The 72,089-nt window shown below is 38.5% G+C and overlaps 3 protein-coding genes across 6 annotated transcripts; 2 read left to right on the top strand and 1 right to left on the bottom strand.

Moving 5' to 3' along the window:
* Positions 1-13,406: 13,406 nt before the first annotated feature.
* LOC133731879 (la-related protein 1A) lies at positions 13,407-22,554 on the bottom strand. Its single transcript, XM_062159320.1, has 14 exons — positions 22,128-22,554; positions 20,747-21,284; positions 20,449-20,620; positions 19,742-19,832; positions 19,528-19,599; positions 18,345-18,841; positions 17,748-17,817; positions 17,328-17,432; positions 16,916-17,256; positions 16,586-16,729; positions 16,365-16,428; positions 15,640-15,785; positions 15,354-15,458; positions 13,407-14,128 (listed from the first exon to the last, which is right to left on the bottom strand). The coding sequence occupies exons 1-14, from the start codon at positions 22,323-22,325 to the stop codon at positions 13,966-13,968; spliced, it is 2,706 nt and encodes a 901-aa protein (XP_062015304.1). The 5' UTR covers positions 22,326-22,554; the 3' UTR covers positions 13,407-13,965.
* Positions 22,555-47,904: 25,350 nt separating this feature from the next.
* Positions 47,905-55,758, top strand: LOC133727976 (uncharacterized). Of its 4 annotated transcripts, none has more exons than XM_062155405.1 (11): positions 47,905-48,242; positions 48,599-48,692; positions 50,845-51,851; positions 51,931-51,975; positions 52,067-53,357; positions 53,540-53,724; positions 54,095-54,179; positions 54,291-54,362; positions 54,448-54,558; positions 54,632-54,772; positions 54,865-55,758. In XM_062155405.1, the coding sequence occupies exons 5-11, from the start codon at positions 52,776-52,778 to the stop codon at positions 55,435-55,437; spliced, it is 1,749 nt and encodes a 582-aa protein (XP_062011389.1). In that variant the 5' UTR covers positions 47,905-48,242; positions 48,599-48,692; positions 50,845-51,851; positions 51,931-51,975; positions 52,067-52,775; the 3' UTR covers positions 55,438-55,758. The 4 variants fall into 4 exon arrangements, with proteins under 4 accessions (XP_062011389.1, XP_062011390.1, XP_062011388.1 ...); XM_062155406.1 differs by having other exon boundaries at positions 48,376-51,851; positions 54,865-55,044; positions 55,141-55,758; XM_062155404.1 differs by having other exon boundaries at positions 48,599-51,851.
* Positions 55,759-59,023: 3,265 nt separating this feature from the next.
* Positions 59,024-59,473, top strand: LOC133730633 (uncharacterized). The gene has a single exon (XM_062158185.1). It carries the CDS (start codon positions 59,024-59,026, stop codon positions 59,471-59,473), a length of 450 nt encoding a protein of 149 aa, XP_062014169.1.
* Positions 59,474-72,089: the final 12,616 nt, after the last annotated feature.

Genomic DNA, 72,089 nt, shown 5'->3' with positions numbered 1-72,089 from the left:
CCCATGTCCTTGGCATTTCAGGAAAGCAAACCAACTCTGGATAGCCCGACCCCAACATTTCAACAATTCCCACAGGAATCCGCCGCCAAAACCACCCTACTATGATTTTGTGCAAAACCCCAAGAAACCGTCCCAGAGCGAATAGTATCCCTGTGATTACCTGAATTTTTGTTATTTAATTCTTGCAATTAGTAATGGACCAGTTGTACGATTTATTTTTTTTATACCTTGTTCATATGTTATTCGTGATTTGGAATTATTTTCGGACGAATAAATATTCGGAACGCATCGTTTTAGGGAGCTCGAAGGTTGACTTTTTATATGTTGAGTTTATTTGAAAACCTCTTTCAAGAAAGTCGTAGATCGCGTCGCTACGAGTTCGTGAACATGTGGCATGCGTAAATCAGAGATCAAAAGAGAAAGTTATGGTCAACGGAAAAACCTACTATTTTCATAAAGTTACTATAAATAGAGGATTTCCGCAAAAGGATTCATTTTTCGTCCTTTTTTCAGATTTTTCTAGAAACCTCTCTCTCTCTCTCTCTGAAGACCAATTGACTCGAACCGGATACCGATCACCCGACCCGGCGATTTCTCCGACATCAGGCTGCGGCATCGGCACGGATTGCTTCGCCTCCTCCTTGCGGTCCTCCCTACGGTGGTGGTTCATACCGATAAGATTGGTGACACGCTAAAAGCAAGCGCGCAATTTAACCCTGCAAAATATAGTTGTCAGTATAGAATAAGTAGGGATCGTTCTAACCGAGGATTGAGGGTACACCTATAATTGCAAAAACAAATAAAGAATTAATATAAAAGTACAAAGTATTATTTACAAAAATAAAACAAAGAAAATAAATATATACAAGTAAACACAAATAGGGGGTTTAAGATTATTAAAATCAAAAATTAAAATAAAGAAAATGTAAAAACACATGTACAAGGGTGGAACGCAAGGAACAAAAATCAAAACCACAATCATATGAATGAAATCCAATTACAATTCTTATAGTTGATTTTCTATGTCATGAGAAAGAAGTTGACCATGTGAAACGTTAAAAAGCAAACGATTTCTCATATTTTACTTTCCTTGAATAATTAATCTACGTGAAAGCACCTAAATTAAACCTATTGAACATGCAAGTCTAGAAAGCTAGCTAATCAAGAACACATTCAACGCATGAAGAACAAAGAAAGGATGTCAACCAAAGTGCACAACCTAGTATGAGAAAGTTCATCTATTTGCAATCCTCCTTAATTGATTTCGACTTTTGTCCAAAGCCTTTACTACTTATGATTTAGGGCTAAATACTAGTTAGTACCCTGTGGTTTAGGTCCAAAATCAATTCAGTCCCTGGACTTCTAATTTCATCAAAAACACCCCTGCACTTTCAATTTTGATCTAATAGGTCCAATTCATTAATATTCTGTTATGGGTTCAAGTTATAGTTGGATTATTTGTTGAAAAACTAATTATTTTTAATAGTAGGACTCACTCCTTAATTGACTATGCAGACCACCTCGACACCACATCATAAAACATAGGTTATATATGAGCCACATTAACAAGTTAAATAACTCAATTGTCGGAAAACTAACAAATTGGACCTATTAGATTAAAATTGAAAGTGCAGGGGTGTTTTTGATGAAATTAGAAGTTCAGGGACTGAATTGATTTTGGACCTAAACCACAGGGTAGTAATTTGTATTTAGCCCTATGATTTATGTTCACAAAACTATTAGGTGAATTGTTTACCTAAATCTAGCTCCAATTACATGCATATATATTCTAAGTTGGCCACCAAATAACACATACATATAAAAGTTTTCTGTATTCCAAAATCAATTAAGCAATCTCACATAAGCAACTTAGAAATCAACTTAAAGAAATCACAACTTTATTTCAAAACATATAAACGGGCTTTAAACTTTGCCCTTAGCGTCATGTTAACTAGAATTCATAACTCTACGAATCAAACAAAGGAAAACAAAAGAAAGTATGAAATACACCGTGAAAGATGAATGACAAAGCCTTGAGACGAAGAACTTGAAGATCCTTGAAAGAAAGCAATCTTCTAGGGACGACACAAGGGTGTATGGCGGCTAAAATCTTGATGTATTGCATGACTTCTTCTCCTCCTTGCTTGAGATGCAGAGCTTCTGAAGACTAGAGAATGGAGAGAGTTTTTTATGTTTAGAATTGTGGGAGAAGTGGTGTGTTGATTCTCCTATTTATAGTGGAATCCTCCTCTCTTGTGATGCAATCATAGCCAATCATCTAGAGGTGATTTCTCCTCCAAATTTCCTTGATTTTCTCATGACAGAGTCTTGAATTTTCTGATCTCTTTTCCCCTTAATGACTCAAGGTATATTCCTTGAATAGTGACCAGATACATCCCTTATTTCTCTCCTTTGAATTGCACTAATTTCTTGCAAGATTTGGCTCACAACGAACTCCTATAATCAAGAAAAATCATAAATTAATTGGAGTCTATAATCAATAAGAAATAAGATAATTAGGAATAAATATTGACTATGAACACTCCCCTTTTATCTCCAAGAAATAAGAAGAATTTATGTGAATGAAAACTCCTTGATTTCCTCGTTATTTTTGTGCTTCATCTTATCCTTCACGTTTCCTTGATTTCATCACTCAAGAGTTCTCAATGGGATGGACTCCTAATTTCCCTCTTTAAAACAAGAAAATCAGAAATAGGAAAGTTCAAAGGAAGAAAGTTCCCTAAAACAAAATAGGAAATATTTCCTAAAATGAAAGAGGAAAGTTTCTAAAATGACTTATCCTTCATTTACGCTCATTTCTGCTCTTTTTTACCACTTTTCTCTGATGTACCTAGAAAATAGAAACTAAATTAAAAATGATTAAGTAAAGAAAATAACTACGCAAAATATGAGGAGTTAAATATTAAAACGTCCCATTAAAATGCTCCTATCAATTGGCGGTGGACCCAGTCGTAAATCCATATTTCGACGACGTCACAGCTTGAAACCGGTCTTGTTTTGTATCCCACAGCATCCTCATTCGATCCTTGGTGGTCTTGTAGCTCGAATCATAGTGTGGAGCTCCGATTCTCGATGGGAAGCTTAATGTAACAACCAAGAATTTTAATTATATATATTAGATCGTCTGATAATATTTTCTTTACTAGCTTTTGTGTGTGTGTGTTAGAGTGTGTGTTAGAGAAGTCTATTACCTATTACATATCGACTTGTGAGGAAGCTAGTTTTACTTAATTGGTTTAAACATTTTCGGATGAGACCTTATAAACCCAATCAATGAATCTCTCTTTATGTTTGAGTGCTAATTATAGGATTCATAGCTGAAAATAGATTAGTTAATCAAAATGTAAGTTATCATATTTTAGTATGCAGTGGAAATGAGACATCTTCGACAGTGTCATCAGTTCTAATGTAGCAGCTGCAAATTGATATTTATATGCCTTGGTCAATAAGCTCATGTATCATTCTGCTCAAGTATGCAGACATTTTTTGTTAGAGATAAGTGTAGCAGAATCAAATCCAGTAAATATAAACAAGATGGAGTAGCTTTAATAATCGAGCATATTTAGCTTAAGGTGAGAATATTTAAGGACAATGCCTTAATAGCTCCTACTATCAAAACTTTTAACTAAGGTTTGAACTGAGAAGGTTGTACAAAGCCTATTCTTATAATCACATTGGCTCTTGTTCAGCGAGATGGTTTCCTTGTAGCATGAGGTGGTGAAGCTAAAAGCTCAAGGTCTTAGACTGTGATTAGTCTTTTGACACCTCCTACTCATGGAATATATATCTTTATTATATGTTAGTATATTGTAAATATGTAATCTTGATGATCAAGTTATATCTAGATAAAACCATTCATGTCAATCACTTCATAGTGCTTGGTGATTAAGTCATTAAGTGATAGGTTTTGACAAACACATCTATATGCAGATTTTATTATAATTGTTTTGCTTGATGGCCAAGAACCTGACTAGTATAAATAGCAGCTATCTACTTGATTCATATCCACACTACAATGAGAGCAATAGAACAATAGAACGCGTGAGTGAGGGAGATAGAGAGAAAGGAGTAGAATAGAAAGAAAGAAATAAACAAAAAGGAAAGGAAACAAAAGAAAAGAGATACTGGGAGAAAGAGAAGGATATGTGAGAATAGAGAGGGAAGAAGAGGAAAGGAAAGAGGTAGAAGAAAGAGAAGGGAAGGCATGATTACGAAGATTAGTTTCGGAGAATTAGATTTGGGATTCAAAGGTTTGTTTCTAAAATATATTTCTATTTCTATGGAACTTTGTTAATGTGTTTTTGCTCAGTTCTCGTCTAAGTTGGCTTAATGTTTTCCACAGTTAATAACGTAAGTGATTTTCAAACATAATGCAAGCATAGAAACAGATTAAGATGATAAGAAAGTTGACTTTCTTAAGGTGGGTGTCCTGAGTAAATTCTTAGGTTGCTGTTTGGGTTGGAATTCTTATTTTGACTTAACAACAAGAGATTAGAGTGATCAAAGAACCTATATGCACCAATTTAACAACCTTAGACTGAGCAGTAACCTCAAACATTAGTTTGTAGGCATTGGAGAAAGCTAGAATTGAACAAGTTTCTGCATTATAATCATTTAGTTAACTTTGAGCAACCATATCTTTTGATCTAGACCTTCATTTTAGAAACCATTTGCATGTCTTGAAAACTTATAATGGAAGCTTGATATCTGTATAGTTTCGTACAATTTCATTAAAAATGCATTGGTTAAGTTTGAGGCTAAAAACAGAGGTCTGCCTTCTGTAAATCAGTTTTTCTAAGTTTTTGACCCAGTTTCGTTTTTACCAAAAACTATAAATTTCGGTTGGTTATTCGAAGTTGGAGTCTTCATAAAAGTTTTAGTAGACATCTTGAAGATCATTTCAGAATTGGAATATGATAAAAAGGATTTTTCTAGATTAAATTATGATTTTTCGAAGTTGAGGGTCTTCATCAGGAAACTCTGCAATTGTCACAATGTTTATGTTTGTTCTGTTTCATTTGAACAGTACGTTATCTTTATTCAAACTTGTTTAGGTCGACCACAAACTGAACATAGATATTCTTATCTTTTCAACAAAACTTGTGACACCATTTTCCGAATTCATTTGAGATACTTATGTCGTTGTGAAATTGGCTAGCCATATCTGTTTTTCGTCATAACAAATCTATAAGACATTTTGGTTGGTCAGTTAGCACTTCAAATGAAATCTAAATGGCTTGAGATTTTAGGTACCATTTTCTTAAGACATAAGCTCGATATTGAGAATTGTTCTCAAGGCAGAATCATAGCTTTGTGTTTAAAATAAATTATGTGCTTATGCATAGGAAATGTGAATTGTACTTGGATATTTAATTTTTATGCAGGAACATGTATCTATACAATAGCTTGGAATCCAGGTAGGGGGATCTAGGGAACCTCTACTCAACTATATTGTATGCATATATGTTGCTTGACATGTTTGTTATGGAATGAATGCATATTTGATGCAATTACATTGTGAAGTATATATAATCAATTGATGCATCATCCACTGAGTACATATGAAGTATAAGGGTGGCAATGGTGATATCTATAATGCTATTGGTAGAAGAAAGTTTGAAATCATCTTTTGCGTAGTTGAGTCCATAACCTCAGCAGGTACCAGATCCCAGGTATGCCCATTGTTAATGCGCAATTAGTATAGGGATGGAAAGGGTAATTTGAGACTGGCGAAAGGGACATGGACAAGATGACCAGCAAAAAAGGGCTAAGGGATTGATTTTGGGTGGGAGTTAGTTCATATAGTTGAGTACTCTGAGTCACCTTCGTGGTAAAATACATGGTATGAGACATGTAGGCTCATTTTATTCTGCTGTGTGAATTAACGGGAATAGAACATGCATTCATGCATATCATATGATGATTGTGTGGTTATCGTTTGTTTGAAGAGGAATAGCTCCCTACTGAGCTGCAAATTGAGCTCACCCCATAACAGTCTTGCAGGTTATTAAACACAAGAACTATGAAGATTAGTGATAGAAAGCAATTAGAGTCAGTTGGAGTTTTGCATATGTAAGATCATTATTCCAGAAGTGAGTACTCTTAGTGATCTTGAGTTGGATTTATCCTTATATCGAAATGAGAAGTCAATTCCATTAACAAAGTGTCGATTTTATTTTCTATTCGTTTATTTTTATTTTTACTCACACCTCGGATTTCGGGAAAATATTATTTAAAAAATGGACCCGGGTTCGGGGTGTGACACTTAGTCTGGCTTTCAGCAGCGATCTAGGCCGATTTGGCTTGAACTCCAGGTATTAAATTTTCTCCACTTGGTGTTCTCTCCATTCCAGACGGTTGGATGGAGCTGGAATGGAGATTGACACAGCGGCACGTTCGGCCGGGGTTGGAGCATTTTCATACTCCATTATCATATACTCGTAGATACGAGCATTTTGATATATGGTTTGTAACATTTGGAGATCGACTGAACATGTTAGGATTTTTCGTAGTTTCGAATTGTTCAATTTTCGATCCGTGAGGATCTGACCGTTGGATCGACTTGTTGTTTTGACATATCGATCCCAGAAGTGTTCCGAAGACTTTAGGTGGTCTCGGATGAAGTTCTGTCTTGATTAGCGTTACTTCGGGTTTTAGTTTAAATGGGAGATTCGAACTTTAATCGATTTGTGTTTCGTATACTGAGTTGAGACCGTATTTTCCCTAGGTACTTGACAGAGTGAGTTTATAAGTTACCTAGCTGTGTGAAGACGCAACGGGAATTTCGAGATGAGTAATCTCACAATGTTCATTTACGAATGAAGTTACCTTATCGTTTTGGGAGTTATTTATTTAACTGCAAACTATAGTTGGTATTAGTGGCATTCCTGAGTGAATGACTACGTGTGTGTGTATATATATATACACGGAGCCGTTCCAAAGAGGACGTCCGCACTTTCGCTAAAGTGCGGATGACGACGCTGTAGCCCCGCTCAGGCCGCGGTACCGCTTGCCGGACGGAGGCCAGGGGTCGGACGGATCTGTCTGCAATCGGGTGGAGTCGCCGGCGACGTGGTTGCAGCGCTGCCCAGAAACCTACAACCTCGATCTCCTCCGACCTTAATCGCTGCCCAGAAGAGGTCTGGGATGCCTCCGACCTCCGTTAGGCCCGATTCGCGCCGCCGTCGAGGCCTGAAACGCTGCAGAAGATCCACATCCGTACTTTAGCGATAGTGCGGACGTCCGCTTTGGAACGGGCATGTATATATATATATATAGAATTATTCTCAGGTGCGGACGTCCGTACCGAATTTTCGGTACGGATTTCCTATTTTCAACCACTTTCCAACTATATTTTTACATCTTAACCGTTCAGTTTTTAGGCCCTAGTATATAGATCACCTCTACAAAATTTCAGCCAATTTGGTGATCGTTAAGGCATCCAAAACTGCATTTTACACTAACGGACCGAATCTGTCGAACCGGAACCGTTCGTATTTATAATGGTAAATTGCAGTTTTGGATGCCTTAAAAATCACCAAATTGGCTGAAATTTTGCAGAGGTGATCTATACACTAGGACCTAAAAACTGAACGGTTAAGACGTAAAAATGTGGCTGGAAAGTGGTCGAAAACAGGAAATTTGTACCGTCCGCTCGGTACGGACGTCCGCACCTGATATGGACTGTATATATATATGTATTGGTGGATTTGTTGTGATACAAGAAATATTTGTGATTGGGTTCATATTATTGTTTTGGGGTGTGACTTTTCTAAAAACAATATATTGTGAAAAATGACGTTTTCTATTGTTTTTTGAAAAGTATTGAGATTGTTGAACATTTTTAGGTCTTGGGCGACTTGTTTAAATGTTTGGTCTTTGTACCGGGGGTCACAGATAGAGATCAATATTGGGAAATCTTTCATTTAGATTTAGGTAACATGTTTGAGTCCTGCGTGACTTCTTTAAATGTTTTGGTTTTTGTACCGAGGATCTGAAGACTGTAGGGTTTGAGGATCGGGGTCACAAATGTGACCAAGGCATGACTATTAGGAACTGATCCTTTGGCCGGATTATTGGTTACAATTCAGTTAGAGCTCTATTCTGTCTACCGGGCAATTGTATCTTATGAGAGTAATAGTTGAGGTTACTAAAGGAATGGATGGATTTCAAAAAAATTTAATAGTGCGGAATTAGTTTAACAATTAAACTACTAACTAAACATAAAACTTATTCCTTTAACCCATGATCTTGGCTTATTATGATATGTATATAAACATAGCAAGCATAGTAAGGAAGAACAAAGAGGGAGTTTATGTTCTACTCACCCTTGGAGCGTGATTTCAATCCGATCCAAGTGAACCACCAAAGTTCCTCTCCTTGATCTCTCTTTGTGTGTGTTTCCTCCACTTTGAAGCACCTTGTATTAAGAACTCCTTCTTGTACTTCTTCTTGTGCTTGTAAACTCCTCCTTGATGTAACAATTAGAGCCACAAAAGGACGTGGCCTCTAAGGATCTTTACCAAGTGAAACAAGAGAAGAAGAAAGGTTAAAGGAAAGGAAGAAGTATGCAAGTGTTCTTCCTTCCTTGTTATAACCATTTTTTGTGCAATTAGACAAAGGGAGAACTCTCTCCTACCAACTAAAGATAGTAGTGTAAGAACTAACTCTATCTTCCTTTGTTCATGCTTTCACCTTATATAATAGAAAATAATTCCAACTACTAAAAGTGAAATATTGACTTTCACAAAGCCAAAATGTTGGCTAGTCGAGACATGTTATCGGGCACTAAAATTGTGTCTTGAGCTTTCATTTAAGTCTTACTTAGTGAAGCCCAAGTCCACACCAAAAAACCCGACATTCGTTTAGGCCCAATAAGTTCGGTTTTACCTAAAAATCCTAATTATGTCCAAATAATAAATCTAATTAATTATTTGGTCATGACCATATCTTGTTTAATCTTCTTCATATACAATCTCAAGGATCCACTTATATGGTGTGCGATCTCTTAGGTTCTAATTAATAAGACAGTGAAGTTTGTAGAATCATTCTATTTCGTTTACGAATCAAAACTCCATTATGATTCTCCCTTGTTATTAGGATCATAAATGTTTATCAATCCTCGGGGACTTCACAAGTCATGAGTGACATCTTGCAACATATCATGACTACCCTAGTTAATATAGAATGACAAATAACCTATTCAATTGGAATTACAGTACAATATGGTCATTCTCTAACACGATGTTCTAAATCACATCATTGGGGTATGGAATTGATATGTCAATCCCCTAGTGTAATTTCCATTCTTATATGATTCTTAGAATGTGATTAGAAACTCATTTCTAATCTCATTCAATGCTTTGGCCAAAGACTCATTGAATCATATCTTCGAACATACACCTTATTTACTTGAGGATAGAGATTTCTTATTGTACACTCACATGTCTTTATGACTGAATTGATTATACCAATGAATGCATGAATCATATCCATTAAGGAACATAATATTATTGCATCATCAAGAGTTAATCCACTCACTCATAAGACAACCATGGTGTCTCAGGTCAAATGACTAATTTGTATTATTGTAATTTAGAGTTCAAGTTTGACATGTAAGTAAAACTCCATACAAAAACTCTAATGATCGCGTTCAGTGTACTCTTTAAGATAAGAGCACCACATACTTGTATTAGTGTCTCTACACGAATGACAAGAGACATATCATCCTCCATATTGAGCATACATAGTATGTGCTAGTCTTTTCGGTTCATCAATGTCCAAATGATAATCCTATGACCAGGAACCTTTTAGGATAAGAGTGTAAAATAGTAGAGGTCTCACACATCTAACTCTTTAGATTACTTTCTCTTTAACTCATATTCCTTGGACCTTGTTCAATCAAATATTAAATATAAGCAATGAACAATAAACTTACTTTTGATTAATAATAATTATAATAAGGGGAAATTACTGGTCACTCCCTCAACTTTTGGGGCGTCGACAGTTCAGTCCCTCGTATCATAATTTTAACAAGTAGCTCCTCAGACATTCAAATCTTGCACAATTTGGTCCAAAATGACTATTTTACCCCTCACTTCCTTTTTTTTTTTGTTTTTTTATCTCTCTCTCTCTCCCCCCCCCCCCTTCTCTCCTCGATCTGTTCTTCATCTTAACCATTTGCCCAGACATAAAAAAATCGTGAGAGAGAGGTGATCGTTGGATCAGAAGCCGAAGACGAAGATCATGTGCACCTCGGGTTGTCGAAACAGGAGCGGCCGATCTGGCCTTCTTGGTCGCCGGCGTCTGGCTCGTCGGTGTCAATGATACCAGCTTCTCAAGATCTCGGGGTCACTGGTTCCTGGTCGTCAGAAGGGCTGGTGCTGCAGATTCTGGGCTAGTTTTTCTCCTCCGCCGAACAGCCCTAACTGCAATCCTCCATTCCTCGATTTCCTCCTTGAGTCCTTGGAGCACTCCGGCACTCCCGATTGCTCCAACAACCCGTCTCGGCGTTTCCGCCTCCACCCTCCAGGTACCGCCCCTGAACTCTCTCTCCCTCTCCGGGTCTCCGTTTTCTTCTGCTTCTCGGCGAGTGGCGAATGCTCGGTCAGGTAGGTCGGCTCCTCAGTCCTCTCCTCCTCCAATCTTTGGTCGATTTCCATTTGAATATTTGATGATTTGTCGATTACTCGATTTGATCTTATGACTTGTAACTAGTTGAGTTGTTGGACTGTTGGTTCTTACTTCTTAGAATGGTATTGACCCATTAGACCGTAGCCTTGAATTGTTGAAATGGGTTGATTTCAAGTTTTCAAATTTCAGATATTTCCATTTTCCACTTGATCTTGAATCTTGAATTCTTGTCTTCTGGATGGCATAAACCATATAATTGCAGTCAACATGATATAATTGAGGTTTATGTAATTGAGTTAACATAAGATTCAATTACTATAATTGATTGTATAGTATGGGTACTGGGTGTATTGAAGAATAGAAATTGTTCTTGGTTTTCTGGGTATGAGTTTGTGCTTGATCTTGAGAAAAAAACTTGGTTATAAGTTGTGGGTATGATCTGGGTTTATTCAGAAAAGAATCAAGATCAGTTGATTTTGTCTAAGAATAGATACGAGGAAGAAATAAGCTTCCTGGGTATGATATTGGTATGGATATATTTTCTGGGTAAAATGGTTACGATGAAGAACAGATCGAGGAGAGAAGGGGGGGGGAGAGGGAGAGAGAGACAAAAAAAAAAGAAAGAAAAAAAAGAAGTGAGGGGTAAAATAGTCATTTTGGACCAAATTGTGCAAGATTTGAATGTTTGAGGAGCTACTTGTTAAAATTATGATACGAGTGACTGAACTGTCGACGCCCCAAAAGTTAAGGGAGTGACCAGTAATTTTGCCCTTATAATAATAATAATTACATCAAAATGATTGTTTTAGGACACAATTCCTTCAGTTACTTAGGACTCATGAGTACGGGTTTCTAAAAGAGAGTCTGAGAGTATTCTTTCTTTTATTGTCCATGGGGGACTTTGGGTTTCATATTTATTTTTTGAGTGATCAAATACGGAGTTACATGTGCATCTCCTTTGAGGAAAGGATTTGTGATTTCGAAAGGAATCAATGTGTGGGTTGTTTTCTCATGATTAGTGTGAGTTGGTTGATTTACATATTTGAGTTACTCATACAAGCTTTCAAAAGCTCACCAGGTTTGTTGTTGCAATTCGGTGCACTATTCGATGGTGTAGGGGTTAATCCTGCAGGTCATGATAATTGTGGCTGAAGCTGAGATCTTGTAACTGCAGCTAGTACGGGTAGGAAGCTAATTTTGTGACTTTGCTGTTGTTAAGACTTCCGCTATGTAGTAAGGTCTGAGGAGTGTTTACTTATAATTTTGTTGTTGCAACTGAATTCGTAAACTTGGGTAATATAATATATGATTTTATGAAGCGAGTTTGTATTGACATTTTATGTTCAGGGCATCGGTATGTACTTGGTTTAAAAGAAAAAAAATTCCAGGTATTTTGTATTAATGGCTGAACCATCACGTCCGGTATAATTATGAGATTTATATTGATTTTTAATTATGTTTAATCCCGTCCGGCAGTCAGCCACACACATCAAAGAGGCCAAAGGCCTACCCAGACGGCGACCGCCGCCGGACAAGATCGATCTTACTGGATCCGAGGACTCGACCTTTGGTTGCCGCAGAAACTTAGGTTTTGGTGTACTAATTAAATTTATTTGTTCTTCACAATCCTTCAAAAACTATCCCTTAGGTGAGCAACCCTTTATGGTAATATGTATCAAAAAAAAAAAATTAATGTTCTTTACCAGACCAAATAAAATGAAATAATATTATCTAAGAGCTCCCAAATAGATTATAAACTAATTTGGATTTCATCTATATTTGATAGCAACCAGCAATTTGAACATCCCGGCATCAAAAAATAAACCAAAGCGATTTTTTTTTTTTTTGAAATAATATCATGTCGATATATCATTAACTCAGGCCAGAAACGACCATTACATATCCTCCATCTACCATCTATGGGTAGATAAAGAGTTTGTGGTAAACCACAGCGATACATAGATTAGGTCCGATCATTTGACGGTACTCATGCTCACTTATTTAAGCAAGCCACTATGAAATAACATAGTAAATAAGCAAGCCCAAAGATAAAACTCATAGTTGCACAATAAAGTGCCTAGCTACCTAAAACACTAGGAAATAGTAAGAAAGTAAAACAACTAAACAAATAGGAGCCCTAAAGGAACAACCCAAAGAAAAGCCAACCCAAACCCAGCCAGGAAAGCTTGGCCCAAGCCCAGTCGTCATCTCCATCACGCCAAGAATGCGCGCACAACCCCTCCACCCAACTAGGTCGCCATGACAACGCCGCGACCTGTGGCACCTCGACCTGCACCACCAAGATCCAGCATCCCTGCAACCCATTCATCCACGAGACCTGCATCATTAACAGAGCGCCGCCACTGCCCAACACCTCATCGCGCCATGGAGACATCGCCCCAAACTGCATGCCAAAACCACCGCACCAGAGTCTTGATCAACAAATCCCGGGCAGCCCTTCCAAGCAATAGTAGCGAAACTCCCCGCCCGGCAGGACCACGCACCGCTGTGAGGCCGGTGGCCTGCCTCAGGCGGGAGCCGCCGGACGAGAATTGGTTCTAGGGTTTTGGTTTCTTTAGAGCAGCTTAAACCAAAGCGATCTTAAGATTAGTTAAGATAATGGGATCTTGTCAAATTGAGGCTTGAATGGTTGCCCCCATTTGAGTGACACGCATGATTTTTCCGGGCTCTTCACAAAAGAAGTTTCTCATTCTCAAAACCAGCAATCAAAACAGAAAAGAGAAAAATAAAAATAATAAGATAAAATCCTGACTCTGAAATAAATTCAATTTCAATCACTTATTGGTCACAAATTTCACATGGTATAAACTACAACTTCCTCTTCTTTTTTCTTATTGCATTTCTTCTTCCCATCATATCCCTGTCTTTCACACCTGTTTTTTTTTTTTTTTTTCCCTTTTTTTTTTTTTTCTTTTTCCAACACAAAAGAAAAACAAAAAGTAACTTAACTATGTACAACTACAATTCAGAGAAGGCTTGAACTGATAGAGAAAAAGCAGAGGCACCACCCTCTTCAAGCTGCAGATAACTCCAATAAAAGATAGAGCCAGGGAGCCAAAAAAACCTTGCACAAAAAAACGCAGCAGTTGGCAGCCTCAACAAAGGTGAGTGCAATCCATCAAATGCCTATTATACAGAAGCCATCTTCATTCTTTGTGCCCATAACCAAAATGGCTGCAAACTGACTCCCTTAAAGCTGTCAGATTTATCTTTCAAAATTGGGATGCCATCAATTCAATGTCATCGCCAGGGCTTTGATTACAGGTTACTCGCATTACTTGCTACTTTCTACTAATGACTCCTCTCTTTCATGGTAGTGATTGCCGTTGTAGTCCTCTCTTTGGCACGGAAATCATCCAAGCTACGGTATACTTCCCTAAGCAATCGATCCAATTCTTGATTTTTTCTAAGAGGCTCCTTCTGACCCCGTTTTTCCCGATAATGATGAAATGCCCTGCCACATAAAAAAGGGAATTAAAATTATAAATAACTGTTGCATGCAATCGCTTGGACCACAACAAGAGTAATTAATTAATAGAACATTGTATCTAAATTCCAATTCTAATCAATTCAATGCAGCAACTGTTTATACCTACACTAGCAAGCTAGTTCTCTACATCACCAAGCATAAGTAACACCCACTTTGGGACATCCATAAGACATGGCAAGGCCCAACCGAGACATGCATCGTGTAGCCCTATGTTCAAGCTACGCTACGGTATCCGGAAGTCGCAAATCCGCCACCGGGAAGCCACCTTCCCGCCCTTGCAAAGTTGCCTCCACAAACTAGACATTTCTACACTAGAATAGTTTCTACACTAGAATTGTGTGGTTGCTTGTCCCACATCGAAAACAATGTGTAGGAAGAGCATTCCTTCACCTATAAAAGGAACTCTCCTCCCACTTAGATAGAGATTCCACAATTCATTCATCCCATTACATACTTTGTAATCTTGTTAGGCCGCAAGGCTCGACACACTAGTATAGCTTTCAAGTGGACGTAGTCTCCTGCTCATGCGGAGGCGAACCACTATACATCTTGTGTCACTCTCTCTCTCTCTCTCTCTAAAGCTAACTAGAGATCCCACGGATCACTAACGTTAACAGCAACACATGAACATTACATAATCAAAGATTTTCAATTCTACATGAGCTCTAAGAAAAAGCATGTAAATGATAGGTGGCCTCCAAAATTAAATTTAGCTTTTTTATACACTTTGATCATAAAAAGGTGAATATGGACCACTGAATGAAAACCTATATAATCCAGTAAGTACTAATTACAGACAAGACCACAACTGACAAACACTCAGACTTCTCAAATGTCAAATCCAATTTTTTATTTAATTTGATTAATAGATCAAATGTTTTCACTGCAGACATTTCTTACTAGATTGATTATATAGACATTTCCCTTCTTTTTCCCTTTTCGTTCCGAGGTTTTTTTCCCAGTAAAGTGAAGTCGCACAGTGCTTGCACAAACCACCTAACTATAAAGCAATGGCTTTCCCAGGATCTGATGCACTAAATATTGAATTTCAAAATATAGGGGATAAAGAAACAGGCAATGGTCAGATCATATCACACCTGGTGAATAAAAGACACTGAAGTAGATTGATCGCCATCTTTTTTTAAATCTAAAGATTCCGAAAAAGGAAGCCAATGAAAATAATAGTTACCAATATTTTTCCAGGCCATACAGATTTCCTTTATGGTAAAACTCCAGAGTCAGCTGTTCAAAGTCATCATACAGGTCATCTCTAAATTCCTTCTCCAACCCATAACTGAAAAAGAACATACAACCACAGGCATGTATTAGTATATATACATTTACACTATAGAAAAGAACTGGTCGAGATAAAACTCTCTAAGACAAAATAATTAAAAACACAAGAAAAGCTGGAGATTCAAAAGGGGATTGCAGATATAATTGGAAAAAAAACAAATTCAAACTATATCACTAACCTATAGAATCTGAATAGGCACTCTAGTCCATAATGATAGCTAGCAGCAGCGTCTTCAAGTGCATATTTCCGGAACTCATCATACATTGAGCAGTTGAACATGTTTCTTAGGAAATACGACCAAAATCTATATAAAGTATTCATTTCCTGCAAGGGAAATAACAACAGCACGCATCTCACTACTCACTCTAGAGATTTTTATGATATTGAAGAGAAGTAACAAAAACAAAAATAAAAAGGGACAGGGAAAGATAAAATGACGATGGAATTCACCTAAAGTCAATTGAAATAAATTTGGTGAATAACAGCATAGGTCAAATTCTTTAGTTCAATTATATGCAAATGTTATGCAATTCATTTGGATCCAGGGTTGCTGAGACTACATACATCAATGAGCTATGGACAAGAAGTGAACCACACCAAATCAAGAACTTTATCCAACATGAAAGTTTGGCATCTTCTCATACAAACATAAGGGTACAACAATTACGTGGAGATGGGGCTATATGTCAGATTAGTATACTAATAAATTAATTTTAGCAGAACGTATAACAATAGAGATCAGAGCATATATTGATGTGAAATTGATTGAAAAGGCATTAAGCTTAGGTTACGACCAGCTAATCAAAAATTAAAGATTTCACCCCTTAAACACAAATATTTTTCTTTTTCTTTTCCTTTTATTATGAAATTAATAAGACAACAGAAATTCAGATAAAAGTCCACCTCACTGCAACCGATTCCCAACTTCTTCCTGTCATTTAGGCACCGCTTGTGATACTTTAGGTACCTGAAAGGAAGGGGAACAAGGTCAGCTAACATATTATGCTCTCTTCTTTCTTTCTTCTTTTTTTTTTTTTTTTTTCTTTTCCTTCTCCCTATCTTTTTCTCTCTATCTACCAATCAAAGAAAAGCGTGTTCACAAGCTCAAAATCATATCCCCTTACTTCTGCTGTTTAAAACCATTTTCTTCTAGAAGCTGATGACTTGGATGCTGAAATGGTGGAAATGACTTTGGCACAGAACCCACTGGCGGACTGCTCCCTGACAGAACCCCATGGGGAGAAATACTCAACTTGGAAGATCTTGGACTGTAAATTTAAAATTTATATATGGATTAGATTGGCAGAACCATAAGAGCTAGTATTCTTAGGCATTAACTTGGTGCTACAGTTATTGCCCTTGATTTTTTGATAGTGACAATTCATTATCTCAATAACAAGTAAAAAAAAAAAACAAAATTGTATGAACAAAAGTAACAGACATTTACAACTAACCCATGATTTTCAGGTGGTGTGGAACTAAAGAAAAATCCAACTGAGTTACTTGGTGGACTTTCAGATATGATTCCTAGAGAGTTCCGACCGGTTCCATAATTTCTAAAGTTGCTCGAGAAGAATCGCTGTCTATGGGATGACTGTTGATTTTGGAAGTTTTTGCTATACTTCTTTCGGGAATTAGCACTTATAGACTCTTCAGTGCCACTGTTACTGCCAGATATTTCAGCACGTTTCAAATTTGAAAATCCTTTGGCCAAATTTGAAACTCTTGAGCCTGCATCTCTATTTTCGTAACTGGAGTTGTTCTTTTTACGGTTTGATCGCTTGGTTTTCAGTTCCTGCTAATTGATTGTAAGTTAGGACAATGAAAGAACAAAAACTAACAAACTCTAGGGGGGGTTCTCTCAACCTGCTCATAGAAATAAAGGCCTTCATTTATAGCAGAAGCGAGCTCATTGGTAATGGTTTTTGATTCCTTATCATCAGTTTTAGATCCTTCACCTACTCTGCAATTCTGCGCAGCACACAAAAAAAAAAATTCCACTTATCAGAATGCCAAAGTCATTAAAGTCTGAATCATTAAGAGAAGATACTGAAACTGAAGTTTATGAACATATAAGGACCTATATAAGCAATAACATGGTTGGACAGCTTCTTCTAGAGATTAGGCAACAATTGCGTAATTACAGAGTAGACTAGCAGCTTAAAAGAAAAATCACTACTATGATCAAGAAGTCTTCTCGCCATACAGATCATGGTAGCAATTTCATTAACTTTATGATCAGAACAACATTTTGAAATATACAATTTTATAGTTTAATGGACTTACCCTGGTAACAATTACAAGTCTCTGGACATCCTGATCATGTACGACAATCTCATCATCTTCATCATCAACCCTTTGGGCGGAAATGCCACAAGAACACGAAATAGTAGCGTCAGTAAACCACAAAAACATAGCTCGAAATAGTAAGCTCAAATGCAAATGACATTGCATGATAATGGATTGTAATGCTATTGAAGCAAGAACTAAGCAGTCAGGATAAGCCACAAATCTAGTCTCCAATTTAAAAGACTGTATGGTATGAAACAGAATAAATAAAACTGACTGGCGCCAGGATAGTTTTATTCCAGCACCAAAAAATGTATGAACAGAAGCACTTTTAATGACTAAAACTCTATATATAGATTATACTGAATGAATAAGACCAGAAAGGAAAAAAAATGAAATAAATGAAGACAACAAAGGTGTATTCGTTCAATTAGATTTAAGAACAAAAGATCGCCATGACTTAACAAATCAAGTTCTAGAATACTACTGATTTTCCATCAAATTTAACTACAATAGCCTTGCGTCACTAAAGATATAGGAAACTAGACAGATATTTGATAAAGCACATCAAGCAAATACAAACAAGTTGTATACCTTCTACTGGGATAGAGATCATCCTTTTTTATTATTTTCTGCTCAAGCTCTAGCTCTTCGTCGAGCATAAATGTGTTTGCAAAATCACTTGACAGACCACCAAGATTCTTCATATCCATATCTGAAGGCTCAGTTCCCTTGGATTGGTCAGGGCAGTCTGAGCAATGATTCGTTTTAAGATATGAGGACTTAAAATTTGATTTGGCAGTAGACTTTCGAATCTTATCACCATTATTACAAGTCAACTCTGGTAATCTACCATCAATGTCAAGAGTATCAAGGCCATGTTCGGTATTTGATGGCTTGTCCTCCATCAAATTCTTTTCACATGATGAAAGTTCAACATTCTCCTCGCAAGTGGTCCTTCCATCACCACTGGCATCACTATTCTCTAAAACATTGATAGACCTCTGTTCAAGTTGGGCCGGTTTTGATGTAGAGTCTGTAGAAGTTGCAATCCACTTTGACCACTCAATTCGTCTCCGTATCTTGTTGCCCTAAGAAACAAGATCAAGTCCAAGTACATGTCAAAGAAGAGAACAGAAATTCATCTCATAAAAAGAGCAAACAATGCAAAGAGGAGAGACCAAATTATTAGGTTGTCATTCCATATCACAAAATAATATTTTGTGGCACCAGTGCCATCAGACATACAGTTAAGAGCACATCACATCAAAATACCACATAGTGCAAAGACGATTAGCCTTCACTTCTACAGTAGCTGAACCACATAAGTAACTGCAACTTCCATAATTTATTGCATATCTTTTGATTTTGCTGAATCAAAGACATTTACTAATTTGACTCCACAAAGGTTCCCGAGACTACTAGTAGTTACAAAAACACCCGTTAATTCTATATTATAAATGTTATGGAGGCTAGTCAGACATACAGTCATCTCATAGAAAGACCAAAACAGTGCAAAGAGGATAGACCAATTATCACAAATCAATACTTCATGGCACCAGAGTGCCATCAGACATTCAGTTAAGGGCACATCACATCAAAATACCACACTGCAAAGAATATTAACCTGCACTTCTACGGTAGCTGAACCCAGCAGTGAATCAAGAATAAATCAAGACCAATTATCACAAATCAATACTTCTTGGCACCAGAGTGCCATCAGACAGTCAGTTAAGAGCACATCACATCAAAATACCACAGTGCAAAGAATATTAACCTGCACTTCAACGGTAGCTGAACCCAGCAGTGAATCAAGAATAAATGCTATGTCTGTACACATTTTCTTAACCTGCAACACAATACAAACAAGTAGCTAGTTTACATTATAACAATCCAAAAAGCAAGAAAAAAATATATCAACTACCCTTACATAGCATATATTAGTTTGAACCTCTACAACATGTACTCTATTACATCAAATCAAAACATACCCTTTTAAAGTCAGCAATAGAGGTTACTGGCACCCACCCTTGGTCATCCATCAATGAAATTAGGTACTTGTCATTCTTTAGATTTTCATCACTGCGAAAAGGAGGAACTCATAGTCAATAAATATTAAAAGAAATCGTTGTATAATAAATTCATTACTTTTTAAGTGTTAAAACTTTTCCACATCAAAGAATAAAACAAAAAGATGAAAAAGAAAAAGAAAAAGGAAAAAGAGATAACTTCTTTGGCCAGTCGGCCTAGGTTAAACAGTTCCCATTTTCAGAGAATCTTTATCTATATACTACATGTTAAGAGAAGAGGGCTTGATCTGATGTTTTCTACATTACAGCCCTTAAATATCAAAAACTTTTAAAACTGAATAATTTAAGAAAGACAAAATTGTCAGTTCAAAAAAGAATATAGAAAAGAAAACAGGTAAACAAGTCCTTCACAGTAACTACCCAGTATTTTTCAGTTTTCATTTTCTGATCTCCCACACATAGGGCGTAGACTCCCTGCTAGTTTTTTAAAATAGAGAGAAGACCCTCTAAAGTGTTCAGTTACCGAAGACCATGAAGCCAACAAATTTTAACTCAGTGTGAAACCCCTCTTTCAGAGTAATCAAAAATTACAAGTCCATATCAAGTATAGCAGCTAATCACATTATTTAAAGGCAAAGAAAGAAAAGAGGCATGCTCAGAACACTTACCTAAAATAATACTCTATTTGTTTTATAATATTATCCCTCAAAGCTACCGGATGTGTCTCCGGGTGTAGTAATGGAGCCCCTGGATTTAAAGGATGTGGCATAAAGTGGGGAGGATGAGGTCCCCTAATTGCACCAGTCGGCGGAACTGGAACATAGCACATGGGGACAGGTCCTGCATAATTATATAAATTAACTCAGCATACTGATTTCTCCTCTGTTGGGACTAGTAAATTCAGAGAATAAAGATGACAGATAAAATAGTCAGATGAGACACCCAGCACTGGCATTATATAATTACCTGGAATAGTTGGGCCAACCATGAACCCTGGAGCTGGACCAAAAAATGGAGGCCTCAAGAAAGGCCTAGGTCCAACCCCCTGTTGCATAGGAATGTTCTCTCTGGGATTAAATGGTCGTTGCTGATACCAAGCATGATTCCAATGGCCACCAGGCCCACCAGGCTCTTGCATATTGGGTCTTCTAGAAGAAAAATTGACACCATAAGCATTTGGATTACCTCGTGGTTGGGGCTGAACCGGTTGCACAAAACCTTGCACCGGGGTCTCAGATCCAGATTTTGCTATATGATTTTCAACATTTGCAATGGGTCCAGGGTATGGCTGGAAAGCATAACCAGAAGCAGCAATGTGTGGCGGATGTACCATAGTATGAAAAACAGGTGGAAGTGATGGTTGATGGTAAGGTAAGGGTACTGGGAAAGGAGGTGCAACATTTGGATTGCGTTTAGGGCCTGTCTTTTGATATTGTGACGATGAATGCTTATGCGAAGCGTTAGAGTTTCCAGGCCGATTCGTCTTTTGCTGCGAGATTAATCCCTGGTTCACCAAACCAAATATATTACCGTTAAAATACAGTCAGTGGCCAGATGAAGTAAAAGTAGATCCAGTTATACTTTTTTTTTTTTTTTTTTTTTTTTTTTTTGAAAAACTTATTCTCATATAGAATAGGAATCGCAAAAAAACTATTGGAAAGTCTAATCCATCCAATTCTGAGCCTATTGTAATCTGTCTCACCAAACAGTAATGCTTTGCATATCAAGTGCAGGTTCAAACAGAATGTAAAGTTCAACACTCTATACTAGTCTTCATAAGTGGTAAAGTTACTTTATAAGATTACATTCTATATGCTCAAACAGATGGGAAAAACAGCCAACAATTGATATTTTCTGCATTGATATATGACTCGTATGAGTTCAAAAAGAATATCCAACTCCAGAGTTATCTTTTCCGGAGGAGAACTTCAGTGTAAATACAGCTAATAAAAGTAAACGCGGAGGCAGGACAAAGGGACAGAGAGATTAATTGAAGACTAGGGAGCCATTTTGGTAGCGAAGAAACTCTAATATTATTCCAGAAAGTTGCCAAGCAGTTGAGTGATCAGAACATCCATTTGTCTCCGCAACGATTATAGCAATGGAGCGGCCATTACTAAAGTGTGGCATACAGACGAGCACAAATGTACAATGAAAATTTATGATGATAGTAATCAAATGATTTGGCTGATTTTTGCATGGTTAATTGTTGAAAGAAGACCAAAAGGAAAGAGGGTTGATAGATAGATAGTAAATCATATGAATGTATTCTGTCAATGAGGATTCTTATCAAGAAAGCTCACATGGTATTGTCATTATAACTGAAATTTGGAGTGTAAGAAAGTACCTGAGGAGGCAGAGGAGTGGCAAGGTCGGGAGTCTTGGACCTATGGGCCTGGGCCTGGGCCTGGGCCTGGGCGTCGGCCAGAGCAGGCCAGGACTCGGCACCCATGCCATTGACGGGAGCTTCTTCGGCGGCGACCGGAGTCTTCCACGGGGATTTGGGACCATTCACATTGAGCTCATCAGTTTCAGCCATCACCATCAGTCCCTCCGATCGACGATCTTATTATTCTTCTGGGATGGAAGAGCTTGGGCTTGAGCTTGAGACCTGGTGGCTAGTAGCAGTGGAGTAGTAAGAGAAAGCGTGATCAGCGCAGAACGCAGTCGTAGGGTTTTGCAGTGTTCATTCGGACATGGGTGGTGGGAGTTGCTGTTGCTGTTGCTGTTGCTGTTGTTAGGGTTTTAAAAGGGATTGACAGTTGCCAAACAAAGTGCGCTACTGTTGAAAAGCCTTGTGCAAGTCTTTATATATTACGCAGTCGTAGGGTGAAGCTGAATGGCAGGGATGTAATTTTATTTTTTAAAAAGAGGTAAATCCGTCTTTTCCGCATTACTTGGCTCCAGCCGGTACTAATTACTAAAAAAAGCGCTATTTATTTAAATATTAAAATATTCTAAATAACAATTTCCTTTCCTTAGTACAGTTTATAGACTTATACCTTCATTCTTAAGGGTGTATTGTATTTCGATTTGTGCAGACTTTTTTTAAATGACAGACTTTTTGAAAAATCCACAGACTCTTTAAAAAGTTGATAGACTGTTATGGATTTCTTAAAACCATTGATTTTAGCAACAGACTTTTATTTATTCATGAAAATCTATATATTTTATTATGAATGACTTCTACAGATTTCCTATGATGTACAAAATATAAAAAAATAAAAATAAAAACAAAAAAAACAAATGCAGCCTAAACACAAAACAAAATAATAACTTGTTGTCTCTTCAATGCTCCAGTATCTTCTAATAGAAATTGACTCAAATAAATGATTGTTAATCTGTCTAGCCAGTTTGTTCCCATTCCTAATCTCCCAACAACATAAATATACAATATAGATCACTTGATGTTTATAGTTAATTATTCTCATCAATTTTGTTTTCGCCGATTAACATATATTGTAGCAATATTGGTCAATGTCTTGATCTATAATCAATCAATTGAAATTCAATTGTTCAACCTTTTTTTGAACCATAATATAAATTCAAATTAATGAGAATAATTAATTAATAAGATAAAATTTAGTATGGTTCAAGGTCTTAGGGTTAGACCACAATATTTGAGTTTTAGGGTTTCATAAATCATTTTTATTGCTATTAGGGTTCGAAGTATCACAATTGAAAAAAATAAAAATAAAAACAAAAAAAACAAAAAAACAAAAATCACATTCAACAACTACAATGAACATGTTGGGTATCAAAAAAGGTTGATATCATAAAAGATTAAAAATTAAGAAAGAGAGATGATGAAGAACAAACTTGTTCGTGCGTAGAGAGAAGAACTTTGATAGACCATTTTTTTTTTGTTTTTTTTAAGAGGAAACTTTGATAGACTTTTTGAAATCTTTGGTCTGGAGGCTGGAAAATTATTGGAGTTTGGTATGTATAGTTAACACTACAAAGTCCATGATTATCCATGATTTTCTAATTCCATAAGTATGAATGATATTTTGAATACCTCTGTACTTTTATTCATTTTTAAAAGTCCTAATTGAATACCCCTAGATTTTGGTGGAATTCATGAAGTCTTTAAAAATCCTAATTGAATACCTCAAGACTTTCATAGACTGTTAAAAGTCTATATTGAATACACCTAGACTTTTAAATTCCATAGATTTCTTTAAAAGTTCCACTAATTCCATATACAATACACCCCCCTTAATCTCTTCTTTCATGGTTAAACCATAACGCTTTCTTTCTTAGCAATCATCATCTTCAATTGTTCTCATGTTTTCAAATGTTCAAAATTGCTCAAGAAAACTGTTGAAAAACTCCGTTGGAGTCGCAACTCATAAATAACCATGTTAAAAGCATCATAATCAATAGGTGAAAGGTGCCATTGGAACTGTTTGCGCACCTTCAACACATTGCCTTTCAACCTCATGTATTTGTTGGAGCTGATTCCTTTTAAGGATCTTCTTAAGCAACGGGATATCTAGAGTGGCAATAATGACTGAGAAGCTCTACTAATTTAGTACGTCTGCAAATGATAAATTATAGTACAATTATCACCGGGACACAGCCATTGTACAATGAATATGCAACATGAGCTGTTTTTATTACAAATCCATTAACGTGGAGACAGACAACACATGCTACCAAGCAGCGCATCAGCATAAGATGTGTTAAGCTGACCAAATTGCACAAGAATCTCGAAGTCATTTCTCCGAACTTGAAGAGTCTTTCCCGTACTGGGGAGTTAATTCCTCTAGCAAAGAATGCAAGTTTTGCTATATTTGATGATAAAAGGTTAAGGGCCTTTTCTTTTCTGAGCCATATTTGAGGCAGACATGCATCCTTGTAAGTAATGTATCGACATATCTCTGCTACAATAAAGCAAAGTGTTCAAAAGTTTCACCAAATTTTGAACTACCAAATATAGCCATATTTCAACTGACTCTGACAAAGAAACACTTAGGTTATTACGGTAAAAGCCATAACAAAAACCAAAACAATTTCATATATCAAGAGAGACACCAACGTGCGAGATGCACGACTCAACTGAGAATTTCATCCTTCAGCGGAACACAAACGGACGTGGGGTGTTATCGATGGACAATTGGGAGATAGACTCACCACGATTTCTACAAAAGAGGGAAAGTGGATGATCAACCCATCAGTCCCTTAGCCAAAGCGTTCAATTCTGCATGGAATGGAGAAGTCAATTGCACAATAGGTCAAGCAGCCCCCAGCCTTGAACCAACCCAACTCATCTCGGAACAAAACTCATGACCTGCACAAAAGTTAGTGCTCAATTTAAAACTCTATCAATGTAGTAAGAATAAGTAGGGATCGTTCTCAACCGGGGATTAGAGCCTTATTAATTCCTGAAAAATGAAACGTTAAACAAATTAAAACAAAGTATATTCACAATATTTATGAAAAATACAAGTAAGGGGATTTTTAGATTTTATTTTCTAAATTAACAACTAATTATATACATGTGACATACCAAATCAAATCACAAATCAAATAGATAAAGATGAATGGAAGATGTAAAGATATAATTAACTACTCATTAACACGTTAACAACGGTGATACTCTGCAATTTTGAATCAAGCATATCATAACAAGGTATTGATCAAGAACAAAGATGAATGCACACAAAGTCCTTTTTACTTCCCTTAATTAAATTAACTAGAAGAACGCACCATAGTTAACCCTATTAATCATGCAATTACTATTAGTAGTTAAGCACTAACAAGAACACAATCAACGCATTAAACACATATGGAAGTTTGATCAATTCAAGCCAAGAACACAAGTTAGAACGCTAATCAAGCATATGCAAGACTCATTGTTAATTTACCTAAGTAATTATAGGTTTTCCACTTTAATTGTTAAGACATAGAATGCTAGCACCTTAATATGGTTTCAATTACATGCTCATCAATCAAAGTATGCATTCAAAGATTAATTAACACATAAAATTGATAGGAGCATTTTAATGCGATGTTTTAATAGTTATTTCCTCATATTTACTTAGTTATTTCCTTACATAAATCATTCTTCTTTAGGAAAGTTTCTATTTTTAGAAAGTTTCTATTTTTAGTAAGTTTAATAAAAGGTTCTATTTTTAGGTGCACTGGAGCAAATGGAGAAGAAATGAGCTTAAAGGCACATGAGAAGCAAGGGAACGTTGGAAACGATAGAAGAAAGGCACGAGGGCTGCAAGAATAAGCTGAAAAGAAGAAATGAAGTTTTCCTGGTCCAACCAGGAAATCCTGTTCAAAAGAGGAAACTTTGTCAAAGCAAGACTCCTAAGCCAACTAGGAAGCATTGTCGGAAAAATGAAGAAAAATGGTGAAATGTGAGGAGACCTTATGGCTTGAAGATGACACATGGAGGCCCAAGAATCTTCTGGATTAATTTAGATTTTCGGCAAATGGAGAAAGCCCATTGGATTTAGGGTTTTGTGGACGTCAAAGAGAGATTCTTGGAGAATAAATCTTTAATTGTCGTGAATTATCAAGAGAAAATTATGGAGACAACGTGAAAATCAAGGGAGAGTCATAAGAAGATTACGTTGGAGATATTATTGAGGAATTAAATCTGATTTTGCCATGGGAAATTATGGAGTTAATGTCAAAAATCAAGAGAGGATCAAGGATAATGATGTCATGGAGAGATTTAAGGGAGAAAAGGTCCAAAACAAGTCCAGATTCATTCCTATTTTCACTCAAGATTATTTTGGCCGAAAATTAAGAGAAAAATCAGATAAAATCTTGGGAAAATCAGCAATAATATATTTGGAAAGATTATGGACTTATTTTGGAGCTTTTTGATTGGTTGAGTGACATGGCAGAGCTGACGTGGCATTAATTCATTGGTTGGAGCTGTGTGGTGTAACCAGAAAATTCCTTGGAAATTAAATTCATGAAGCCTTGCCTTCCCCTATATAAACCCCCTACACCACAACACACCACCACAACACACCTCTCTCACTCAGAAAATAAACATCAGAAAAATTCTCTCCATTCTCTAGTCTTCAGAAGCTCTGCGTCTCAACCAAGGAGGAGAAGAAGCCATGCAATACATCAAGATCCTAGCCGTCATCCACCCTTGTGTCGTCCCTAGAATATTGCTTTCTTTCAAGGATCTTTAAGTTCTTCGTCTCAAGGCTTGGCATCCATCTTTCACGGTGTATTTCATGCTTTTCTTTTATTTTCCTTTGTTTGATTCGTAGAGTTATAAATTCTAGTTAACATGTCGTTAAGGGCAAAGTTTAAAGCCCATTCATATGTTTTGAAATAAAGTTGCGATTTCTTTACATGTTGATTTTTATGTTGCTTATGTGAGATTGCTTGATTGATTTTGGATTACAGAAAACTTTTATTTGTATTTGTTCTTTGGTAGCCAACTTAGGATATATGCATGTAATTGGAGCTAGATTTAAGTAGTAAAGGCTTTGGACAAAAGTCGAAATCAATTAAGGAGGATTGCAAGTAGATGAGCTTTCTCATACTAAGTTGTGCACTTTGGTTGACATCCTTTCTTTGTTCTTCATGCATTGAATGTGTTCTTGAGTAGCTAGCTTTCTAGACTATGATTGCATGTTCAATAGGTTTAATTTAGGTGCTTTCACTTAGATTAAATATTGAAGGAAAGTAAAAAATGGGAAATCGTTTGCTTATTAACGTTTCACATGATCAACTTATTTCTCATGACATAGAAGATCAACTATAAGAATTGTGATTGGATTTCATTCATATGATTGTGGTTTTGATCTTTATTTCTTACGTTCCACCCTTGTATATATGTTTTTACTTTTTCTTTATTTTGTTTAGTTTAATTTTCGAAACCATAATTCTTAAACCCCCCTTTTATTTCGTTATTTGTATATATTCTTTTTGTAAATTACTTTATACTTTCATTAATTCTTTATTTATTTTTGCAATTACAGGTGTACCCTCAATCCCCGGCTAGAACGATCCCTACTTATTCTATACTGACAACTACATTTTTCAGGGTTAAATTGCGCGCTTGCTTTTTAGCATATCAAAAATATGAGATTGAAGTTTGAAATTAACAAACATGATATGATATATTGAAATCGCAAATTTTCAGATTATCTAGAACCCTAAAACGTTAACATGCTTCATGGTATTTGGAAATTAAACATCAAAACATGCTTTCAATCTCACAAGTAATCGAAACAACCAAATTATCATTACAAAAATCTGTTTTGAATTACAAGCATCAAAAACCGAAAACAAAGAATAGATATTCATGGTTACACTTTTTGATCTTCAAGGACGGAAGAAGCTTCAAAAGGTGGTGGAGTTAGACGACAAGGATGCTTGGAATGAAGGATGATCACAGCTATGAAAGAGGATGATGCTCACGGCCTTGAATGCTTGAACTTTGGAGCGATGCCAAAACTTGAGAGAAGAGAGGGGAAGCAATTGCGATTTTGATTTTAGGATTTCGTGGTGGTACTAGACGTCTTACAAAGCCTCCTATATATAGTGCACGACAACCCTAGAGTATCAAGGTCGAAATCTACTTCATGACATCATTAAACCAATCAAAATATTCTTTGAGCAGTAGAGAACAATCTTGAATCTTCATGAATATCTTCTTTGCCGAATTCTCTATGTATATTCCCTCAATTTGGTCTTCATTCAACTCGTATGTAATTAGGAAACCTGAATCAATATTTATTCCCTTTGTTTTCTTTTCCATAATTTATATGAATAGATTTTCTCCAAAACTCTCCCTTTTTGATGCATTGCTGAAATCTTTTCTTCTTTTCCTTTATTTTCCATGGCAAAAGCAATATTTATAGGACACAACTCCTCCAAGACGTCATAGATGATTTTAGAGACTCATGTGCAAGTCACATGCTTCAATCTTTGGGCCAGGCTTCTTCAATTGGACAATTTCGAAGCCCATCTTTATTTGTGACGCAATCTCTGACACTCTAGAGCATTCTTGAACAATCTTGAGTCATCTTGAAGCCACAACATCTCCACGTCTTCCCAGACACTATGCCACAAAATACTTCAGACCATACCCCTCAGACGACAGAAGAGGTTTTTTCTGTTGTCTGATTTTTTTGAACGTCTTCAGACGACAGTTTTAACTATTTCTGTTGTCTAAATAGTATCAAAATCAATACTAGATCAATTTTTTCAAGTTTGTTGTAATTTAGAAAACTCAGACAACAGAATTCTGTTGTCTGATTAAATGAAGAAATTATTTCTTCTTGTGTGGACAAAAACCTATTTTTGGCTGAACTAAAACTTATCTATCTTTTTTTTTTTTTTTTGGTTAACAAAACTTATCTATCTTTTAATAGACCTAGACCCGACCCCGTGCTTTCCCACACTTGGTGAAAAAAAATCAGAAAACTCATTTTCCATCTCCCAAACCTAGCAGCACACTCATTTTCCACTTTGGCCTCTATTTTTTCAATTGACCCGCCTCTCTCTCTCTCTCTCTGTATCTCTTCTTCGTTGAATTCAATCACCACAGATGGGTATTCTCTCTCCTTCTCGATCTGTCTGTAGGGTTTTCTTCTTTCCAGAATTGTGTGCTTTAGTTGTGGGTAACAATCGTTTTCTTCATGATTCCCCGTTGGTTTGCTTTCACCAGGATCTACGAGCTTTCACCCTCTCATCCTCTTCGCAATGTTGTCGTCATCGTCTCTCCCCAAACCTCCGACCTCGTCGCCTACCTTTGACGCCTTCATGATGCCATTGAAGAGCTCCAGAGTGGCCAGCGCTCTGCCGAGTTATGCGTCCTCACTTACCCGCAGTTCTTACCCTCACTGTGAGGATCTGTTTCGAACAATGAACCCTAAACACCATTCTTCACCCGTATCATCCACCGCCATCACCAAATTGAATTTATGGTAATAATTATTACAAGGTTTTTTTTTGGGTTTTCGTTAGTTGATTAATTGATTTGGCTCTACATATGTCTTACACATCTCATATCATCCACCACTCCAAAAAGGTCTGCTCTTCAATTGAATTTGGTTTTGATTCTAATATGGGTGATGCTATTTACTTTGGTGTTGATTTTATCTTTTTGATGTGTAGCTATTGTAATCCTTTGTCTAACAGATTATCTATGAATACTCTATGTGTGTAGGCGTATGTGAAGACCTCCTTGTTTCCCCACTCTCCATCTTCTTGTCTCAAGTATGAATCATAACTTCAGTTTTTCCTTTTACTTTTTTGTGTCTTTTTGGTGAACTAATTGCTTCAATAGTTGTCATATATTGATATTTGTTTTGGGTATCAAAAGAATTGTTAGCTTACATGATATCTGCTTGTTTCATTAAATTAGCATGATGTAGCTTGACTTGGCTTATATGTATCTGGTCTCACAATCTTTAATCTGGTCTGGAAAGTACTAAAAGAACTCATTCCAAAAACTCTGACATTGAAGATAAATCCTCCACCTCAAACCCCGATTCGCAACTCAATATGGAGCTCAAAACCTCTGCCAAATGTGCAGTTTTTACCTTATGGTTATCTGACGAGTTGTGCAGCTGAGTGAAACTGATTTCAACGTGACATTACATATAATATTAGTTAACTTGAGTTCTAGTTATACATTGCACATAATCAACCCTATGCCCCTGCAATAATAAGAAGTGAGACCTATTATAAGGTAGAAAGTTGGGTTCAATTTCTTGTATATAACACCTGGTCTGTGTTTTTGCCTACCCACTTGTAATGCCAAATTACTGTGTTTCCCTACTACATGGTGTTTATCAGTTTACTGGTGATGGCAGTCAACTCGTCTATGATATTTCATCTGTATTGTTTAGTAATATTTGTAAAGATTTGGCAGGGTTCTGCAAATAGTTACATACGCTTCATATTTTACAAGTTCTACACGTGTGCACTGTTTGCTTACTAAGCTCTGTATATGTCAACATTCCAAATGTACCCAGATAGGCATCATGCATTGTTCTGCTTTGAAGAACTCTGTTTGGCACTATAACTAGTTCTTTCTTTTTGGAAACTGCTTTTGTTCTATTTGATTTTTTCTGGTAAACTGAAACTTACATTTTGCTTGTAAGCATTGTATATACCCCCTAATTCTTTCAGTTCCATAACCCTTTATATTCTGTGATGCCTAGAAACTCTTACTGCCTTGATATGATATTTTGAGTTTTGCTTTCAACCTTTCTATATGAGGAAATTGCTGAAAGGAGTTTCATGTAATGCTCGAAAGGATTTAGATTTGTACATTCTGTAATTCAGGGTTTTATATCTTAGTTTTATCTGGTTATTTTGTATCTAGAATGATAAATCCCATATTTGTTAATTATGCTTACCATAGGTGGAAAGCCCGCTCACAGGCAATTTTGAGTGTTCTCAAGAACCTTGGAGTCGACTTTCTCGGCCTACAGGTTTTCTTTCTTTTCTTTTCTTATTTTCTGCATAAGTTACCTCCCTCTTTCCTCGTAATGTCAGCATGTTTGGAGTTTCAAAATCTTAATTTTCTGATTAAGATAAATCCTTACTAGGAAGTTGATGAGTATGAGAGCTTTTACAAAGGAAATATGGAGAGCAGTGGTTATTCCAGTACCTACATTCAACTAGAAACCACTGTACAGTAAATGCTAACTTGAAAATTTATTATCATCTCTAATTGAGTAAATTGATACTCCAAGAAAAACAGAAAATTTTGAGTAGATCCTTCATATTTGATAGCACAAACTGAGAGTTAACTACAAAAGGCTGATTCAAAAGAAAGAGGGTTAAAAACTAGTGGTGTAGGTTTAAAAGAGTAAAAGAAGTAGGTTCAGTAAAACAAATGTCAAGTCCTATTCACCCCCTCTAGAACACACGTAAAGTGCTATATGATATTAGAGAGTTGAGAATTTGTTTATGTTGTTTTGTGCATTTGAGAATTACTTAAGTTCAGTTTGCTATGTCTGTGTGTGGTTTTTAATTTGTAATTGAAGCACTTAGTGTTTGCTCTTACTGTGTGTGTCTTGGCTCTAATTTGAGTAGAAAATTAAGGAAGAGAGGTGCGTCAATTATATGGTGCTGCTGGAAACTTTTGTAGCTGCAGATAACATTAATTACATGATCTACACCACTCTTTTGTGTATGAACATTTTCTTTTGTTGATGATATGCGATGAAATCTTAACCCGCAAACATGGATGTATATCTCAGGTATCAGGAACTTGCTTCTAACCCTAACATGGAGTACATTGCTGGAGGTAAAACATGGATTACACTTGGTTTTGGATTTCAATGTTGTTATTGTGGATATCTTAAGTTACTATTTATGATGACTAAGAATGAAACTTTTCATTGTTGCAGGTGCTACTCAAAACTCCATTTGAGTTGCCCAGGTACTAAATGAATTGCTTTCTGTGATGCTCAAGTAATCCGATGATTTACGTCCTTCTTTAATTGTCATGATTCACCATAAACTAATTTCTCTTTACTTTCTGCAGTGTACACGAACAAAAATGAACTTTTGGAACTCATGTGGTTTTATAACTTGCAACAAGTAATTTTAGTTTTCCACCAGATTTGCTCTAACTTAGATGTCCGTTCTGACGTACAAACCATAGGTTTTGGTGGATTTGAACTGATGGATCCTTCTTGCAAGTTGGCTGAAAGCAAGACCAGTATGTTGTGATGAGAAACAGGTAAGAGAAAGTTATATCATTTGCCATAGTTTTACATATTCTTATTTCCTTTATTGTATTTATGAAGAAAGATTTGTTCCTGTTTTGTTCAACAATGTGATGGTCGTTAGATGGGTATCAGTCTGGCCAACTATAGTTCCTTCACTTTATTATGTCCAACCTTACAACTTCCCATAACTGTGATTGGGGTCAGGGATCAAAACATTTAAAGACTTTCATTTTATATTTTGTTTACTTTTTTTTTTTGATATCCTTCATATATTTCTATCATTTAAAAAAAAAAATTGATAAGAGCATAAAGTGCGACAATATTATTGAGTATATGCCCCATTTTAGCCTTGTTTCTCCCTTAAGTTTCGTGTTTTGAGTCATCGAGTCATTTTAAGAGTCTTGTAGAGTGTTTGGCGTGAAATAAGCGGAAAAAGATAAATTCATGAAAAATCCTAGCTGGATCAGGATTCCTCGTTTTTGTGGTCTTTACATTTTAATTCCCTTTATTTTCTCTAGAAAATTCTGATATTCTCCTGCTTGTTGTAGGAAACCTTGCCTGGTGGAACTCTTGGAAACAGCAATGATGGAGTAATAAAATAAAGCATTTAAGACATTTGACCGAGCAATGAAGAAGGGAAATAAAGGAGAAAGACGTTTTCAGTTGGGGAATAAAGAAAAAAAGATGTTTCAACTGGAAAATAAATAAAGGAGAAAGACGTTTCAGCTTGTTAAAAGACCCCATTATGAGAGGAATTAAGGCCATAAAGGAGATGTTTCAGTTGAGAAATTAAAGTGAATTATGATGCAATCCCATCCGTCCAATGATGAAGGGTATGATCGACAAAAGCCAACCAATGCTCCCCTATAAATAAGCAACATCCAGAACAGAATTATTATCACTTCCCGGCCTATCACTTCCCGGCCAAAAACTTTTCCAAGACTCTGCCCAATTCACTCCTTAAACTTCCATCACTTACAAGACCGTGACCACCATCCATCCATCAATCTACAAAGCTCTAAAGGCGCTGAGTCAAGGACGCTCCACCACCATAGTAGAGACGAGTTCATCACCTTGTTGCTAAGCCGCTGAGGAAAGCTTCAAAGTGTAACTATGACTCTACTTACAATTTTTGTTTCGGTTTTGTGGGTTTGGATTTGTGAGTTGTTTAATTGGAGACATGAGATTTTCAGAATATTTTTATTAATATTTTTGAGATTTTCAGTTTATTATTGAGTTAATTTCGAGAATTCTTTTATGATGCATGTTACAATCTTGTGCCCTTTTATGTGTTTAGGTAATTTTCAGAGTTAGGTTCATAAGTTTGCATGCAAGAATAATGGTGAGAGTTCTTGTGTGTTTGCTTAATTTGCCAAGAGTAATTGTTATTTGTTAAGGCGCTGAGTTAAACAAGTAGCAATTAGTTCTAACGGGTGGTAAAAATCATGTCTTAATGATTAAACGATTCTGGAAATTACGTGTTAAATTCTATGTGTAATGGTTAATTTGCACGTGTGAGTTGATTCGAGGGTTAGATAATACTACTACTTAAGAGAACTACGCTGAGTGTTTTCGAAAATTAGTAGTATTAGGCTTGGTAAGGACTTTTCCGATCCAAGCCTACATTAGAACGAATCAGATAAATGGATTGATCCGCTGAGGCTTTTCATTTGGGCTCTTATCTAAGCGTTTAAGATGGGCACATTTTTGTAGCATGTTGAAATGGATTTTCTGTTTTTACACTTAGTAATTTCTGAGTGGTATTGGTCTAGGTTAGGGAAGTCGATCATTGTATATAGGTTTATTTGTTTCATTTTTTTATATTTTAAGTAGATTTGGAACCAAATCTCAAAACCCCCATTTTATTCTTTTATTTGTTAATTGACCTTTTTGTGTAGGTGTACCCTACAATCCCCGGACTGAACGATCCCTGCTTATCCTATACTGACAACTACATTTTGCAGGGTTAAATTGTGAGGCTATTTTAGCCGCATCAAAAATTCATCTTAACCACAATTTACAGAGATTTTTACTGCTTTTGGCATTGGTTTGGGTTAGCGATTAACTTAAGTTGATTAATATGAACTATTATCTTCAATTATCTATATACAAATACTCAGGCGCATTAAAAAAATATCAAGGACATGAAATTTGATTTGTGTGTCTGTTTGTCAAGTATAATGTTTTAATGTCCATACCCTTGTCTGTAATTTCCCTTTTGGATGTTAAACTGTTAGTAATGCGTTCATGTCTCTTTCCCTATTGATACTGCTTTATTTTAGAGTGAAAAAGATAGTATTTGCTTGTGTTGTCTTGGTATTGTATGCCTCTAGGGATGCTGTATTGTTTGTTACTTTTTAAATTCAGCATCTGCTCAAGTGATTCTGTTGTAAATCTTGTTACGGTATTCCATTTTCAGTACTCTGTATTGTCTCTGTTTCTGAAATGGGTTTGGCCAATTGGTATTGCTAGACTCTGGGATGCATTTCTAACTATTTTGTCCAACTTGCATGCAGAATTTAGTTATTTAATTTGTCTTGTAGACTTTTTTATCCGAAGACTTGCAATGTCTTTAACAAAAAAAGAGTTGCAATCTTTGTAATCTCTATATTTGAGAAAGTCCTTTGAGAATAAAATTGGTCCACAAAGCAAAAAAAAAAAAAAAAAAAAAAAGGGTATGTAATTAGTATTACTACAATGTTAGGCATGTTATATTGTTTGTTGATAGCTTCTATGTGTAGATTTAATGGACTTAATCATTTCTGAAAATTTTACATCTTTTTCTATAGTGCTCATTGGATGTTGTCGGTGGTGAACCCGGATGAAGAAGTCGTGCATTTCATGGATCTGCTAAAAAGGCGACTTTGTGCTGGTGAATGGAAAGCTATTGTCGACAAGTGAGTCTGCTTCCCAGTTTCTCTGCCTAGCTACTCTTTCTTTACCTTATAGGTTTTTGACTTAGTGCAATATTAGGTAAATGATCGAGATAAGATGGTTTTTTGGTTCTCGATCTCGATCATTATGTAACTGTTGGCTAGGTTTAGAGTTGGAACTATGAATTGTATTTTGGATGATGTTGATGCAATGAAACGTAGGCATCATTTTGAATGCTGATTTTAGTCCAATTTTATGGTTTTGATGATTGTAAATGAATGATGTTGAAAGGCAACAGATGTATATATATGCAGGTTTCACAATTTATGTTGTATCAAGAAAATAGAAACAATATAAACAAATGATCATTTGTTGTTTCTACCACGTTCAAACAATAGAAAAGTAGAGTTCAAAGAGCTCTCAGACAACAGAACTAGGTGGTTGATATGTTGTTTTTACCTACTTAAAACAATAGAAAAGTGGAGTTCAAAGAGCTCTCAGACAACAAAAGTAGGTGGTTCATATGTTGTTTCTACCTACTTCAAACAACAGAAAAGTGGAGTTTAAAGAGCTCTCAGACAATAGAAGTAGGCGGCTGATATGTTGATATGTTGTTTCTACCTACTTCAAACAACAGAAAAGTGGAGTTCAAAGTGCTCTAAGACAACAGAAGTAGGTGGTTGATATGTTGTTTCTACCAACTTCAAACAACATAAAAGTATATTTCTAATCATTCTCAAACAACAGAATATAACTAAAACAATGGTTTAAAGTCCAAACAAACAACAGAAAAATGAGATTGAATACTAGTTCAGACAACAGAAATTTGAGTAAGACTATACCTCCAAGTGACATTCAAACAACATAAAAAAACTAAAACTGTAGTTGGAAATCCAATCTAACCATAAGAATCACAATTATCTGTAGTCCAAAGAAATCTCAAACAACATAACTCACGATATAAATGTTGTTACATACGAAATCAGTCGACATATAACTGTCATTGTTCTTCAAATTAGACGACAGAAACAACATAAATATGTAGTGGTATGGTGTTTTAGACGACAGTACCTTAAACTGAATCTGTCGTCTGAGTGCATTATCAACGACAGAGAATATCTGTCATCTAAGTGGCTAAGAGACGGCAGCCACTTAGACAACAGATTTTTACTTCATCAGACGACAGATATAATCTGTCGTCTGAAGGCTTTCTTGGCATAGTGAGATCTCCTAGTACCATTAGGATTCCTAATGTAAGCAGATTTCCTAGTCCAATTGGGACTCTACAATTTCTCATTACTGAACATCATTTTTCCGAGCTCACTCCTAGTTGACTTAGGATTCCTACTTCAACTGGGATTCCTTTTCCTAGTAGAACTAGGAAAACTTCATTTCTCCATTGCTTTCCATTTCTGCGCAAATAACTTATTGCCTTCCATTTTAGACTCCAAACTACCTAAAAATACAAAACTAAGTTAGAAATGATAATGTTAAGAAAATAACTAAGCAAAATGTAGAGAGAAATGCATCAAAATGATAGCAAATATTAGTCTCATCAACTCCACTGGCCTCCCTACGAGTCCGAGCCACAAAAGCTCCATCGCAGTTACATTTAACCCATCCAGCCCTAGGCCTTTACCATGTCTGCTGTCGGCGTCTCAGACCTTTAGAAGTCGATGCCATCGCTTGGATAAATTCCTGTAGCCAAGCCAAGCTAAGCATGGCGGCCTCAGATGGTCTGTTTACCTTCCCAGACCTGACTGTTTATATTCTTCCATATGGACCACAAAACCACAAGAAGCTTAGCAAAGGTTTCCTTTGTCAGAGTTGACGCCATAAGTTGCTAGTTTCTTTGAATGTCATATTGGTCGGTGCCACTATATTCATAGCAGTAGCATTCCAAGTTAGTATCGCATATAGGCAATGAAAAAAGAGATGCAAACTATCCTCCATACCGTGGGTGCACATCACACAACCCATCTCACCCAAGTAACCTTTACGTTGAAGGCTCTCTCGTGTAGGTAAAATACCTGCCCAGCTTCTCCATGCATGCAAGGCCACTTTGCCTAGTACCTTAGCACCCCATATAGATTTCCACAATTTACAAAAAGGATCTATAGGTGCTGGAGGTGCCAAAACCACTCCCAATGCAATGTCTCTAGCCACAAAGTATGCACTATTAGTAGTGAACGTACCTTTTTTTTGGAAGTGCCAAATTAGTCGGTCTTCATGTACTCTACTACTCAAAGGAATTGATCAGATCAACTCAATATCACTTGGAGAGAAAACAAGTGTTAGCTTCTGGACTTCCCAAGATCTAGTCACATGATTAATTAATTATGATACAAACCATGGGGCTTCACGGCTGGGAGGAGAAGAAGGATAGTGAGGAAATGAATCTGGTATCTGTACATATGATAGGAGCATTTTAATGTGATGTTTTAATAGTTATTTCCTCATATTTTACTTAGTTATTTCCTTAAATAAATCAATTTTAATAAAGTTTCTATTTTTAGGTACCTCGGAGCAAATGGAGAAGAAATGAGCTTAAAGACACATGAGAAGGATGTGAGACGTTGGAGATGACAAAGGCAAGGCACAAGAATGCAGTAATGAGCTGAAATGAAGAAATGAAGTTTTCCTAGTCCAACCAGGATAGGAAACCCAGTCAAAGTAGGAATCCTAATGACACAAGGAACCCCAGTTGAACAAGGATAGCAAAAGAAGATTTTGGAAGGTGATAATTTGAAGACTTCTTATTGGTTGGATGACATGGGAAGGATGATGTGGAATTATCTGATTGGCTAATGCTGTGTGGATCAATCTTGAAGACTTGGAGACTAAGTTGCCATCCTCCTATAAATAGTAGCATCATTGGGATGTTTCATTCACCACTAGACCACTACACACACCACTTCTCCCATAATTCTAAACACCAAAAATTCTCTCCATTCTCTAGTCTTCAGAAGCTGTGCGTCTCAACCAAGGAGGAGAAGAAGTCATGCAATACATCAAGATCCTAGCCGCCATCCACCCTTGTGTCGTCCCTAGAAGATTGTTTGTTTTCAAGTATCTTCAAGTTCTTTGTCTCAAGGCTTTGTCATTCATCTTTCATGGTGTATTTCATACTTTCTTTTGTTTTCCTTTGTTTGATTCGTAGAGTTATGAATTCTAGTTAACATGACGTTAAGAGCAAAGTTTAAAACCCGTTTATATATTTTGAAATAAATTTGTGATTTCTTTGTGTTGATTTCTATGTTGCTTATGTGAGATAGCTTGATTGATTTTGGATTATAGAAAACTTTTGAATGTTTATGTTCTTTGGTGGCCAACTTAGGATATATACATGTAATTGGAGCTAGATTTAGGTTAACAATTCACCTAATAGTTTTGTGACCCTAAATCATAAGTAGTAAAGGCTTTGGACAAAAGTCGAAATCAATTAAAGAGGATTGCAAATAGATGAACTTTTTCATACTAGGTTGTGCACTTTGGTTGACATCCTTTCTTTGTTCTTCATGCATTGAATGTGTTCTTGAGTAGCTAGTTTTCTAGACTATAATTGCATGTTCAATAGGATTGATTTAGGTACTTTCACTTAGATCAATTATTCAAGGAAAGTAAAATATGGGAAATCGTTTGCTTATTAACGTTTCACATGGTCAACTTCTTTCTCATGACATGGATAATCAACTATAGGAATTGTAATCGGGTTTCATTCATATGATTGTGGTTTTGATCTTTGTTCCTTGCGTTTCACCATTTTATATATGTTTTTACATTTTCTTTATTTAATTTTTAATTTAAAAATCTAAAACCCCCTATTTGTGTTTACTTGTATATATTTTTATTCTTTGTTTTATTTTTGTAAATAATATTTCATATTTTTATTAATTCTTTATTTGTTTATGCAATTACAGGTGTACCCTCAATCCCCGGCTTGAACGATCCCTACTTATTCTATACTAACAACTACATTTTGCAGAGTTAAATTGCGCGCTTGTTTTTAGCGTGTCAATTTTTGGCGCCGTTGTCGGGGATTGAAAAATCACTTGTTTTTGTTTATAATTGTTGTATATAAACTATTTGAAACTTAGTTTAAATTAACTAGGATATTATTTATATTGTTGAATACGAGTTTTAATTGTAAGTTGTAAATTGAGTGGAATAGGTGAAGCTTCTTTTGTTAATATTGGCCTAAACCCCTTATTAGTACCTAGTTCATGTCGCTTAAGGTTGAGGGCGGCCTTTATTAACACTTGTTGAACTGTCTTCACACTTATGACATTTTTCATCTCAGTAAGTATAGCCTATGTGGAATGGTGTCTAGGAAGGGGACAACGTTCATGATAGGTTTTTGAATCCAGAAGTGCTTCCAAATTGGCCTAAACCGCTATGTGGGAGTAGCTCATGCCAAAATAGATTTTGTCTCTCGTGTTCGTCCTCCCCCACCTGGCCATTTCAGTAAGGTTGCCCAAAGGATTTGAAAGGGAGTTTATGTCTAGGCGACTATACTTGGGCCGCATGTCCACCTTGATTTACCGCTTGGAATTAGATTTGATATCAACAATATTTAAAAAGGGTAGCTGTTTCAGTCCCATTGCACATCGAGACTCCCTCTTCCCGTACCTAAGTGTTGGAAATAAATTGAACTCTTGTCTAAAAAAAAAAAAAAAAAACTACAAAATACACTTGTAAAAATACTTTTCACGTTGTATACTAACTTGTGTACTTAATTGTGTCATGTGTGAGAACTTATGTACAATATACTTGTTAATTATACTTGTATTTCGTAATTCATAGTTACTTGTTTATATATTTTGTATTTCTTTGTTAATTATAGTCACTAACTTTATTTAATGGAGGTACTGTCTGGCTGAAAGACGTTAAACTCAAGTGTTGCTTGGGAGGCAACCTAATTCAGAAGTAGCCGTGAAGGAGTCTACAAACACAGATTTGCTTTCTCATTCCCTATTTCTTTTTAGTTTTCAATTTTTTTTTTCTTAGGATTTGTTTTTCGTAAATGCCTTCTATCTATGCTTATTTGTTTCATTGCATGCTTTTAATTGATTACATTGAGGACAATGCAATATTTAAGTGTGGGGGAAGAGATTTATATTTTTGTATTTTATTTTGAGTCCTATATATTTAAAAATATATAAAAAAAATTGTATTTGTTTTTGGTTTTTGAGTCATATGACGCCTTTCAACTGTCTAGGATGATTCTATATCTCTGAAATTATGGCTAAAAGTTGATCACAATATTGAGATGATTTTAAATGATATTCTTTGGTTAATTGAGATATACGAAATGTGATCAAAAAGTTTGTCTAATGCCCTATCCTTAGAAAAGACCAATAAAGGGATCCCTCACTAGAAGGCCCCTATATATATATATATATATATATATATATATATATATATATATATATATATATATATAGTCCGGCTACACTAAGGATGTCCTTAGTTTTTCTTAGGTACGAATTTCCGGTTTTCACCCACTTTCCGATCAAATTTTCACATCTTAACCGTTCAGTTTTTAGGTCCTAATATATAGATCACCTCTGCAAAATTTTAGCCAAATTGGTGATCATTAAGGCATCCAAAACTGCAAATTACAACAATGTAAACGAACGGTTCCGGTTCGACAGATTCGGTTCGTTCGTGTAAATTGCAGTTTTGGATGCCTTAACGATCACCAAATTGGCTGAAATTTTGCAGAGGTGATCCATACATTAGGACCTAAAAACCGAACGGTTAAGATGTGAAAATGTGATCGGAGATATATATATATATATATATGCATATATATATATATGCGTGTGTGTGTGTGTGTATATATATATTTACACACACTCACGCACCTACCGACTTGTCACTGAAAGCAAATATGACTCCTGCTACATGTTCTGCTGCATTGCCCACAATTGGTATAATGACTATGCTGATGAATCTGAGATTCAGCCCCCATGAATGTGCTATATATCTTGTAATGTACGTGCTTTATGAGTGTCATATATAAACTATCGTTCAGGTAAAAAAAAAAATATATGCTTCCCCCTCAATCACATAATCAATGACTTCTGATTACCTCAATCGTGTCCACCATGGGTTTGATCACATAATAGTGTGACTCTGTTGCCGTTTTCAGGCAACAGAGTCACAAAATACTTTGGGAGAGTTCTTGCTCCATTTATGTTCATCTATTGTTATTCGTAATGCAGAGTCACACTATTATGAATCTATATGTGATGCCCCGGAAATTCGTATTTATTTTCCAAGGATTTTCCGGAATTAATTTTATGGTTATTGGACGGTTTCGTGGCTCGTGGACGGAGCGGAATTATTTTCGGACGAATAATTATTCGAAGTGCTCGTTTTAGGGGTTACGAAGGTTGACTTTTTATACATTAGGTTTCTCCGAAAACTTCCTTCACGAAAGTCATAGAGCGCGTCGATACGAGTTCGTGGACATGTGGAACGCGGAAATCGGAGTTCGTATGAAGAAGTTATGGCCGTCGGAAAAAGTTTCCATTTTGGTTTATATTGGATTTTTCCGGAAATTATTTCAGAAATTCCAATTTTCCGTTTTTGGAAAGTTTTTTTCTCTCCTCTCTCCCGACCCAGTTTCGCCCTCTCCCCTCGCCGACCGATTTCTTCACCGTCCGGCCACCAATCGGCGCGATTCCAAAGAGAATCCTGCTCGCCTCAGTCCCCTTTACACGTCTGTGGTGGTGATTCGTAGTGGGAAGCACCGTACACGGTGGTACAAGGCCGAGAAGTGGAGCTGCCGACGTTGAAATCACCCCCGTGGGTTCTCCCTCCTCTGGCCACCATAGCTCTTGATTCTTTAAGGCTTTTCTAGCCCAAAAGACGTAGATTCTATACCCAAGACGGCTTGCAACGATTCAAAGTGTGGAGGTCGAATTTTGAAGATTGTGATTCTAGGGTTCATCGAGTTTCAGAGATTGCGAGGTAAATTCCGGCCATATGGCTTCGATTCAGACTTTGTGCTAGTTATGAAAGTTGTAATTGGAGTTGAGATGAAGATCTTTTGTGTTGGATGTTTTGTCAAATTTTGACTTTGGTTTGGTGGCGGTGCCGCCACTGTGGTTGTGATGCCCCGGAAATTCGTATTTATTTTCCGAGGATTTTCCGGAATTTAAATTGTGGGTATTGGACGATTTCGTGGCTCGTGGATGGAGCGGAAGTGTTTCGGATGAATTTTTATTCGAAAAGTATGACTTTGGGGGGGTTGCTAAGGTTGACTTTTGATACGTTGAGATTCTCCAAAAACTTCCTTCACGAAAGTTGTAGAGCGCGTCGATACGAGTTCGTGGACATGTGGAACGCTAGAATCGGAGTTCGTATGAAGAAGTTATGGGCCTCGGAAAAACTTTCCATTTTTGTATAAAAGGACGAATTTTTGGGAAATTTGCAAAAGAGCCCAGATTTCCTAAAATGGAAACCCGAGCTCAGCCCTTCTCTCCTGAGCCCGGTTTCTCCTCTCCACTTCGCCAGCGTCGTTCTCCCTCCTCCGGCCACCATAGGACGCGATTCAAAGTGGGTTCTCTTCGCCTCAATCCCCTTTTGAGGTCTGTGGAAGGATTGAAGAGAGATTCGAGTTGTGGAGGGAGCTACATCGACTGGAAGAGACCGCTTCGGGGACGAAATCGCCTTGATCGGAGTCGGCGATTCCGGCCACCATAGCCGGTGGTTCTTGAGGGCTTTTGGAGCTTGGAGGACGTTGATACTTCCCACAAGGTGGCTTGCATCGATTTCACTTGTGGAGGACGAATCGAAGCTTTGAAATTCTAGGGTTTCAATCGGTCCGGTTTGTTCTAAGGTGCTTGACGAGGTATCCTTGGACGGTTGTTTGTGGTGTGGCTGCCTTGTTCAGTATTGAAGACGCAGCGGGAGTTTCGAGGTGAGTAATCTCACAAGGTTCATTTACGAACGGAATACCTTAATCGTTTTCAGAGTTATAGATTTAACTGCAAACTATAGTTGATATTAGTAGGCATTCCTGAGCGGATGACTACATAGATATATATTTACGTGAAATATATATATGTTTTGGTGGTTTGTGGATTTATGAAAACAATAGGCATGAATGATGCGTTTTATTGTTTTGGGTTGTGGCTTTTGGAAAACAAATGATTATGGAATTGTTGAATTCGATTTGTTTTGAAAAGCGTTGGGATTTGTGTAACATTTTGGGTCCAGTGCGATTCATTTAATGTTTTGCTCCAAGGGACTGTGCGGCCTGAGGAACGAAGGTCTATGACCTTGGATTGTTTTGTGTTATGGCTTTTCGGAAAACAATGATTTTGGAAATGTTGATTTCGATTGTTTTCAAAAGCGTTGCGATTTGTGTAATGTTTTTGAGTCCTGTGCGACTGTTTTGATGATTTGCTCCAAGGGACAGTGCGGCCCGAGGATCGAAGGTCTATGACCTTGGGCAGAATATCAGGTAATCACGTCTTTGGCCGGACGAGTGGTTACGTTCAGTTAGAGCTCTAGTCTGTCTGCCATATAGGTAATTCATGGGGTAACGGGAATTGGTTATTGATAACTCATGACATTACGTGTTTTTAGGGAACAAAGTGTGAGTTGCTTCCTTATTAACGGTTTTTAAGGGGACAAGGTGCAAGTTGTTTTCCTTATTAACGACTTGGTACGATTTGGTACGTTTTGGTATGATTGATAGAACTCAAGGTGTGAGTTGCTGATAGAACTCAAGGTGTGAGTTGCTTTCTATGTTATTTTGATAGAAATCAAGGTGTGAGTTGTTTTCTATGTTATTTTGATAGAATTCAAGTGCGAGTTGTTTTCTATGGTACGTTTTGGTACGATTGATAGAAATCAAGGTGTGAGTTGCTTTCTATGTTATTTTGAATGTGATTCGTGTGGGTTTATCCCGTGCTTTGTTTTTTGATTTAAACGTGATTTGTTTATTGATTTAAACGTGATTTGTGTGAGTTGTTTCCTCGATCGAAACGTGCGGGCTTTTATCCCGTAGTTTTGTGCGAGTTGTTTTGAGTTACTCATACGGGCTTGCAAAAGCTTACCGGGTTTGTTGTGTGACAACCCGGTGCACCATTCCAACGGTGTAGGGGTTAATCCAGCAGGGTAGGATAATCGGGGCTGAAGCTGAGGTAGCTTGTTGGCAGCAGAACTGGTAGGAAGCAAACTTGATTGGCTTTGCCATTGTTATGACTTCCGCTATGTAGTAAACTCTGAGGAGCTTTTAGGTTTTATTTTGTTGTTGATAATTTAATTTGTAAGCTTATGTAATATATGACTCTGTGGGCGGGTCAATATTGACATAGTGGGTTCAGGGCATCAATATGTATGTTGTATAAAGGGAAAAAGTTTTCCAGGTATTTGGTATTGATGGCTGAACGTTCACGCATGTATAATTATGGGGTTATATATCGATTTTTAATTGTGTTAAAAATCAGGGGCGTGACAGTGGTGGTGGTCTCAGGCGGCTTCCGGCCACCTCTGGGGCAGTTTCTGCTCCTCATTGCGATCTACTCGTCGATACGAGCATTTCGATATATAGTTTGTAATTTTTGGAGATCGTATGAGCAAGTTATGATTTTTAGGGTTTTCGATTCGTTTCGGTTTTGGGTCTGTGAGGATTCGGCCGTTTGATCGACTTGTAGTTTTGTTTTATTGATCGTAGAAGTGTTCCTAGGTTGTTGGATGGTCTCGGATGAGGATCCGACTGTTGGATCGTCGTGTAATTGTGTTTTGTGAATTGTGTGTCTTGTGTTGTATTGAGTGTGACCTTGTTGTGATTAGGTGATTGACGGAATTGCGTGAGCGGAGTTTGGATGATTTTGTGCTTGTCTTGGTATTTGTGTAAAGACGCAGTTGGAGTTAGAGGTGAGTAAATCTCACGGTGTTTCAGTTGATAAAGTAGTTATGTTTTAATTTAGTATATTTAATTGTTAGCATGAAAAATCATATTTATCAAAATAAATTATTTTGTTTTAAATTATATGAACTTGATCAACAACGGTTCATGGGTAAGTTAAAACATGGTTTTGATATAAAATGATTTTCGAGTAGTTAATTTGTAAAACTATAGTTGGTATTAGTGGTCATTCATGCGTGAATGACTACGTATATATATATATATATATTTATGTGGAATATATATATTGATTGGCGTGTTATTGAGTGATGAGATAATTGGAATGGATTGATTATTATTCAAGCTTTTATTTCCGCACGTAAGATGTTGAATAATGAATTGTTGAACATGTGGTGAGAAAGCTATCCTGTATGTTGCGAATTTTGGATTTAGGGTCGACGTAGTGACCGGTATGAGGGAATCGGATGCTCTAATCTTAGGCGGATGATGGGCTACGATTAGTTGAGGGAATCAGATGCTCTAACCTTAGGCGGATGATGGGCTACGATTGGTTGAGTGTATCGGATGCCATAACCCTGGGCGGGTGATTGGCTACGATTGAGGCGAGTGTATCGGATGCCATAACCCTAGGCGGTGACGGGCTACGATTGAGGTAACGATGTCGAGTTTTGAAACGAGTTATTTTGTGAGATGGTGTATTTGGAGTTAAAGGGTGAAGTCTTGGTTTTAGCATGAGTTGTTGATTTCTTTAATTAATTTCCTTTTTCATTTCTATTGTTTGGTTTCTTTTTCTCTTCTATGATTGATTTTTAAGTAATCTCCTTAACTAAATTTCTACGCAGGGATTACTGCATTTTGTATTGTTTGTTTTAAGTAATCTCCTGAACTAAATTTCTATGCAGGGATTACTGCATTTTGTATTGTTTGTTTTAATGTAATTTCCTGAACTAAACTATACGCAGGAATTGCTATGATTTGAATTGTGTGATTTTAGGTGATCTCCTGAACTAATTCTCTATGCAGGGATTACTAATTGTTTACCTAGTGTGATTGTATGTTTGGTTGTGCTTTGTGGAGTTAAATATTGTTGCTTTAATTTATCTTATGAGTTGAGGAATTATAAGCATGCGTGACGTGAGTCACTTTATTTGAGTTTACTCATACGGGCTTAAAAAGCTTACCGGGTTTGTTGTTTACAATCCCGGTGCACTATTCTATGGTGTAGGGTTTATTGTGCAGGTGGGAGTAACAGTCGTCGAAGCTGAGGTGATGTTGCTGCTGTAGCTTGGACGTAGTATGGTGCTTTGGTTTTAGTCTTCCGCTGTGTAGTGAGTGTGGTGGGTGCGTTTACTTACTGAATTGTTATTCAGTTTAATTTGTAAACTCTCGGAATGTAATATGTGACTCTAAAGAACGAGTCGGTATTGACATTGTTAGCTCAGTTTGTTTAGTTGCTTGATTTAATTGAAAAATTTTCTAAGTGTCTTCTTGTGATTGTTGAGTTTTCGCGTTTCGGATTTGAATTTATTTATTCAAAATTCGGGGCGTGACACTATATCTCTGAAATTATGGCTATATATAGGGCCCTATATATATAGACACACACACACACACACACACGCGCACACACCTACCGACTTGTCACTGAAAGCAAATATGACTCCTGCTACATGTTCTGCTGCATTGCCCACAATTGGTATAATGACTATGCTGATGAATCTGAGATTCAGCCCCCATGATATATATATATATATATATATATATATATATATATATATATATATGCTGATGAATATGAGATTCAGCCCCCATGAAAATATATATATATATATATATAACACGCACCTACCGACTTGTCACTGAAAGCAAATATGACTCCTGCTACATGTTCTGCTGCATTGCCCACAATTGGTATAATGGCTATATATGCTGATGAATATGAGATTCAGCCCCCATGAATGTGCTATATATCCTGTAATGCACGTGCTTTATGAGTGCCATATATATATAAACTATCATTCACGTAAAAAAAAAAATATATGCTTCCCCCTCAATCACATAATCAATGACTTCTGATTACCTTAATCATGTACACCATGGGTTTGATCACATAATAGTGTGACTCTGTTTGTCTAATGCCCTATCCCTAGAAAAGACCAAAAAAGGGATCCCTCACTAGAATGGATATATATATATATATATATATATATAGTACTTAATTGTGTCCTGTGTGAGAAATTATGTACAATATACTTGTTAATTATACTTGTATTTCATAATTCATAGTTACTTGTTTACAAGGTTCGAAAAAACGCTAGTCGGGCGGTGGACAGGGGACTAGCGCCTAGGCGGTTTTGTATTTTTTTATTATATATATATATATATATATATATATATATATATATATATATATATAGGAAAATAAAATAAGAGGAGGAAATATATATATATATATATATATATATATATATATATATATATATATATATATTATTAAACTTTTGTTTAACTAAACACTTATTTAATTGAATATTTATTTAATTAAATGAAGGAAACATTTGCTTCTTTATGAAGCCCACTTGCCCATCTATGACCTATCCCTTCTCTCTCTCTCGACAAACAAACAGCAGCCACACTTTTTATTAATTATATTCCTTTCTTCATGTTGTGTTGATCTGGTCCTTTCTTCTTCTTCTCTCTCTCTCAACAAACAGCAACCAAGTAACAGCCACCACCCTCCACATTCTCTCTCTTTTCTCTCTTCATCAATTTTTCTCTGTTTCTTCATCGTTCAATCACCGAGTGAATAACCCCACAAAAAGAAGGTCAATCTCAGTTCTTAGATTTCAGGACTTTGTGGTTTTTCAATTGCTCTTATCAGAGGCATTATCCTGGTTTTCAGTTTTGAATTAACATGACTGAGAGAGCTGGATATATTTTAGTTTTGAATCAAGGGGACTGAGAGAGGTGGTCAGAGATTCAAAGGACGAGGTTTCAATTGTTTCGAATTAGAGATGAGGTCTCTTTCTAATCCTTGTTTTGATTTTGACGAGAATAAAAAAAAAAAAAATATATATATATATATATATATATATATATATATATATATATATATATATATATATATTCAACGCCCAATGCCTAATGCCCAGGCGGAGCTGCTTAGGACCACCCAGCCTCCGCCTAGACCGCTTAGGCGGCCGCCTGAGAGCCCAACGCCCAATCCATTCGCCCAGCCCTTACTCGCCTCGATTTGCTGCCGCCCAACGCCCAGGCGGCGCCTAGGCGGCCTGGGCGGCCGTTTTTTGGAACACTGCTTGTTTATATATTTTGTATTTCTTTGTTAATTATAGTCACTAACTTTATTTAATGGAGGTACCGTCTGGCTGAAAGACATTAAACTCAAGCGTTGCTTGGGAGGCAACTCAATTCAGAAGTAGCCGTGAAGGAGTCTACAAACACAGATTTGGTTTCTCTTTCCCTATTTCTTTTTATTTTTCAATTTTTTTTAAAATTTTTTTTATTTTTTATTTTAGGATTTTTTTTTTCTTCGTAAATGCCTTCTATCTATGCTTATTTGTTTCATTGCATGCTTTTAATTGATTATATTGAGGACAATGCAATATTTAAGTGTGGGGGAAGGGATTTATATTTTTGTCTTTTATTTTGAGTCCTATATATTGAAAAATACAAAAAAAAATTGAAAAAAATGTCAAAAAAAAAATTGCATTTGTTTTTGGTTTTTGAGTCATAGGATGCTTTTCAACTGTCTAGGATGATTCTATATATATGAAATTATGGCTAAAAGTGGATCACGATATTGAGATGATTTTAAATGATATTATTTGGTTAATTGGGATATATGAAAACCATGTGCATATGTAGTGGATATGGATTTCGTAACCTTGGTACAGAATATGAGCATGTTAAGATGAGTTTTGATTCATAAAAGCCCATGTGAGATATTTGAGCCCATGTCCCTTTTTCTTGGAGTGATAATTGAAAAATATATTCTTATTTTCTTGGCGATGTTTTGAAGATCTCATTATTCTTTCATTTGATTGATTGCTTGCCATAGATTAAGTTTAATGGATTAGAGAATGCTAGAATTCACTCTTGTACTTGTTGAGAGTTTTATCAATACATGTCCCTGATTCTGGAAAGGATAAAGGCACCCTAGGAACTATCATCATTGCCAAATAAGCATGTGTCCCTAATTGTGTACACGAGATGTGCATCCCCCTAGATAAACCCTTTGAGCCTAAATTAAAAGCCTTTTCTTTCAACACCCTTAAAATCCTTAATCCCAAAATCTTAGTATAGTTACAACCTTACCCTTTATTCTAAAAACTTAGTGGAGCTATCTTTTGAGACTTACCATATGATTTTGGCATCAAGGATGATCATGAAGAAGAGGAGAAAGTTCAAGTGTGGGGGTAGACTTGTCTATAAAAAAAAGGAAAAAAAGAAAAGAAGAAAAAAAAGAAGATGTTTATGGATTTTAGTCCCCCATACTTGGTGGATTTGGAGTTTGTTTTGAATTGAAGGCCCACTATAAAAAAAATTTGGTCTTTGTCCAGTTCACGAGAGTTCAAAGGAAGTTTAGAATGAAGTTTTGGCCCAACATGAAGACATTAGACCCTTTTATTTTGCCTCTATGGGGTTATGACGTTCTGTATGCCTTGGTGGATTTCTAGAAGTCTCTCTACATCTACATGAGCTCTATTAGGTTTTTAGGATACTTTGTTAAATTCCTTACCTTTCATTTCTTAAAAACCTTGAGCATTGGCCCCATTTCAACCTTTATTAAGACCTTTTTGATCCTTAAGATGTGACAGCCTTTGATATGTGGAGATGAGTTATAAGAGTTGAACCTATGGCTTGGTTCCATTTGTGCAAGTAGTTAATATCTTTCATGAGATCTTTTGAAAAAAAAAATATATTCACAAAGTGCCTTTCATTTTTTATATATGTGAGCTATTTGATTGCCTCAAAATATTTTCTCTTTTTTTTATTTTTTTTTATTTTAATTAAAGAGGATCAAAGGGTTTCACTCCTGCCCCCATGGTGACTCGAACCAATGACTTCGTACATAGGTAGTGGGTGCTCTAATCACTGAGCTAACACCACTCACATATAGTTGAGTGATTATAAGATTTTAAGCATTGCCTTGATCTGAGAGAAGAAAGAGTGGATATACCTTGTGAGGTTATGAATCATACTTGTCCGAAACATGCTGAGCTCCGCCCCATTACCAGTATTACAACCAGGTCCTACTTATCTATATGTGGATTGTATGTTTGAATTAACCTTTGAATGTCTAAATATTGATTCTTGGTTGAGTGCTAATCTTGATGTTATGAAAGTAAGAGATTTCTGAGACAAAATGTTGAAGGGCAATAGAGTCATTGTATGTGTAGCGTCTTTGTATTTTCTTTCTTTAAGTTTTGATTGAGTCTAAGTTTGTGTCTTTGTTTTGATTTTGCTAAGGGACTAGCAAAATCTAAGTGTGGGGGAATTTGATAGGAACATTTTAATGTGATGTTTTAATAGTTATTTTCTCATATTTTACTTAGTTATTTCCTTAAATAAATCAATTTTAATAAAGTTTTTATTTTTAGGTACCTCAGAGCAAATGGAGAAGAAATGAGCTTAAAGACACATGAGAAGGATGTGAGACGTTGGAGATGACAAAGGTAAGGCACAAGGATGCAGTAATGAGCTGAAATGAAGAAATGAAGTTTTCCTGGTCCGACTAGGAAACCCAGTCAAAGTAGGAATCCTAATGACACAAGGAATCCCAGTTGAACAAGGATATCAAAAGAAGATTCTGGAAAGTTCAAGAACATTTCATATGAAGAGTCTAGGAGTCCTGAAGACATGAGGAGTCCTGATGTGGCTAGGAAACCTGAGAGCATTAGGAGACCATGTGGCTTTAAGAATTAAAGCTCAAGAATATTCTAGAAAACTTGGGATATTGCGGCAAATAAAGAGACCTAAGTATACTAGGGTTTCTTGGAAGCAAAAGGGAGGAATTCTAAGTGAAATAAGTGTTTTTGCCGTGAGATATTCAAGGTATTTTGGAAAGTGACGTTTTTGAAGTTATCATAGAGAGTTTTAAGGGATTTACAATATTCAGGAAGGTTGAAAATAGGTCCAGATACATTCCTTGAGCTCTACACTCCATCCTTGGCCAAAATTGAGGAGATAAATCAGAAAATAATCATGTAATTAATTCAAAAATATTCTCCCTAGAATCAAGGTGATAATTTGAAGACTTCTTATTGGTTGGATGACATGGGAAGGATGATGTGGAATTATCTGATTGGCTAATGCTGTGTGGATCAATCTTGAAGACTTGGAGACTAAGTTGCCTTCCTCGTGAGCGTATTCGGTGCACCGTTGGTGTCTCATACACCGGCAGTAATGGTTGACGTGGCCTTAACAGATTTGGAAGTTAGAACTGGGTCAGCGGTTAGTCTTGTTCAACTGGAGTTCAGTTAAAATGAAATTTACCTAATCACATGTTATGCGCGTGTGTTGTATGATAACTAACCTAAGGCAGTGAAATAACAATGCGAAGCTGCAAAGGGCACAGCGCCGCGTTGATTGAAGACCGCCGGATCTCGTAAGTTTGGGTCGTTGTGGTTGTTAGAGTAAATTTTGTTCAGTTTTGTAACGTTATAATATTTACAATTATTTTGCAGTTTACACATTATGATTGAGTGTGAATTATCTGGGAAATGCAGAAGGTTGGTGGCTGAAATAGTGGTATGTGTTTATAAAAACATGAAATTGCAGAAGTTTTGAATGTGTTGAATGTGTTTTGTAACGGTTTTGTAGATATTTGTTGCGGTATCAATTTATAATTTGTGTTCAGCAACGACCGCGTAATGAAGGGCTTGAGGAGAAGGGTGATTCCTAATATTGTGTTGCAGAAGGTGGTGAACCACTATCTTCGGTAGTGTTGAAAACAGGCTGCAATCCTAAGGATTTCAAACAAACCTGTGCTCAGTTATCAACAGGAAAGACGAAAGCAGTGGATGGAATTGGATTTGGGACATTAACGAAGATAGGGTGCACAAAATTCAACTGGGAGATATGCCAAATGTTGGTTGACAACTTTGAGGTGGAAAAGGAAGGCTATTGTATCAAAATTCAGGGGACATCTGTGTCAAATCGAGATAGTGACTTTGAGCGCGTGATGGGAGTGAGGAACGGTGGATCAGCTGTAGAACTAGATGGATAGTCGGAGGTCATTAAGATAAATGAGCTAACAAGGAAGATATTTGGTGAGAACAGAGAGATTAGTATTGTTACTTTGAAGAAGAACTTACTAGAGAGGGAGGAAATTGATGATATCTTCAAAATAAGCTTTGTCCTATATGCTCTTGCCATCCTGATATGCTTGACGAGCCCTGGCTGTGTTGAGAGGAAGTTTCTTTTTCCAGTTTGTGACGCTGCAGCAATCGGTACAAAGAGTTGGGCAAGTGTATGTTTTCGACACCTAGTGGATGGTGTGTTGTCATATCAGAAAGATAGGTCGGGTTACATGAGTGGTTGCATGCTGTTCCTACAATTATTTTATTTTGATTGTGTTGGTTATAGTGCGTCCATGGTGTCGAAATCAGTTCACCCTGTTGTTGCATGGACCAAGAAGACGTGTCGGAGCATGATTGAGTGGATAAGTTCACAAGGGGGAAGCCACGACGGTTGTGTTTATATATCCAACAGTGTTGGTACGAAAATATGGGAGAATCTGGAATCAGACTATGGTTGCCAACTCGCGCGTGAAAGTGTGCCTGAAGACGTGTTGAAGGCCTTGTTTCAAATATACGGGGTGCAAAATGAAGTTTGGTTGGTGTCTTCAAAGATGGGATGTATGGAGGCCAACATTGAGAGGGTGAGGAAGATAATATTTGAAATTGGAAAAATATTGCGTGAAATGAATGTTGGTGTTAGAGGACAGCTTCAGTCGTACACAATGAAAATAGGAAATGGAAATGAGTTTGGAAGTGTCGATGATGGGAGTGTAATTGGTATTGATACCGAACCGTGGCAGAAACGTCCACTGTCCTCATATTTTGATGGAGTATTATGGCACCAAGGAGCGTACGATGAAGCAGCAGAAGAGGTGCGCATTTTGACATTTAATAGTTTGTGATTTGGAACGATAAGGGTTTAATTTTGATGTATTTGTCCCTCTCATAACCAAAATTGAAATTTTAACTAAAAGTTATAGTAAACTAGATTGGTTGAAAGTCCTGTAATTTGGCTGTTCTGTAATCATGTCGTGGGGGGTTATATGCTGCACAGGGTGATAGGTATGTGGAGGACACAGGTGCGGATGTTGGACTGAAACCAGGTCCTGTCTCCATAGATGATGGTAATGTTGGAAAGGAGGAAGATAGGTTCTCATTGAAGGGAAATCTTTCACGCACTGAGTGGACATTGTTGAAGTTTCTATTTGAGAAGCCTGCGAGAGGACAAGATAAGTGTAGGTAAAAAAGCATACACTGGAAATAAAGTTATATATAATGTGTGTTTATGTGGCTATCCATGTTCAGTGTCAATACATTGAATGATCCATAGGAGGATATATATTATTAGAGGCACCAATAAACCGTAATTGTAAGAAGGAAATCATACTTTTAATATATTTGTTTGTTTGTCCGACCCTTATAGATCCATTGATGTAGCACTGAATACTCATTATTAATGTCAGTAATGGAAGTTTTGTAATTATTAAGTTTGAATCTAGTGAAGCTAAACGAATGTCGCATTATATTGAATTATAAAAACGGGTTGTTGTTTTGTAAAAGTTGACAGTGTATGTCATTGTTGATTGAACGTATTTAATAATCGCTGCAGGGATGAAGTTGCTCGGTTTGGAGAATGGATAATGTCCACAGCTGAATTTGATTGTTTGTGTCTGGGGAATAAAATTTCCAGCAAGGTATTGTATATGCATTTACATGTGTAGTGAAATGTTCTGGCCAGTATCAATGTTAGCTCGTACTACAGTAATAGTTCTAATAATTTGTGAGGAATGTTTATCTGTGTTTAGGTGATAAACATATCGGCAGCATACTTGTTTGAAAAGGAGTCCGACTCATGGTTCCTCCCAACCAATTTTGGGGTATGTATACGATCAAGGTTTAAGACATTTATTTCTAGTTTAGGTGACCATACGCTGACTGTAAACATCAATTTTTATGTCATAGGATCAAGCTTGTTATAAAAACCAGTCATCGAAAGTGGAGACATCGTTGGCATCAATCATATCGGAATGTGGCCTGCATAGGTTTAATCGGCGGTTGAAGTGGTGTTCTAAGGTAATGTAAGAACAAATAATGAACGACACTCCTAATCCATGTAAGTTACGAAATTTTTTTTATTTGGATGCAGATATTCATCCCCATCCATGATAAAATGTCAGAACATTGGTTTTTGGTTGTTACGAGAGTTTCTGAAAAAGTGGTGGAGATTTGGGATAGCAATACTGATATTGTTTCCTTTCCTAGAAGGCATCAGATGGCACGAGATGTGGTAATCCAGCCGTTTTGTTTTGTTATAATTGAAATTTTGTAGTGACAAAACGTTTTTGATGAAATCAGGCTGAATTATGTTAATGGTTTCAGATATTGCTCATGCAAAAAGTTTTTGCAAGCGATATGAAAAAACCCAGTGATGTTTATTACCAATTTTCGTCATTTGAAACTAAGCAACCAGATTGTAACCCAAGCAACAACATTGATTGGAAAAGTGGCGTCTACCTGATAAGGCACATGCAGTTGTACGGTCAACCATGGTTTGAAGGGGTATGTAATGTTATCCACAATTTGTGTGAACACGTTGTACATCACCGTATATGGATATATGGATATGGTACTACTAATTTGATGAACTTGGAACAGTTTCAGTCCAATAAGTATAGGAGTGCGCTAGCCTTAGGGATTATGAACAATCCAAAGAATGAAGCACTGAAGGTGGTGACTGAGTCGGCTGATGTATCACACAGTCGTTCCAAAAACACGTTAAATGGCAGAGATAATTGTACTGGACCATCGGGAGATAACATGGAAGCTGAAACGGATTCCGAACTACCCAACTCTGACAATAATGTGAATATCCCAAGTGGAAGGAAGTTCCGCTCTCACCGGAAGCGAAAGGACCTAGGAGCATCATTGACACCACTTTTCCCATATTTCTAAACACCAAAAATTTTCTCCATTCTCTAGTCTTCTAGCTCTGCATTTTCAAGCAAGGGGGAGAAGAAGTCATGTAATACATCAAGATCCTAGCCGCCATCCACCCTTCTGTCATCCTTAGAAGATTGCTTGTTTTCAAGGATCTTCAAGTGCTTCGTCTCAAGGCTTTGTCATTCATCATTCACGGTGTATTTCATACTTTCTTTTGTTTTCATTTGTTTGATTCGTAGAGTTATGAATTCTAGTTAACAATAGGAGGATGGTAACTTGATCTTCAAGTCTTCAAAATTCTTCTTTTTATTTTCTAGGATTTATTTGATTAATCCACACTGCTTCAACCAATCAATTAATGCCACATCAGCTTTGCTATGTCATCCAACCGATAAGAAGCCTTCAAATTAGCACCTTGATTCTAGGGAGATTATTTTTGCATTAATTGCATGATTATTTTCTTATTTATCTCCTTAATTTTGGCCAAGGATGGAGTGTGGAGCTCAAGGAATGTATCTGGACCTGTTTTCAACCTTTTTGTTTGTTGTAATCCCTTGAATTTCTCCAGGATAACTTCAAAAACGTCACTTTCCAGAATCCCTTGAATATCTCACGGCAAAAACACATATTTCACTTAGAATTCCTTCCTTTTGCATCCAAGAAACCCTAATATACTTAGGTCTCTTTATTTGCCGCAATATCCCAAGTTTTCTAGAACATTCTTGAGCTTTCTTGAGCTATCTTGAAGCCACATGGTCTCATAGTGCTCTCAGGTTTCCTAGCCCCATCAGGACTCCTACTTTGACTGGGATTCCTAGTCGGACCAGGAATACTTCATTTCTTCATTTCATCTCATTTCTGCATCCCTGTGCCTTGCCTTTGTCACTTCTAACGTCTCACATCATTTCTCATGTGTTTTTAAGCTCATTTCCTTGTCATTTTCTCCGATGTACCTAGAAAATATAAAATAAATTAAAAAAAAAAGATTAAGTAAATGAAATAACTAAGCAAAATATGAGGAGTTAAATATTAAAATGTAGCATTAAAATGCTCCTATCAGTTCCGACAACTCCCACAAGAAAGTTTCCATGAGTGTTGGGAGCGCTTTAAGAATCTTGAGATGTCATGTCCTTACCATGGGTTAGAGAAGTGGTTTCTTCTGGACAAGTTCTATAGAGGATTGATGGCGGACCAAAGACAAAGGGTTGACACTTTTAGTGGTGGAACTATTGCAAGCAAGCTTCCCGATGCCGCTTGGGACACATATGAAGAGCTTTCTCTCAATTCCCTTCAATGGGATGATCTTGATACAAGAAGAAGTCAAGTGCATAACAAGGAGAGTACACCTAGCTGAGGTGGTATCTATGAGGTTCAAGGAACATCATCCAGGCCTTCTATGCATGAGTTTAAAAGGCTAGAAAGCAAGATTGACCAATTTCTAAACCAAGTGAACCGGAATCCTCCTCAAGCTCAAGTCAAGATGGCAACTTCTACATCATGTTTGCTTTGTGAGAGTCTAGCACATTCCACTCAAGAATGTCATTTATCATCTTAATTTCCGGAGTTTATGGAGGATCATGTTAATCAAGTTGGGGTATACCAATCAAGGAACCAAAGAAATGATCCTTACTCTAACACTTATAACCCCGATTGGAGGAATCATCCCAATTTCTCTTGGAGAGACTAAGGAGGTTCATCTAGTGCATTTCAAGGTGGAAAGCAAAGCTTTAGAGGTGGCCAAGGTCAAGACTCATCAAATTTTACTTATTATGGCCATGCACACCAAGGAAGCACTCATTTTTCACAACATGGTCAACATGGACAGCAAGCATATGGGCCTAATTAGCAAGGTCAATCAACCTCAAGTCATGGATTTCATGGTCAAAACACCCCTCCTGGGTTTACGCAAGGTGTTGGCTATAGTGGTAGCAAGTTTCAAGGCAATCCTAGCTCATTTCAAGGTCCAAATCAAGGCGAGAACTACAATTCCCCACCTAATATTCTTCAAGGCATGCCAATTCAAGCTCCAAGTGAAGCAAAAAAGCCTAATTTTGAAGATTTGATGGGAGAGTTTCTCAAGGTTCAAACTTCTACCAATGCGGAGACCAAGCAAACATCTCTTCACTAGTTCAAGGGTATCAAACTCTACAACAAGGCATGGCTCGACTAGAGGTACAAGTGGGCCAAATGGCCACCAACATGAGTGAGAGACCAAAGGGAGTCTTACCTTCACAACCGGAGCCAAACCCAAGAGGCCAAATCGGTGAATGCAATGCCATTACTACTCTACGTTTGGGGAAGGTATATGATAATCAAGTTTACATGCCCTCATCTTCTACTTTTCATTCAAATCCTTTATTTGATGATGATGTTGACTTGCATTCATATGGGGCCAAGAGGGAAGAAAATGTACCTCTTGGCCATGTTGTTGACGATCAATTGCATACACATCATGATTCTTTTTATCATAAGGAGGATGGGACCGGAAGGGAAGAAAATGTACCTTCCGGTAAATATGGAGTGGGTTATGTGACTTTGAATGCCAAAGGAAGAAATAAGGGGGTGGATAAGGTAGCCGGATGGGAAGAAAATGTACCTTCGGAGGAGCTATTCTTGGTAAAGGTTATGATTTTTTGTCCTTCAAGAATGATGCTAGCAAATATGGTTTGATTGATAGTAGCAAAGAAAGGTCCATGTTGAGAAAGAACACTTCTAGGGATGAGGATGTCTCGGACCCTAAATTAGATGGTGAGGCCATGAAGGCTAGGGACCCATCTAAGGCTGATGACACCTCTAGAAAGGTTCTTGATGACATTAGACCCCACCGCTCATGAGTTTGAACTATCTACTTCTAGAGAAAAAGGTGGGAGGAATAAGGAGGAAGACCTACATGTGCATGGTAGCTCTAGGAACAGGAGTGGTCCGGTCTACTCATCACTAGGCGAGGCCTTCAGGGCTAAGAACTCTGGTGGGACCGTGACTACGCTTAGGGGCACCACCGGAAGTCTCACATTTGATCCGCTTCTTGATTTGAATACACCAGAACCACCACTTCCTTACCCTAATGCCACAAGAAGAGATAATTCAAAGAGGGGTAAGAAGAAGAGTGGCTTGATGAGGGAGATACAAGAAATATTTAGGGCTAAATACTGGTTACTACCTTGTGGTTTAGGTCCAAAATCAATTCAGTCCCTGGACTTCTAATTTCATCAAAAACACCCCTGTACTTTCAATTTTGATCTAATAGGTCTAATTCGTTAATATTCTGCTATGAGTTCAACTTATAGTTGGATTATTTGATGAAAAACTTTTTATTTGATTGATTTCTAATAGTGAGACCCACTCCTAAATTGACTATGCATGCCAACTGAACACCACATCATAAAACATAGGCCATATATGAGCCACGTCAACAAGTTAAATGACTCAATTATCGGAAAATTAACAGATTGGACCTATTAGATCAAAATTGAAACTGCAGGGGTGTTTTTGATAAAATTAGAAGTCCAGGGACTGAATTGATTTTGGACCTAAACCACATGGTAGTAACCAGTATTTAGCCCAAATATTTAAGAAAGTGGATGTCAATATCCCATTGATGGACCTCATTCATCAAGTGCCGGTGTATGCTCAATTTCTCAAGAGCTTGTGCATGAATAAAAAGAAATTTAAAGCTGATGAGACATTTGAGTTGAAGAAGGAAGTAAGTGCAATAATCCAAAGAAGGCTACCACCAAAGATGCAAGATTCGGGGAGCTTTACAATAGGGTGTACTACAGGAGAGAAAGTGTTTGAAGGAGCTCTCATAGACTTAGGGGCGAGTGTCAATTTGATGCTCTTAGCTATATACCGGAAGCTACAAATTGGTGAGTTGAAGCCCACATCAATTAGATTGCAACTAGCGGATCGTAGCACAATACATCTGGTGGGAGTTGTAGAGGATGTGTTAGTGAGAATAAATAAATTTATTCTACCTGCCGACTTTGTAGTGTTGGATATGGGTGAAGACCCCTACCTTGATAATGAGTTACCTATCATTCTAGGCTGACCATTCATGGCAACGGTGGGTGTGAAGATTAATGTGTTGAAGGGTACCATTAGACTCAAGGTGTTGGGTGACAAAGTGAAGATTAAAGTGTGCAATCCATTCTATCTGCGGGACATTATGAATGAGGTATTCTCTATTGATTTGGTGAAGGGTAATGAAGCCAAAATTGAGCGGATCTTTGGACCCTTGAATCCTTCCAAGCCTACAATCCGTGCACAAGATCATTTTTCACCTATTTGGGGCTATGACCATGAGTCATCATTGAGCCATGATGATGTAGTTCCTATTTCTACTTTGGAGCCTACTATTGAGCTTGAAAAGCAAACAACCCCTACTCTTGAGACTTATGAGCAACACGAGAAGAAGAGTCCCCCATTAAGTGAAGCACAAGAGGAGTCCATCAAGAAGTTAGGGGAGGTTTGTGGAGTTGTCAAGAAGAAGGAAAGATCTAAGAGGTATGATTGGCCTCCACCTCTAAGCTACAAGCTTGTTTCTTCAATCGCTAGATGTTTTGAAAATGATAGTGACACTAGCACAATTGTTGTGGGTGGCAAGAAGACATCCTTTGATCCACCTTGAGGAAGAAAAGTGAAGAAGACCGGCTTGGGGTCTTTAAAAACAAGCGCTTCTAGGGAGGCAACCCTAGGTTATTTGGAATTCACCTTGTTCATTTCGCATCAATAAGACTATTTAGCCATCTTTTTTGGAGGATGGGAGGTGTTTGGAGTTGGACGTGTGAAGAAAGCAAGAATGTAGTGGTGTGCAGTTTCTGTCCAGAAAATTCAGTTGATTTTGGATAGCTACAGTTCCAGTATGCATAATTTTTTGAGCCGAAACTTTCTGGAGATATTTCTCTGTGTGTCTACTATGTACTATCAAAATTTCAGCCTCTTTCAGCCTCTGGAACACTAGTTATTTAGTGGTCAATGCATGGAGGTCAGAACAGAGACAGCTACTATAGAGAGATTTTTGGAAGCCACATCCTCTACATATCAAGAAATTTGGAGCTAAAATTTTTCATAGGTATATCTTCATATGTCCTCTGTATGCTGGTACAACAGTTTTTCACTTGAACCTTCCTAGCTTCAGATATTGTGTTCCAAGTGACAGAGGTCAGAAACAGGGCACAGTAGAAACTGCAGAACAGATTAGTGAGTTTGGAGGCCAACGATTTTTTACTCAGAATTTATATTTCAGTGAAATTTTACCATCAGGTACCCTTATGAGTCTAGTTTCATATCCTATTAGTCTCACCCTCTTTTCACCTCTGAAGCTTCAGATATTACAGTTTTGGTGACTGAGGATCAGCAGCAGACTTCATTACAAGCTGGCAACTTTGACCAGCTATAGTTTTCATCTCAATTGGAGATAGGTGGATCAATTTATATAGATAGAAAGCTCTTTGAGACTACTTTCTATTCCAAGTAGTCTCACTTACTTGTGTCTTTCCGAGTATGATATATGGGCATTTGAAGACAGAAAGGTCATTGCTGGAAGTTATCTGCACTCACTAGTTTTGTTCACTCGAGATGGTTGGACGTCTTGCACTTCAATTCTTCAATGGAGGCCATTATAGGGCTGTCTTGAGGTGTGTTGGAGGTGGCCAAGCCTATGATTTTAATGGAGGATCTTTGTCCTTATTCTTTGATGGGCTATTTGTGATGCATTGCTCTTTAGACATTATATCTTTCTCGATGGAGTTGATCTTTACATGAGAACCTAGAGTTATTATGGAGCATACGTTAAGGAAGACAAGGACTTGTGCCTTGAGGTTGGTGTCTTATATTCTTCTTCTCCGAAGGTCGTGAGCAATGAAGAGTCAACAAAGGGGGTTTACGCATCTCTTCTCCGCATTAAGATTTCCATTTTCATAGTTAAATTTTGGGCTAAATTCTGATTACTACCCTGTAGTTTGGGTCCAAAATCAATTCAGTCCCTGAACTTCTAATTTCATCAAGAACATCCCTGCACTTTTAATTTTGATCTAATAGGTCCAATTCGTTAATAGGTCTAATTCTATTTTCATCAAGAACACCCTGCCCGGACTTCACTCTCATGCCTAAATCCAACATGGATTTTAGATTTCGAGCTCACTTGACAACATTGAGGACAATGTTGGTTTTAAGTGTGGGGATGAGGGCTAGGGTGCCCTATGAAAACAAAAAAAAAACAGATTTTTCATTTTTTAGATTAGATTTTTGTAATAATATTTTAGTGGTTAATGCCTTTTTCCAACCCCAATGACGAGTCATGGACTTAACTTGTTGTGATTGTGGATAGATTGAGCATGATCTAGGACTTCGAATTTGTTTTGTAATTAAGTGTATATGTGATCTATGCTTGACTATATGTGTGCACATAGCTTATGGTTAGGTTGGTTCATCATAATTAGAGAAGCATATAGATGATTTGATTGACTTGCATGCCCTTATTTGTGAGCTTTTGTGCCTATATTTATAGTGTATGCATCGTTCATTCACTTATTCTTTCATGTGTGTATAATTTCATGACATTGTATATCTAGAACTTGCTTGAGACCTCTCGAGGCTATATGTTAGCTTACGACGATGGGATGGAAATGATTGATGCATTAGGTTTAATACCACCATGGCCAAAGAAGCATGTGCCCAAAGATATTTACCACTAGATTGCCACTTTGAGCCTATTTATATATTTAGCCTTTTTGTTCATTTGCACCACAAATTCCTACCTAGCCTATACACTTTTATCCTACCCTTCCATGGTAGTTGGTGAAGCGATTCAAGAGAATGACTTTATGCTTGAGTGCTTCAAAAGAAAAGTCAAAAGTGTGAGGTTACAAAAGAATAGTGTGGGGGTGAGTGTGTGTTTAGAAAAGAAAGTTTCCAAAAACAAAAAAAAAAAACAAACAAACAAAACAAAGAAAGAAAAAAAAGAGAGAAAGAAAAAGGTTCAAAAGAAAAAAATAGAAAAAGAAAAGGTGATTGAAAAAAAAAATAGCTAGTATTATTTTTGTTTATATATAGTATAGTGTAGTGTGGGTTGTACATTGGGTTTAGAGTAAGTGAGTTAGTATTCGAAAGCAAAAGTCTTAAATCTCTACAAGAGAGAGTCGTTTCACGGGCTTCCATGGATTTTGTCTTTCCTTATCCTTCATTTTTTCTAGCCACCTGCCCTTAGCCCTATTACAACCAAATAAAAGACATCTTGATCTTGAAAGTTGTGAGCTACCTAGCGGAGATGAGATCGAAAAGCAAGCATATGGCGGCGCATGTTATGAAATTGCTTTGAGTGAAACACATATAGCCCCTAAACACTTGAGCGGTAATATTTAGTGAACCTATATAATTAAGTGAGTTTAGTGGGTTATATCGGGTCTTCTATGTGCCTATTTGATTATGGTGGATTGATTTGACAAATGGATATCACATGCATATACTTGAGCATTTCTCACATGTGCATCTTAATTGCCATACAAATTCAAAAATCTTATGTTATGCTTACGTCTACTTCATGGTCAAGTACATAACTAGTTCTCCGAGGGTTATAGTTAGAAGGACTAATACTACACTATCTTTATGTTTGTGAGTTATTAGATTTTCGGATTATATTTCATTTAATTTGCTTGGGGACAAGCAAAGTTCAAGTGTGGGGGTGTGATTACACACATTTTTATCCATGTAATTGTATCTAAAACACTAGAAATAAGCTAATACTTGAGCCAATTATAATGTAATTAATCCAATTTTATTTATTGTGTAGGAAATAAGCTGAATCACGAAAATGATATAAAAAAAAGCGCAAAAATTGAGCAAAATAGAGTTTCCGACAAAATGACGAAATAGTCAATGCGGGTCAACCATAGTCAACGCCATCAAGGGAACGAAATCTAATTGCATCCGATAGTATTTGCGGAAATGCATTGAGAAGAAAGAAGAAAAGAAAGGGAAGAAAAAGGGAAAAGAAAAACAAAAATCAGTATGGAAGGAAAAGATCCCCCACGTGCATGCCCCTTTCTTCCCTTTTTTTTTTTGTTTCTTTTTCCTTTCTTCCTATCACTGGCTGCCACGTGTCTTATGTTCTCTCTTCTTCTTCTTCTTCCAGCCATCCACCACCGAGAACCATATATATGTTAATTCCAATTATACCTCATCTTCATCCATCCCTACAGCAGCCACTGTAGCCGCACACCCATTCTCCCTTTCCCTCTAAAGCCAACCTCACCCACCACACCAGTCTTCTCTCTCGGCAACACACCCAAAACCACACTCCCATTTTAATATCCATTTTTCTTTTCCTCACTTTCTCACATCAAATCTTCATAATTTTCTCAAAAGAATTTCAAGGAGCTTCAAGGGATCTCATCTACATCAAGATTTGAGATTGGGTAAAAGTAAAAAAGGCATAAATGAAGGCTTGTCATATTTGCTCTATAGCAATTGTGACTTGTTCTTTTTACTTCTCACTCTTCCTCACCTTTACCTCTTTAATTGATGTATATTGTTGATGATTTGTTGATGGGTTGTGAGTAATCTATTTAGGAAGCTAGGGTTTGAGCCCTAACATGGATTTAATGTAAAAAATATGTTTTGATTTAATGGTTTTCAATTTCGTTTTTGGCAAATGTTCTATTATATAATATTTGGCTTAGATGCATGCTTAGGAGCTTGATTAACTCTTGAATGTGTAGATGAGCATGTCTAGAACAAATTAAGGGACCTAATCACTTCTCTAATTTATGGCTAGGACACTTGTTTGGAACATGGTTAGTTACAATACCAATTTCGATTGCCGTATTGGCTAGCTTGGGAACCTTGATTCTAGGACTCTTCGCCTTTTGGTGCAACTAGAGGTCCTAACAAGGCTCTAGATTGTCCTAATTGAGTTTCTACGACCCTTGATCCTGAGTAGGAATACCCTTTAAGGAATCTATTGATCCATGAGCCTTGAAAAGCCTTAGGTACGGTTCTTGATGCCATTAAGAATTGAATGACCATTGTCGGGGCATATTTGTGCATTAAATTTGGCTAGGAGGATACCCTGGTGACCTAATTTCCATTTCTTGATAAGTTTCTATTATCTTTACTTTTAGTTACAATTTTAATTTTCAATTGTCAATTTTATTTTTCGCAATCAAAATCAAATTTCACAAACCACTTTCATTGTCAATACGACTTGGTTGTGAGCTTCAGCATTTATTTGTGGTTCTTGTACTTACATAGCCATTTGCAAGCATAATTAGCTATAATGAGCCACGCTCATGCTACCGCCAGCGGTACCAACTCCCGCCAAGGGAGTGACCTACGGGAACACAGCCAGGCAGGCTACCGCCCGAGCCCCGGCTTACCCCTAGATCACCGCCGACGCGCCGCGCCAAGACAGCATCAGAAGCTCCAAAGCTGGGGACTGAAGCACATCAGTCCCACATCGAAAACATGAAGAAGATCAACTCCTTCTTCACTTATAAAAGGTTCTCTCTTCTCTCCTCATTAATTACGCATTAAATACTTACCTACTGTTACTTTGTCAACATAAATACATTGACTAACTTAGGCATTGGAGAGTTGAAGACCGCCCGACGCGGTCACCCTCTGACGCCCTCTGTATTTCACTTAACAGGTAGCGGAAGCTTTGAGAACATCACAAGTATCGATCCGCCCATCGGATCAGCGTTAACAAAGGTTTAGCTACTGCTGAACTTTTAGACATTAACATTGGCGCCGTCTGTGGGAATCCTTGAACAAAAGGCCATCCCACCACAACATCCACCATGACTAACGGTAGCGGGGGAAACGCCGAGCAGCAGGCGGACAAATCCGCCGACCCCCATCCCACCAACCCCACGATCAACGTTAATCCAGCGGTTAACGTCAACCGTGCATTATTCAGCACGCCGGCCAACCCCAGCGGGGAACCCCAGGCCACTCCCCAGGCTCCGCCAACCCAAACTACAGCGGAGGCTCAACCGAGCGGCAACCGCCCACCGGTGCAGGACCTCGCCGCTATGTATGAGCTGGCACTGGCGGACCTTCACAAGGCAAATAGAGAGCGCGAGCAGGAGTGCAGAGAAAAGGCCGAGGCCCAGAGGCAAGTGGCCACGCTGATGTCTAAATTTGACGAGCTGAAGAGGGCGCTGGACGCAAACGCCAACCCAGCGCAAAGCGAGCAATCGCGGAGCGCCAGGCGCAGTCAACCCAACTTTGGCGGATTGGTACCCGGACCAATCTTACAGATGCAGGTACCGCTGAACCCACCAGAACTATTGGGGATGGGTCCACCGCCTTCGCTCAACAACCAGAGCAAGAACCGAGGGGAATATACCTGCCAAGCGGTAGGAGCTGGCTCAGCGGAACCTCCAGGAGGGATCCACCGCTGACGCAACTGCCCTAATCCTAGAAAGGATGCAACAACTAGAGCAAAGGCTAATCCGGGCGGAGGCAGGCACCCCAAAGCCAATACAAAACCCACTATTTGCATCCAGGCCAGGACCATTCACCGCCAGGATCCTGCATGCCATCCGCCCAACACATGTAAAGACACCAAAGATGTCACATTACAACGGTAAGACTGACCCCTTCGTCCATATGGACACATTCAAAAAAGTCACCAATAACAAGGGGTTCGATAATGCCACCCTTTGCCACCTGTTCAGCGAAATGCTGGATAGTGAGACGATGAGTTGGTTTTTCGTGTGCCCGCCAGGATCCATTGACTCATTCCATGCCCTATCAAATGCTTTCCTCTCTCGGTTCATCCTATTGGCGGCTGGACACCACAGTACAACTCAGCTATTTAGCCTCAAGCAGGGGGCGAAGGAAACGTTAAAGGCGTTCGTCACCAGGTGGCGAGCGGCAACATCCCAGTGCCGCAATCTCGATAAGACAATGACACTGGTGGCTTTTAAGCAGGGACTCCTCAAGGGGCCATTCCTCTATCACCTCAATTACAATCATCCAAATGCCTCTTACGACCACGTCATGAGCGAGGCTGTCATCCATGCACAGGCAGAATTCCTCACATATGGAGAAACCCCACCACCACCACCTACACCTGTAAAGTCCACCCAACCCTCCACCAGCCATCACCAAACCACTACCAAAACCTCTGATGCACCGCCAACTCATAAGAAGAGAGAATGGCAACAAGGCAACTACCAGAGCAAGCAGCAAAAGGACCAACACTACAATAGGGGCAGCCGCTCATCTCATGGGGACAACTGTACTAAACCGACGGAATCATCCCAGCGGTACGCAGTGTTCACGGTCCTCACGGCCTCATACGAGGAGATATACGACCAATGCAAGGACCAGATTCCGCCACCACCCCCAAGAAAATACCCAAGGGTGGGAAAGCCCAGAAACACTGGCAAGTGGTGCAAGTACCACGAGGACAGCGGGCACAATACCAACAACTGCAATGCGCTCAAAACCGCTATTGAGACTTTGTACCGAGATGGTAAGATGGAACAATTCAAAGTGCACCAACCACCGCCCGCGATAGCCAACGTGGAGACCATGGGCCGCATCAACACCATTGACGGTGGTGCTCCCATAACCAACATGTCTCATAGGGCAAAGAAGCGCTATGCACGTGCTAACCACCCCAAAGAGGTGTGCAATATCCGCTATGAGAGGTTCGCCAAACTCCCAAAGTCTGGTTGGGAGCCCATTACTTTCTCAGAGGAGGAAGAGCGCGGAGTACATCTGCCCCACGACGATCCATTCTTGATCGATGCCATACTTGATAAATGGTCAGTGGGAAGGATACTTGTCGACAGCGGGTTCGCGATAAATGTCATCTTCAACGGGTGCTACGTCAAACTTCGGCGGAACAGAAAGCTACTACAGGATCATGAGCCATTGCTTAGATTCTTCGGTGACGTCACACAACCATTGGGTTCCGACTACATGCGAATGGCTATCGGCGCCAGTCCACGTACGGCGGAAATCCATATGGAGTTCATCATTGTGGACTGCTTTAGTTCCTATAATGCCATTATTGGTCGACCGGCACTTAACAAGCTCAAGTGCATCATCGCCGGATACATGCTTCTCATGAAGTTCCCCACTCCCAACGGAACAGGCTGTGTGAAGGGAAGTCAGCAGCTGGCACGAGAGTGCTACTCCACAACTGTGGCTCGGTCAGCACGCCGTTATGAAATCCTAACAGTAGGAGACCAAGCAGGGGCACCAAATATCTTTGAGGATCCCAGGGATGACGAGAAAAAGTACGTCAAAAAAGAGCCTGTCAACCCAGACACATCTCTGCGGGTTATAAGCATCTCCAACGAGCATCCTGAGCGGACAATCCGTATCGGCGCCTAGCTAGACCCAGAGGTAGCGGCTGAGCTCACCCAGTTTCTACGTGACAACGCATCCGTCTTTGCATGGTCCTACCATGACATGCCAGGCATCTCCACAGAGATCATCACACACAAAATAAGTATCAAGCCATCCGCCTACCCTGTCAAGCAGGGGCGAAGGGCTTTTGATGAGGAGAAATATCGTGCAATAGGCGAGGAAGTCGCCAAGCTCCGGAGCATTGGATTTATCCGCCAGGTAAATTACCCTCAGTGGATTTCCAACCTGGTCATCGTCAAGAAACCCAGCGGCAAGTGGCGAATGTGTGTCGACTTCAAGGCCCTCAATAAGACATGCCCCAAGGATAGCTTCCCTCTACCTCGCATAGACCAACTGGTCGATGCAACCGCTGGACACGAACTACTCAGTATGATGGACGCCTTCTCTGGCTACAATCAGGCCAAGATGCACCCTGGCGACCAGGAGTACACCTCCTTCACCACTGATAAAGGCCTTTATTGCTACAATGTCATGCCTTTCGGTTTGAAAAACGCCGGTGCAACTTACCAGCGGCTGATGAATGCTATGTTTGCGGAGCACCTGGGCAAGATCATCAAGGTCTACGTGGACGATATGTTGGTAAAAAGCATAAAGGTCAGCGGACACGTGGCAAACCTCATAATCATATTCGCCATTCTCTTGGCCTACGGTATGCGCCTTAACCCAGAAAAATGCTTCTTCGGCGTTACCGCCAGCAAATTTCTAGGTTACATAGTGAGTGAGCGGGGCATAGAGGCCAACCCTGACAAGGTGCAGGCTATCCTCAACCTGAAGACTCCAGAATGGAAGAAGCACGTCCAGAGCCTCCAGGGCAAGCTAATCGCCTTTTCTCGGTTTATCTCTAGACTCACTGATAGATGTCTCCCATTTTTCAAAGTCCTGAAGACAACCCACAAGAAGGTCATCGACTGGAACCCAGACTGTGAGGCAGCGTTCCAGGGCCTCAAAGAGTACTTGGCGGCAATTCCGCTCCTCTCTATCCCTGTGACAGGAGAGACGTTGTGCATATACCTAGCGGTATCACAGTCAGCGGTAAGCTGTGCCATTGTCAAGTGGGACGGCCAGGATGAGCTCCCCGTATTCTACATCGGCAGAGGCATGAACGGGGCTGAAACCAGATATCCCCCCCTGGAGCAGCTTGCTCTTGCGCTCATCATCTCCGCCAGAGGCCTCCGTCAGTATTTTCAAGCCCACACAATTCATGTCCTAACAAATCAACAGTTGAGGCAGGTAATGTAGAACCCTGAACACTCGGGACGCCTCAGCAAGTGGGCCATCGAACTCAGCGAGTTCGACATTGACTACAAACCAAGAACCCCCATGAAGGGGTAGGCGGTGGCAGATTTTATCGCTGAGCTCACCGAGCGGCAGACGGAGCCCGGCACGAAAATGGTAACCGCTGAGGAGCCAGCCCCCCAACACTCAGATTGGAACCTGCACGTGGATGGCTTCGCTTGCGCAAAGGCTAGCGGCGCCAGAGTCATCCTAACAGGGCCAAGGGGACTGAACGTGGAGTATGCGTTAAAATTCAATTTCAAAGCCTCAAACAATATGGCGGAGTATGAAGCACTCATCGCCGGCCTACTCCTTGCCATCGACTCGGGGGCTGACAGTGTCAACATATTCATCGACTCCCAGTTAGTCGTCAACCAAGTCAACGACAGTTTCCAGGCCAAAGACTAACAATTGGCGGCACACTTGGGTTACGTCAAGACGCTCCTCAAAAAATTCAAATTCCACACCATCACACAGATCCCCAGGGAAAGGAACGCCAAGGCTGATTCGCTGGCAAGACTAGCAACCGCTCAGCCACACCAAAGTCCAGCGGACACACAGGTGGAGTGCCTTGAGAAGCCAAGCATCACAAAAACCCTAGTGGAGATCTTCAACATCGAGGTCAGTCCCAGTTGGATGGACGAGATCATCGCATACAAGCACAATGGGACATTGCCAGAGGACAAAGTCCAAGCACGACAGATCAAGCGGAGAGCAACCCGCTACAACATCCAGAATGGCAAACTCTACCGCCAGGGGTTCACCCACCCCAACCTCTGGTGTCTCACTCTGGCAATGATACATAGCGGGGAATGTGGAAACCACTCGGGCGCCAGATCCTTAGCCAATCGCATAATGCGACAAGGCTACTTTTGGCCTATGCTTGGCGACGATGCCAGGCGGATATCGAGATCTTGCCACAAATGTCAACAATATGCGGATCTCCCACATGCCCCGGCAGAACCACTATCGATCATTATCGGTCTATGGATTCACTCCACGTGGGGCCTGGACTTGATGGGAAAATTCCAAACCGCCAAGGGCCAGTTCAAGTACATCATTGTGGCCATCGACTACAACAGCAAGTGGATAGAGGCAGAGCCATTGACGGCAATAACTACCGCTAAGGTAACTCACTTCCTCTGGAGGAACATCTATTGCCGCTATGGTGTTCCCCACACAATCATCACAGACAACGGCACACAGTTCAACAACAAGGAACTCATATCTTTCACCACCAACCTGGGCACCAAATTAAGTTTCGCATCTGTCGCTCACCCCCAAACCAATGACCAGGTCGAAGCAGCAAACAAGATAATCAAGAAGCTGCTAAAAAAAAAGCTCGACGACGCTAAGGGTCTGTGGGCGGAAAAACTACCGGAGGTTCTATGGGCCATCAGGACTACCCCAACCTTCGCCACTGGCGAAACACCATTTTGCATGATGTTTGGAACTGAAGCCGTCCTACCTATTGAGGTAACTCAACCTACCGCTAGAGTTGAAGGCTACTGTCCCGAGACCAACGGCGAGGGTGTAAACCTCGACAGGGACCTCCTAAAGGAGAAACGACACAAGGCCCATCTGCACAATTTGCAAAACAAACAACGGGTATCACGTTTCTACAACGCCAGGGTCAAGGCCCGGAACCTCCAACTAGGGGACTGGGTAATGAAACAAGTCATTCCACCGCCAACGGCACTCCGCCCAACTTGGGAAGGTCCATACAAAATTGTAGAGGCCGCCAGCCCCGGCACCTTCTACCTAATGGACAGGGATGGCGTCACAACGACCCACCCTTGGAATACTGAACACCTTCAGTTTTACTACAAATAGTTATGCCGCTACCCTAGCGCATCTTGACTTAGCTGAATTTTTGAATCAATATTCAGCTGTGGAAGCTACCCAACGGGTACAACCCCGCTTTTTGTAAACGCTGGTACATCAGCTATCAATGAAACGAGGAATTATTCAAACCATTGTCTCCAAGTTCTAGCACAAGAATTAACTGGCAACACCAACAATATTCGGCGGACCACGTCCGCTACATCGTGCACTTGGACCAATTTTAATCCCTTTAATGTTTCATTGAGTCACAAAACAGCAGTCAAAACGCTAGCGGTTCAACCGTATTTAGACAATACAACCGATAAACACAATCATATCGTAAACAAAGAAAAAGCCATATGTATTTTACGGGTCGGGACTCCCCGCCCAAAATATATTGTCAAATTACAAAGGGGCCTTAGCAGCGCCAAAGCAAAACAAAAAAAAAAGACAAAAGGGCCTCAGCGGCAATACATCAGTTTACGAAGCTATTTTTGTGGAGCAACAGCGGCAGGCTCAGCCTCCGGTGGCGGTTGTTGGTCTGACTGGCGGCTCATCTGGTCAGACCCACGAGCGGTAGGACTCGGCGTAATGATGGTGCCATCCGCTCGGGTGTGGGTGGCCGTAAAGTTAGCACGGGAGACTTCAGACTGAGTCGGAGGAGGGTCCGCTAAGGATCGTCCGCCGGACGAGCACTACTCTCCCCACTGCTTGAGCGAGCACTCCTAACCTGGGCAGGAACACCCTTGCGGGCGGTGCGTTCTGGCCTGGCTGACCGGCGGGCTAGGACGCCATGACCCAGTCGATGACGCCCTTCTTGTTCAGCAGCTCCAAGTCTCGCTCAACGGCGACAGATAGCTTGCCGCGAGCATCCGCAGCATCACAATCTGCCTTGGTCAGGCGCCGCTCTACATCCGCCAACCTATCCTTGGCCTCCCCCAGCTCCCTCTGGAGACCCTTGATCTTCTCCCTAAGCTGCCGCTCAACCCGAGGCTGTTTCGACGCCGCCAGAAATATTTTGTGCAGCCCGATGGAGAGATGCCCAAAGGCCGAGCTGTAGGGCGATTGATCAACAGCTGTCGACCGCACAATCCCCTGCAGGCCGCCAAACCCGAGCCGCTCACAAAGATGAAAGAGGAACTCCCGCTCGTTATCAGTCAGGAACTCCGCGTACGCGG

This window comes from Rosa rugosa, chromosome 2 (assembly GCF_958449725.1).
Source record: "Rosa rugosa chromosome 2, drRosRugo1.1, whole genome shotgun sequence".
Taxonomy (NCBI): Eukaryota; Viridiplantae; Streptophyta; class Magnoliopsida; order Rosales; family Rosaceae; genus Rosa; species Rosa rugosa.
The sequence above is the reverse complement of the archived record's forward strand: the minus strand, read 5'-3'. Positions and strand labels throughout refer to the sequence as shown.

Coding starts and splice junctions, on each gene's coding strand:
- LOC133731879 (XM_062159320.1), bottom strand. CDS start 22,325: ATGGTGATGGCTGAAACTGATGAGCTCAATGTGAATGGTCCCAAATCC. Junction 21,285..22,127: donor CCACTCCTCTGCCTCCTCAG/GTACTTTCTTAC, acceptor TTGGTGAACCAG/GGATTAATCTCGCAGCAAAA. Junction 19,600..19,741: donor CTATTGCTGACTTTAAAAGG/GTATGTTTTGAT, acceptor ATTGTGTTGCAG/GTTAAGAAAATGTGTACAGA.
- LOC133727976 (XM_062155405.1), top strand. CDS start 52,776: ATGAGTGGTTGCATGCTGTTCCTACAATTATTTTATTTTGATTGTGTT. Junction 53,358..53,539: donor ACGATGAAGCAGCAGAAGAG/GTGCGCATTTTG, acceptor TATGCTGCACAG/GGTGATAGGTATGTGGAGGA. Junction 54,559..54,631: donor GGTTGAAGTGGTGTTCTAAG/GTAATGTAAGAA, acceptor ATTTGGATGCAG/ATATTCATCCCCATCCATGA.
- LOC133730633 (XM_062158185.1), top strand. CDS start 59,024: ATGGACCTCATTCATCAAGTGCCGGTGTATGCTCAATTTCTCAAGAGC.